General features: G+C 42.5%; 4 protein-coding genes across 4 annotated transcripts; 3 read left to right on the forward strand and 1 right to left on the reverse strand.

The window, feature by feature from the left end:
* Window positions 1-6,182: 6,182 nt before the first annotated feature.
* On the forward strand, window positions 6,183-10,858 carry n4bp2l2 (NEDD4 binding protein 2-like 2). Its single transcript, XM_030778149.1, has 6 exons — window positions 6,183-6,369; window positions 6,528-6,894; window positions 9,432-9,556; window positions 9,638-9,726; window positions 10,099-10,175; window positions 10,717-10,858. Exons 1-6 carry the CDS (start codon window positions 6,183-6,185, stop codon window positions 10,856-10,858), a joined length of 987 nt encoding a protein of 328 aa, XP_030634009.1.
* An 888-nt stretch (window positions 10,859-11,746) lies between these two features.
* Window positions 11,747-50,154, forward strand: pds5b (PDS5 cohesin associated factor B). Its single transcript, XM_030777113.1, has 34 exons — window positions 11,747-11,802; window positions 15,645-15,771; window positions 15,888-16,091; window positions 16,301-16,387; window positions 16,474-16,571; window positions 20,869-20,995; window positions 21,086-21,166; window positions 21,718-21,858; window positions 24,187-24,302; window positions 24,417-24,511; window positions 24,689-24,834; window positions 26,473-26,624; window positions 32,434-32,547; window positions 32,723-32,804; window positions 33,102-33,150; window positions 33,286-33,425; window positions 33,793-33,908; window positions 34,003-34,108; window positions 34,605-34,765; window positions 35,066-35,189; window positions 35,407-35,565; window positions 36,091-36,159; window positions 36,821-36,957; window positions 37,390-37,513; window positions 37,988-38,192; window positions 39,451-39,565; window positions 39,764-39,896; window positions 40,167-40,286; window positions 40,581-40,643; window positions 41,725-41,867; window positions 47,963-48,433; window positions 48,604-48,702; window positions 48,808-48,934; window positions 49,387-50,154. Exons 2-34 carry the CDS (start codon window positions 15,664-15,666, stop codon window positions 49,420-49,422), a joined length of 4,248 nt encoding a protein of 1,415 aa, XP_030632973.1. The 5' UTR covers window positions 11,747-11,802; window positions 15,645-15,663; the 3' UTR covers window positions 49,423-50,154.
* An 8,588-nt stretch (window positions 50,155-58,742) lies between these two features.
* Window positions 58,743-63,053, forward strand: trmt9b (tRNA methyltransferase 9B). Its single transcript, XM_030777310.1, has 3 exons — window positions 58,743-58,948; window positions 59,694-59,867; window positions 62,086-63,053. Exons 1-3 carry the CDS (start codon window positions 58,795-58,797, stop codon window positions 63,051-63,053), a joined length of 1,296 nt encoding a protein of 431 aa, XP_030633170.1. The 5' UTR covers window positions 58,743-58,794.
* Window positions 63,054-64,180: 1,127 nt separating this feature from the next.
* On the reverse strand, window positions 64,181-66,518 carry hdac12 (histone deacetylase 12). The gene is made up of 8 exons (XM_030778151.1): window positions 66,387-66,518; window positions 66,088-66,231; window positions 65,859-66,018; window positions 65,477-65,673; window positions 65,218-65,368; window positions 64,853-64,969; window positions 64,575-64,717; window positions 64,181-64,333 (listed from the first exon to the last, which is right to left on the reverse strand). The coding sequence occupies exons 1-8, from the start codon at window positions 66,516-66,518 to the stop codon at window positions 64,310-64,312; spliced, it is 1,068 nt and encodes a 355-aa protein (XP_030634011.1). The 3' UTR covers window positions 64,181-64,309.
* Window positions 66,519-70,000: the final 3,482 nt, after the last annotated feature.

Here is a 70,000-nt window from a genome sequence, read left to right on the forward strand (position 1 = left end):
ATGTACTATTCCAAATGTCGTGGAGGAGAGTTCAGTCCAGCTCAAGGATCTTTTTCATTTTCTCATAAATACCCGATAAAAGCATGAACATTGGATGTTTGGAAAGAGCTTTTGTGTTTGTGAATTTTTAAAAAAGTAAAATCTAAAACAGCTATGATATAAACAATTGTCACTGTTCCTTTTTAATCAAATACCACGACTCATATTTCTACCTACCATACATGTATACATTGAGATTTTATTTTTAATCAAATTAGCAATGAATCCGGAAACTGTTCATATCCACACAGACGATAAATGCCAAACACATTATGGTTTCATACTTCAGATTGTATGCAGAGACAATCAGTGCCATTCTGAAACTAGATTATATCCCAGCATACAGGGTAAAAGTATGACATTTGTGGAAACTTTTATTGCTGAATTCTTTTCCTTTGTTTATTAAAAGACCAAAGAGCATTGCATAGTACATCTGAGAAGAGATTATTCCAAAAGGATAAGAAGACAGCAGAGTGAAAGTGCACATTCCTTATAAATTGGCTGTCCGTAAATAGGTTTATTCAGTTATTTTGTGTACAACTTTATGTATTAATTGCAGGTGCTATTACAGAAATCTGTTCACATTCTGTACATTCTGTTTAGTAGGAACTCATTTGGGACACTATGCAGTTCCTTTGTTTTACACTGCAACTCCTTATGGTGTTGTTCTTCTTTTCCTCTGGGAGTTAAAATTGTTAGTTCAGAACACCAGTGCTCCATGTACTGAAGGCCTGAGATCACTTTTTTTTTTTTTAAGGGAAAACCGCCCACATAGATGCAGTCTAATCTAGCCCAACTGTAATAAAACATAAAACAACATAAACACCTAGAGGAACATCAACGAAGAGGCCAACCCACGCAGTTGGGCTGAGGTAGTAGACTCTTGGTTGCACTGTCTTTGGTAAATAGTCTACATGTTTGTCCCATGATAAATCACCTGAAACCTCAGCTGTGAGAAGTTTAAGGTTGCCAAGGGAGGGGGTGGATGGTGGGTGGTGGCGGGGGTTGGCCTCTTTCTATGTGTGATGGAGGGCTTGGTTTATTATGTTCCTTTCTTAGGCAGATAACCATTTCTCTGGTCTTACCAGCGGTAACAAAAAGACATGATGATAAGGCTAACCCAGGCATAGGGACTAGGGACAGTGTCTTCTGAGTCAGGTGATCTGCACTATCAACAAGCAAAACACCTCCTAGCAACCTGTCATCTAAGGTGTTAATACGGAAGGTGAAAATGAAGTCCTGCTGCAAGTACAGATTGTGAATGGTAACCACAACTCCCCAGTGTTGATGTCTGAGCTTGGTCACTGGGTGAATAACTGGGATGCCAAGGTGAATTAGACCTGACAGTAGCTAGCTGATGACACCCAGTGTATGTGAGAGGCTTATGAAAGTTGCATGGATATCTGGCACAGGGTTTTCATTAAAAACAGTCTGCCAAGGTTTGTAGTGTGAAGCAAAGAGCAGGGGAGCAGTAGTACTGATGTGGTGGTCTGTAGTTATTTGTGTGAAAGGTAGAAAAGTTTCCATGGTAACAGTAGTGGTGAGGACAGGTTTGTTGGAAGTGTTAAACTATTGTTTATTGAAAAATACTGCTCTCTTCTGCAAATGTTTAATTTTATAATCTCAATCAGGTAACCCCCTGCACATGCCTCCAGGGAATTCTTCCACATTAAGGGAATTACAGTAACTGTGTAAAAATTAGACTAACTAAATAAGATATTTGGGGAAGGTTGTGAGTGTATAAGTGTGTGGGGATGCAGGTGTAGTTTAAAGGGTAAAATGCTGTTGTGGGGACCGCAGTCAGTCAATACTATTCCTAGTTCTCTCAGCGTGACCACTTTGGTCCAGAGCTTCATCTCTGATGTTCTCTCATGTTGTTGCTAAAGATAGCTTGCATCCCCTTGCAGATGGTCTTGTTAATTTGCATCCATGGTTAATGACCTGTGTAGGTTCTGTGTCTCTTGTGCGGGGAAAAAAAAACATCAGAGAAGGGTAAAATTGTGACACAGAAAGAGTTGACTTTGTGTTGAGGACTGAGTGTCATGAAGACCTTTGAAACTTCGTTCCTTGGGGTTGGGAAGCTTAGCAGGTGATTAGTCCCTGAAATGGAGAGATGTCTGGTGGAAAACTGAGTTGTGTATTTGGGTCATGGGACAGCTGATTTCCTGAATGACTGAAAAGCAGAATATGTTCAACCCCACTGCAGAGCTTGCTGATAGTGCTGTATGGAGTATGGAATATGGTGTTCAAGGGGTTAACCCCTCCCAGTCTTCTTCATAAACTCCCCAAGGCGTCACACAGCATATGGTTACAACCCTAAATCACTTGGAAGTACTAGCTGAGTTCCAGTCTAAACAGTAGATGCAGAATCCTGGTAAGGATATATGGGAGCAGAGAAGACTTGTCTTCCAGACAAGTTTCAGTCACAGTTAATGGTTTTTGACACACATACAGATAAGTTCATCGGTATCATCTCAGTGTAAGTCAAATATACTAACTGCCGGTGTACACGCTAGATCACTCTCAGCAACAGTTCTAAAGATACTGGTCTGCACCACACTGTGATGTGAGCAGGTTAACACAGGAATGGAATGTCTTGCAGGTGGGCCAGCCAGCTACATCCTTTTGTAGACTTTAATAATCCATGCTCTCCAAGTATATCTCCATGAGTTACCCTAAGCACTTCATATTCCAGCCAAGCAAGAGCCTGCAGTGAATTCATGTGTGAATATTGTGTTTGCACTTCAAAACAACAAAAACAACAAACAAAATTAGACTAACCTATATGCTGTATTTAGAGACAAAGATGTGCACTGTTAAACTATAAGTCATTCAAAAATTTTGCAGTACATAACAAAGAGGATAATTTGCATTTCATTTGGAGTCCTAGATTCTGGGTGTTATAAAGTTTATTGCATTTCGAATAGCAGTGCACTCTGCGGTCAGCATGGGATGTGACAGATTCTGCCTTTGGGCAGGGACTGCATGAAATATTCACACCACCTGGGAACACTTCAAAGACAGCAACATATTCTTTCAGTGTAACAGGAACTTAAAATTCAGGATAATGTGAGAGTGACTGTCACTTCTTATTGTTATTGAAGAGAACAACCCCAAGGATTCTTAAAGCAACTGCTGGCATAAGGAAAATTATTCTCATTACATATGAAGCACATAACACAATAAAACATTAACACAGAATAAAGAACTTGGCTGCTCTGTTGGTCCCTCTGTCATATGCCTCATCAGCACAAGATATAAAGCATACAGTGTGTGTGTGTGTGTGTGTGTGAGTGAGAGCGAGATGTTCTAGCTCAGATCTGACCTGCCTCTACACGGGCAGATCTGAATGAATGAAAACTTTGGCTAAAATAACAGAATTGTATTTCCCGAAAAACATTGCTTTCCTGACAGTCTGTTGAGACTGAAATGTTGAGTCTGCTCATGTGTAAGTTATTGTGCTTCTTCAGAACAATTGACAGTAAACGCTCAGTATGAAAGACAGAGTAATGGGCAGGCTGTGTTCCTTTGCATTGTGTTTCAGCAGCCTACGCAATCAGTAAAGCGCCTGTACAGACAGGAGATACTGGTAAAGACAGACTGCGACACACACGCATACACACACACACATTGCTGGAAACCATTTCACTTGTAATGACAGCATTGCCACCCTCTACTCTCTACTGACACATAAATTTGTTTCAGATGAAACGAAGACTTGTTGACCCGTTAGTTAAATACGTCAACACTGTTTCCTGCTTTAACGGTCAAAAATTCTCGAAATGATCCCATAAAATAGGTTACCTGGGTTAACTAGCCAGAATGATAGCTCACTTGTCTTATATCTATCCTCTAACTTTGTAGGGCAATAACAACAACCCTCTGTCTCATCTTTCATTTTATTCATGCCAAAACTGGCCTATGTGTGGATACTTTGGGTTAGCAGTGTTTTACGGTGCCATCCTGCACCAATCTAATTAAAACTGAACAACTATCATCAAACACGTCTTTAGAGCTTTCGTGAAAATGAGCACATATCAGACGTTTAATTTAATTTGGGGGTATATGATAACTGTCGTGACTCGGAATAATCTGAAATTTCTATGTCCACCTATTGTCTTTCAAGACTGGCATTTATATCTCGGACTGCACAAAGGACATAAGAGGCACACTATATTTGTAGGCTATAGCTAGTTAAATAAAGTTACACCGTTTCCAAGTGACTAACAGTCGCTGGATCTATCACAGTAACTAACAGTGATTCTCATTCAACCAATTCAGCTGTTTAGATCTGAACGGAAAGCCCAATTGTAGTCTCACTCACAGCTGGTACTCGAAATCAAAGCAATGATCATCCACAGTAATCAAGATACAAAGACAGAATGCACGCTAACCGCAACTGCTGTCAGTAAATCAACAGTTTATCTTAGATGGTGATGACATTAAAGTTATCATTTCACCTGTAAACTGAACGCATGTGCTTTCAATTCAGATATCTAAGGCATTGTTGGGCCAATGATTTTTTCTGTTATTACTGTGACTGGCCAGACAATACAATGTAGTGCGAAAGTCCTTCGTTTGCTTATTATTTTACATTAAATGTTTCCATCACCTGTTATCTCCGTTTACACACTTTTGCATAATTGCTTAAGAACTTAAATCTAACCTATGATGAATGTAACCAAGCAACGGCTAAGCAAAGAGTGTCAATCAGTCATACACCAAATCATGTTGGCGTTTTGTCTTTAATCTAACATGCCACATTTGTGAGACAGTATCAGTGTGTGCTCCTCATATTAATTGAAAAAGCGAGAAAAAACATCAAGGGGTTCAGTTAAAGTTGTGTCCTTATTTAACCATTTCCCTAATCTGTCAGATAATCCGTATTCTTGGAGGCAATTCCTTTTCTATGCTGTTTCTTCTGCTTCATGGTGGAAGTGGTTAATAAAGGAATTAAAATGTAACGTTACAGCTCACGCGGCGATATAATAAGCCAAACACTGTACGTCTGACGTGTGTTACACGCTCCCGCTACATATTTAGCACTAGGTGGCAATAGCGGGCTCTACATTCCCCCGATTTGCCTGAAATATAAAAGAAGGGGCTGAACTTCCTGTTGAGAGCAAGTAACATTGGAGATCACCGCAGAAATGACCGGAGAACTTCTATGGAAATAGCCGATGACTATTCAGACTCCCTTTTTAAACGATAGTCTTAGGTGAGTACTGACAGTCTAAGTGTATGATCCCAGAGTTTGTAAAGTGAATGTAACAGGTGCTATTTGGAGGTAAACAAAGTCGGTTGCTCGTGCGCCGAAGACAATCATTTTATTATGAGCAAATCATACTGAGGCTATTGTATAATATAGTTAACAGTCAACTCATTCAGACATCGCTGTAAGCTGACAAGTAATGATAATTACCGAATATTTCGTCTGATGATGTAGCCCTAAATGTTTCCCGACAACCGAGACATGGCATTTTCTATACTCATGATCGAAAATCTCATCAAAAACCCTATTCATTTACATTGAATCTAACTCTAGCGCTCTTTTTAGATGCCTCATGCTAATACACTCGGATCTACCATTACACCTGTTGGTGGAAATGCAGAAGAACCCCCCATAAGACAGATGACATCAGATGTAGCTGAGGATTCCCAGAACAAAAGGTCAGATGTGGAGAACTCATCAGGTCCTGTAAACAGTGAGATCATATTAGGCGATGATGTAGAAGAGTCATACCTTTGCCCAGATGAAGGCTCTCTAAAAAGCTGTGAGGTTTCAGGTAACCTGACCGGCGATGAGAAAACCACAGGTTCTTCAGGAGAAAACGAAAGTGAAACTAACAAAGATGTAAACAAAGCTCCGGCAGATACATGCGATAAAGGGAACTCAATCCAAAAAAACAGAGAGCTTATCATTAAAGAAGTGAGTTATAGCAGCACTGCATTCATCGGTCCTGTATGTCGGCCAAATGCTAACATCGAAAATGAACTGAGCACGTTCTACCAAGAACTCGAGCAGATTGATTCTAATGACAGCCCTGATAGTCACAGTGATGGAAAGAACAATACCTCAGAAACTTCCAAACCTGTAAAAAGCCCGTCCACAAGAGAAGAGGAAAGTGGTCGTGATTCCAGCCATGGCTACAGGCCATACCATGTACCTCACTCACATGCTGGAACTCGGCGTGAGTTGTGGAACCCTAGAAAGTGGAGACCTCACTCACACCCTGGTGTGCCCTGGAATGGCTCTCACCCGTATAACCAGCAGAGCCAGTGGCAGGACCCCTCACCTTCTGGGGTTCCCCAGAACTTTCCTGACCACAGGTTTCACTTTCATGGGCTTCCAAACCACTCTAGCCCTCGCCCTCCCCCTTTCCGTCCGCTTGGACCATGCATGTATCCCCTTCCCAATAGAGCTTTACTGAACCACTATAGTAATGACACCAATTGGAGTGCATTAGGAACACCTCCATTTCCACCAGGACCTGACAGCACTGCCACTGGTGGCTACAGTGACTTTGATGGCCATCCTGGTTATCGCGTGGAGTTTCCTTCATATGACACTCCTCACTGGTCTCAGCCATACAACCAGCAGCAGAGTGACTCCCAACGGGACTCCTGGCAGCAGTACGACTCAGGACAGGACTCCTGGCAGCAGTATGACTCAGGACAGGACTCCTGGCAGCACTATGACTCAGGACAGGACTCGCGGCAGCACTATGACTCAGGACAGGACTCACGGCAGCAGTATCATGGTGAAGAAGATCAGGGTCATCATGAGAATGGCGCTTCTTTAAAGCTGATATTGATGAGGGGAGCACCTGGTTGTGGGAAATCTACTCTGGCAAAGTGAGTTGCTGAAATATTCATGACCGGCATGTTTATTAAAAACACAGGAACCTCTGCTAGAATTACAAAGCATAATGATTAATGATACCAGCAGTTATGCAGATGCACTGAATGAGGATATTTATCAGTAGGTTATTAGTCCTCATTCTTTTCTGAATACACAGTTTGATGTCTGAGTTCAGTTGATCTTTGGTCGATATCTTTTGTTTCACAATTAGTGCATTATCGTCATTCAGTTGTTCTGTCCTATCTACAGAGACTCATACTAAAATTAAAAAAAAGCTTTTTAATTTATTTTGTGAATTCCTCTCCTCAAATTAAGTGGATTTAAAGGGTCTTCTATCAGCCATAATAGACAGGATTTCATACATGCAGGTCTGATAGTCAAGTTCAAGTTCAAGTTCAAGTTTATTTAGAGCCCAATATCACTGTTTACAGTCTCAAAGGGCTTTACAGGCCACAACAGTCAAATCAAAATATGACGGCACCCCCTGACTTAATCCTCATGGCGGGCAAGAAAAAACTCCCCAAAAACCCAAGAGGGAAATGGGAAAATGGGAGAAATCTTGAGGAGGACCACAGAGAGAGGAGACCCCTCCTTGGCCAGACAGGCGTGCAATAGGTGCCGACCACGTGGGCAGTTACAATTGAAAGTAAATTGGGGCATGAACAAAGGGGATGGCGATGTAGACAGGAGGCTGACGGGGGATGGAAGATGATAACACCAGGATGGATCAGTCCACAGGGCGGGAGGAGTCAGGATCACTGGTGTCTCAGGAGTAGCATGTGTGGCTCGACAGAGAGAGAAAGAGAGAAAGAGACAGAGAGAGAGACAGAGACAGAGAGAGAGAGAGAGAGAGAGAGAGAGAGAGAGAGAGGGAGAGAGAGAGAGAGAGAGAGAGAGAGAGAGAGAGAGAGAGAGAGAGAGAGACACACATTGTCAGATGTTCATTTCCACATAATGGTAAAGGTAAATATACATCGTGTGCCGAGTGCAGGCAGGGACTCCAGCAAGACTAACTAGTACAGCATAGTTAAAAGGGAGAGCTAGAAGGTAATATGGACATGATGGCACTCTGGGACACAAGGCGGCCACCCACTCCACAGTCAACAAACCTGAGTGAACATGTTAGAGTGGGGGGGCGACAGCATCCAAACATCCCAGTTCACCAAACAATCTATGCCCGTGAACCCTCCAGGTCTGCTCCTTTGCCTAGTGAAGAGCTATTAGCAAAAGGCTTGGCTAAACAGAAAAGTTTTCAGCCTTGACTTAAACATAGAGACTGTGTCTGAGTCTCGAACATTAATTGGGAGGCTATTCCATAACTGTGGGGCTCTGTAAGAGAAGGCTCTGCCCCCTGCTGTAGCCATCATAACTCGAGGTACCAACAAATAGCCTGCACCTTTTGATCTAAGTTGGCGTGGTGGATCATAAGAGACCAGGAGTTCGCGCAGGTACTGTGGCGCAAGACCATTTAATGCTCTATATGTTAATAGTAAGATTTTATAATCAATACGAGATTTGACGGGGAGCCAGTGCAGTGTGGATAAGATGGGGTGATGTGATCATATTTTTTGGTTCTAGTAAGAACTCTGGCTGCTGCATTCTGAACTAACTGTAGCTTATTTATACATCTATTAGAACATCCAGACAGTAAGGCATTACAGTAGTCTAACCTAGAGGTAATGAAAGCATGAACCAATTTTTCAGCATCTTGAAATGACAATGCATTTCTTATCTTGTTAATATTTCTAAGATGAAAGAAGGCTATCCTGGTAATATTATCTACATGAGATTCAAATGAAAGACTGGGGTCAATAATTACACCAAGATCTTTTACTGCCGCACCTGATGAAAGAGAAAGGCCATTCAGAGTAACTATGTGATCGGAAAGCTTACTCCTAGCTGCATGTGATCCTAGTACAAGTACTTCTGTTTTTTCAGAGTTGAGTGAAAGAATGTTTGTAAGCATCCAGTGCCTAATATCCTTTAGACATTCCTCAATTTTGTTAAGTTGGTGTCTCTCGTCTGGCTTCGCTGAGACATACAGCTGTGTGTCATCAGCATAGCAGTGGAAGCTAATACCGTGTTTACGAATAACATTACCTAGAGGTAGCATATATAAAGAGAAAAGCAGTGGGCCTAAAACAGAACCTTGTGGGACTCCAAACTTTACCTCAGTATGTGCAGAGGACTCACCATTTACATCAACAAACTGATAACGATCAGTCAGGTAGGACCTAAGCCATAAGAGGGCCGTTCCCTTAACTCCAACAACATTTTCTAGTCTATCAAGGAGAATGGTATGATCAATGGTGTCAAAGGCATTTTACATGGTCATTTTACGTGGCTCCATTTGATAGGATGTGATTTATTAAACAAATAAATTGGCTATTGTTATGTGACGGTCCTGGCTTTGTGTGCATGTCAGGTTTCATTTGCCTCAGTTTGACTTGTTTAATTAAATACAACTGTTGGCCTCTGAGTTTAGTAATTAAAGAAATCACAATAATATACTTGGCTTTCATTACTACAGGGAACTTTTGTCCACTGGTCCCAATGGAATCATCTTAAGTACAGATGACTACTTCTTTCAGGACGGGGAGTACTTTTTTGATCCGACTTTGTTAGGGGAGGCCCATGGCTGGAACCAAAACAGAGGTAAAGCCATACAGCTTAGATTTTTAATGTCATGTAATTAATTCATAACATTTCATTAATTTTTATGCTGCCATTCCACAGCATGGAAAGCTATACAGGAATATCGCTCACCTGTTATCATCGATAACACAAATATTCAAGCCTGGGAAATGAAACCTTATGTTGTGATGGTGAGTTGGGGTTTTTTTGTGTTAGTGCAGATGCAGCAGTGGAACCCTACGGCACGTGCTTTGGCTTTAAGTGTCAAAAGTTTAATCATTTTCTTGTATTTTTTTTGCTAAAAATGTAACTTGATGCCTTTTAAATATGAGTGTTCAACTCTTAATGGGAAAAGCATGTGGTCTGAAAATAAGAGAGTCTAGAAAGTGTTACTTGACATGAAAATGATTAAGAACCTGGTTTGTCTTTTGATAAGCTTTATTTCTTGTTCTTATGAAGTGGTTCTTAGATATGAGGTTCTGTGCTCTGAGTGAAAGTCGGTGTGTGTGTGTGTGTGTGTGTGTGTGTGTGTGTGTGTGATTACTTGACTTCATTGTGTGTAGGCTTTGGAGAAAGGATATTGTATCACATTTCATGAGCCTGACACCAGCTGGAAATTTGATCCTTCCCAATTAGAGAGGTAAGTCAGTTTGTACTTCTGTACACACACTGTTTTTTTTTTTTATTAACCGTACACATAGTTGCAGTTTACATTTATAAAGAAAAAAAATCAATGAATTAGGGCACAGTTTTCTGCTGGCATCTCCCAAATTGTTTATATTATCAAACTCCAAAATGACCTCTACTGGACTATGCCAATGTCTAAATTACAAATAGGTCACATTACCGACAAGAAAAATCACTACTAGACTACACTATTATGTGATTATACCTAAATCAGATTGCAGACTAGATGAGAGCTACTGGACCAGTGGTTGTCTGGATTAGACAACCACTGGTCCAGTAGTCAGATTGCACGCAAATTTTGTCTAAAGGTGGACTATTGCATATAGATTTCTTGAAAATACGATGTTCTTTCTTTCTTTCTTCCTTTCTTTCTTTCTTTCCTTCTTTCTTTGGTCTTGCCCCTGTCCTCAAATATTTACTAAGTATAACCATATATTTAAGAGTGTTTTTTAAATTTATTGTATGAATTCATTCTCTTGAAATCTGCCTGACAGGAGAAACAAACATGGAGTGTCTCGGGAGAAAATCGTTAAGATCCTAGAGAGTTTTGAGAGACCTATGACAGTGAATATTGTTCTGAATTCTACTGAGCCCCCTCGTAGGAACAAACGGCATTTGTCAAAGAACTCCATATGAAGAACATTTGACATCTCTGCATTCTTAATTTTTATGTTTTACAAATGTAAATGTTGAACAATGTAAATACAGTTTAATAAATGTATGTATTTTTATTTTTGTCTGACTAAATGAATAATTTTCTTGACTGTGTTTTGTACTGATTTTTGCAGTTCAAGTTTAGAGTTTGTATGAGTAATTGTGGATAGAGTTTAATAAGTGTTTATTAAATTTTCAAATGTGTTTCTGATCATTACACAGACTGTTGGCTTTTATTGTGTACATAAGTAGTGTAAACAAATATGTCCTTTCCAACCGTGCTGGCATCCCCTGAAAGATTTGAAAAGATGGAACAGTCTTCACAAATGATAGTAAATTCCTTCACAATGAACCATGGAACAGTGTAAAGAACAGACTAATCAGTCTTTAGAAACCAGTGACAAGCCTTCAGTTTTCTTCCCTCAGATGTGGCAGATTTTCCCCCAGGATAGCAGATTTATAGTGTACAAAAACAAAACAAACAAAAACTTATGGTACAAGTCTTCAAAGAGATCAATCAACACATTATGTAAAACAACAATCGCTTCATCAGATACTACAAGTAATTATGAGAGGAAAAATAATTGCCTGCAGTATTTAATGAACCGACTCTTATTTTATACAGTGTGTTGATTTTTTGAGCACTCGTACCTCTTTTATTTATTTTTTTTTAACAACGATGGTGTGCTATTGTTCTAATGATTGGTTATTTGGGGTGGAGAGTATGACCGCATAAAAAATGTTTACCGTTAGGCGTCAGTATTACACCGCATTGGGCAGCTATCGCTGCTGGTCGCGCTATACTGAGTGAGGGCCTTTTGAACGAGGCTGGATTGGTGCAGCTAGGGACAAATTGGCGCCATTTTGAAGCCGAAAGCTGGATCACAGTGGTAGAAGAGACGACTGGATACAGTTCATTAAATAAGGTACTATTTATTTAACTTAAGCTGTGTGGATGTGCAAACGGGCATGTCATGATTTTTGCAAGACAGTGACTGTGCACATGATGAGGCCACGGTGAATGTTTGAAGTCTTTCGGAGAGAATAATTTACACTCGCAGGTTAGCGTGTTGCTACTGTAACATAAGCTAGCACTAATGTCCATTCTTCTGCTCTGGCTGCGGGTTGCTTGAATGGCATGCAAACCGAATTTACTCTTTGTTTTTTTTTGCGATTTTCAGGAAATTATGATAACCACTGTTGATTTTGCCAGTTGTGTCTCGGCTATTCTTGAGACGTTGGTTTATGCATTTTCATTCAAAGAGTCGTGCATATTTGATGCCTCGTGTGTTTGTGTTTTAGCACCAGTGGTTTAGACAGCTATGCTAACCTTCGCTAGCTAGTCAACGCAAGGTATCCTAGCTAAACGCTACCCGCTAGGATACCAACCCTTTTAAGTTAGCCAAACAACCTGGCGAATTAGCCCACCGTCTCATGGTTTTTTTTTGGCCTCACCAAATAAAAATGTGTGGGTAATAACACGATCAGTGTCCAGTAAGATATCACACTTTTATCTCTAGCTCTTAAGTTACCTACGTTCACGTGAACAGTATTGTCTTAAGTAGCATACAGATTTAAGTGGGATACATACATTATGGGTTAATGTTTTGCACTACCAACAATAATAGTCGCTGCTCACGGTATCGGTAAGCAGTCTGTTCTCGTTAATCAAATTACTTTCTTACTGAAGTATTTTAAGCCCTGAGTTAAACCAGTGTACTGTTATTTATTGCTAGCGTCAAAGGTGCTGTGTTGAATTAATGTAAATGCTGTCGTTTTCTGTAGTCTTGGAGAATAAATATTAGTGTGCGCTACCGCTGATTATGTTGAGCGCTCAGCTGTCTGTCTAAGAGTTGAGTGCAGGATACCACACAACAGTCAGACGGGGCTGGGACAAGTTTGAAGACATCGCTATACGTAGGATAAATTATAGTCACACGAGTTGGTGTTAGATTGAGGTTCCACAGAACCTTTGTCAGAGCCCTCATCTTGTGCTCTGGTTTATTGTTTTATGGTTATATGGAAATTTGCAATTTAACTTTTGAACTTGACGTTTTATATAAACAACTTATATTCTGGGTTAAACAGACGACACGTTGCAGAGGGAGATTGAATGTAGCTTCTGGTCATGAATTCTTGGTCTCACTGTGCCTGTATTACAAAAAAGGTATACTTTGGATTTTCTTCCACTGAGCTCCAGAATTAATTTCTGCACCACACATTGTTAGCTCGTGTAAAATGCTTGCCCAGTACCGCTGGCCTATTTGAATCGGTGCCCGTGTAAACTCCAGATGCGGGACAGTGACATCTGGAGCACTTTGGCATGTCGCGCTCCGCGGTAACCGCCCAACAGTTGCACTTCACTTTAGTCGCAGAATAACTAACTTTGACGAATCTGTCGATTTACTAGGATGTACGAGGGCGTGAGAATGATTTATGACTGCGTGGTCTTTCCCTGGTTAACAAACATCCGTTTCTCGATGGTGTGTGGAGCTTATTTTAGTTTATGTGCACTGTAGCGGTACATTCATTGCAACATACATGAAAGTAACGGTTTAATCCTCGCGTAATAGGGTCGTCATAAAAAGTGCTTGAGTGTCTCTTAATGTTGTTTGTGGAAGACATTGAAACGCGTACTGTAAGCGTACGTTTTCAAGATATATTTGTTATTTTATGTGGCCCTTTGTCAATTTTAGGTACATGCGTAACCACCGCTTTCAACAGACACTCAAATAAGAGCTGTGAGAAGTCAGGACAGCATGAACTGATTTCTCGCACTGTCATGTTCATTGACTCATTCTTCAGCGTATTCTTAAACAAACACTCACTGATCCTGCTCTCTTGTCTGCGTTTCATCAAAGGACCACTACAAAAAATCTCTCTGTCAGTCCCGTTGATGCTACAGCATACACAGCGCATTGAGTGTTACTGCTCCATGTGTCTTTTCTGCAGTGTGTATAGCGTTTTGGCATCCCACCGGCTCTGTCACTCTCAATGATAGTTCTGCACGCGCCTCTTTATGCCGCTGTAGGGAACGTGCGGTAAGTCCGAGCTCGGCGCAGCTGTTCGCATAAAGAAGGACTGATTAGCGTTATTGTGGCAAATATGCTTTAGATTTCTGAAGAAGTGTTTGGCTGGTGCCCCGCTTTTAATCTTCATAGATTAATCAGCGCTGTGAGGATTTGTGACGGATATAGAGAAATACAGTATAAGGAGTAATTTACAGCGGCTTGGACACAAGCTTAGCTGTCCAGTGCTGAAGGCATTGTATTGTTTGGACTAAACTACCACGTGAATACTCTGGCCTTTATGTTTATCTTTAAGGACAGGCAGATGGAGCGCTCATTTTGAAAAATATTTTTATACTCTACTTTTTTCATAAATTTAATTTTTGTTTTGTTTGCCTGGCTTTCAGTTTTTATTTAGCAGGCTTATATATAATATTCTGGCTAGCAAATGTCTGAGAGCATGTCAAATATTGTGATTGTATTTTTGACCATTTTCCCTGTCTGAAATTAGATACAACCAATGCCTAAATTGATCAGCAGCAGAAGTAAATTTGTAAGCAACAGCTGTAGAAGTAGATGTTATTACACTCCTGCTCTCTTTATTATGGACCCGTCTCATCTAAATTCCTCTTGATCCATGTGTCTGTGTTCAGGACAGCATGCCCATTGTTTAAGTAACATTTTTGATGAATCAGCTGTTGTCTTGGCAACCGTCTTGTCTTTTTTTCTCTTTTTTCTGACATTTTCTATTTGTATTCCTGTTTTTTCTGTATAAAAAAGACCTGTTCTGGTGTCTCTGTAAAATGTCATTATTATTATTATTATTATTATTATTACTCTTATTAATAAGTAGAATTCGTAACAGTGGAAAGTTCTATATTAGTGTCTTGTCTGAACAGATTGTTGTAAAGTGTTAGTCTTGTTGTGGGAAGAAATTGACACCTCCAGGCAAATGGAATAATCAGGGAATGAAAGATGAGTGATTTAAGAGCTAGGCTGATGCCAAACTCTGTTCCAGACTGACTTTTGACATGGCTCAACTTGTATGCAAAAAAAAGACGATGTAAACATACAGCAATGTAAAATCAACCAGGAAATCGAATCCCTGTTCACACCCTGAGTTGATGAGGATTTTGGCAGAGTTTGCAGAAGAGTCGATAGCAGTGTGGAGATTGTTAGGAGACCTGTCTGTATAAGGCTGATAAGATGGCGTTTTTCAGTTGACATGCACACGGTTTGGATGGCTGAGCTCTGTGGTGCAGGGCACTCACACACGATACTGGGTGACCAGTGACACACTGGGTGGATGTATCGAGGAGACTGCAGAACCAGCTCTGTTATCAGTAGATAAAAACATATTCATCCATTTTCCTTTAATGAATTTTGGCATGGTTATCGCTTCAGAAGACTCTACAATCTGAGCTAAATTGTGTGATTCAGACCATGCATTGTGTAAATCATCCTGTCCTACTCGTAGGTATAGAAAAAACAGTGTGCCCCCCCTTTTTTTTTTCTTTTTCTTTTTTTCTTTTTGTTTTGTTTTTCAACCCGAGCAGTGTGTGAAGTCCAGAGTAAATTCAGTGCATGAACAGTAATTCAAAACAAAGGTGGCAAATGTTTTATTAGTAGGTTACAGTCCCTAACAAACATTTTTGAATAGACTAGATTTTGTGTTTGCTCAGACATAACTTTCTGACATACTTTTTCTCAGTGCTAGTCTTTTGTGCATTTGCATGTTCATTCTGCGTGTGCTTTTGCAGGGAGCACTGAGTGGAGAGCATGGCTCTTTCCAAGAATCGAGCCACAGACGGCAAGATCACTTACCCCCCAGGGGTGAAGGAGATCTCCGATAAAATATCAAAGGAGGAGATGGTTCGGCGACTCAAGGTCAGTGACATTGTGTCTCTCTGTCAGACAAATTTCAGGCTAAAAAAGGGGGGAGGGGGTCAATAGGAAAGCGTGTGCTGGTTTGTGCAGGCACTGACAGGCTGTGGGTTTTGCAGATGGTGGTAAAGACCTTCATGGACATGGACCAGGACTCAGAAGAGGAGAAGGAGCTGTACCTAAATCTGGCACTTCATTTGGCCTCAGACTTCTTCCTCAAACACCCAGACAAAGACGTCAGGCTACTGGTGGCCTGTTGTCTTGCTGACATCTTCCGGATCTACGCCCCAGAGGCACCTTACACCTCCCCCGATAAACTGAAGGTAAATGACCTTCGCAGCATGACACAACCAGAGTGACACGCTTTACTCAACCAGAGCGACATACTTTACCCAACTAGAGTGACACACTTTTACCCAACCATAACCAGAGCAATTATAATTATGCGTTACACAACCAGAGAAATGCTAGTTTCAGTGAAAGGCGATCTTGTATTCGTGTAATTCACACCTCTTTTGTCTGTTCTCTGCAGGATATATTTATGTTCATAACCAGACAGCTGAAAGGCCTGGAGGACACAAAGAGTGCCCAGTTTAATCGATACTTCTACCTGTTGGAGGTACGTTATGGGAGACCTGGTTTGGACACGTGGTGTGTGTCTGTTCTGCTCTTGTCTGACGTGTGTGTTTCCTTTCGGCCATACAGAACATTGCCTGGGTCAAGTCCTACAACATCTGCTTTGAACTGGAGGACAGTAATGAGATCTTCACCCAGCTCTACAGAACTCTCTTCCAAGTCATCAAGTGAGACACCCTATCTCTTATACACATGCACTCACACTCACACACACACACATGCGCACACACTTACTGTTTCCATTCTGTGAATGGTCTCTGCTCACATTCAGTCTGTGTTTATGGTGCCAAGGCAGGCCTCATGGCATAATGGAGTTTTTTTTTTTTTCTGGAGCTGTAGATGGAAGCGATGGTTTGTTTGTCGGGACTCTGTGAGCTGTCTGTCTTTCACTGGTTGATGTGGTTTACCTGTGTTAAGTCAGATGAGGCTGATGCATGTGAGTACCAGCTGGAACGGACTCATTACACGGTGTTGTAAAGAGCTGAATCCTTGGCTGATTCTTCTCTGTGAATGTTCACCCAGCTGGAAATGCCTGTGTCCAGTAGAACTGCGCTCTCCTCTGAAGTGCCAGTGAAAACCATTCAACTCACGTCCTGTCTGAATACCAAACAGGCAAACTCCACATATAGATTTATCAGTGATCAAGGCTCCGTTGCTGGCATGAGCAGGTTTGGTGTGTAACTGTGTGTGCTGTGTTACACGCTGTAATGGAGTGCTTCTCCTGACCGTTCTCCCTCCACACCAGCATCAGGCTCAGTGGTGGAGCTTACGACTGGATGAGAACAAACGACAGGGCTCCAGAGTAAATAGCTTGAATCATAAGAGTTTATTTACACGTTGATGGAGAGTAGGACTGCTGTGGCTCTACACACTGTATTTTCTAATGTCTAGTGTAACTGACTGAATACTGACATCAGTAGTCTAGTTGCTGGCTGTGGGAGTTTGTAGGGATGGAACAGTTTTTTAACAAAACTGAAAACTCTGGTTTGATAGACCATAAATCCAACCAAGGACAATGTGTAGTGAACTGTGGATTTTTTTTTCCATCACAGGTCTTGTAAATGAAGTTTGTTTTTCTCCAACATAATGCCAACTCACAGGGAATACAGATTCTAAGTATGGGAGAAAATTCCACTGTTTGGTTTTAGATCATTCAGTATAATGTAAATCATAATTTAAAGTGGGTATGGCCTTTCTTTTTTCATTTACAGCCCTTATGTGGTGCACATATGCTGTAACAGAGCGGATGATTATAACAGCTTTAATGAATGACAACTGAGTAATCATTTTAAATAAGAACAAAACACATAGTTTCAATACTCAGACCAAAAACAATGCCAGTTATATTTGAAAATACGAATCCACAATCCAAACCAATAGAGTAGATCTAATCTCTAGGCTTCTCTAAGCAGGAGCTTGTTTTTCTCTTATTGAAGTAGCTTTCACATTGATCTGAAAAAGGGCAGAGCAGTTGTTCATCATCTTGCAGTCGTCTTGTGTTTGCAGTCGATGCTCTTAACGAAGAGATACTGATGTTTACATTTCTTATACTCGTTGTCATGGAAAAGAGCCTTAAAATAACTGTTGCTCGAGTTTAGTTTTCTTTTCACACATTTCTAAAAGGACCTTAACAAAGGTACCAAAAATTAGTTTTCTTTCATTCTCATTTTTAAAAGAGCTTCATTGCTCTTTGTATTACATTTGATTTTGTGTGTGTGTGTGCTGAACGTTTTCTGTATGTGTAGATTAAAAAGAAAGGAAAAACTTCAGTTCTTAGTTGGTGTAGTCCTCTTTCAAGCCAAACTGTGGCCAGCAAACTGATTGAGGGATAGGGTGAACTGTTATACCTGCGATACGCTCTGCAGTACAAACAGTGTGTGGGTTTATTAAATCCGAAACAGGATAAAAATCAGTCAGGTAAACAGTCAGCAGGGTAGTCGACAATAATATACCTCTACCTAATCCACCAGTGGTCAACAGGGTAGTCGACAATAATATACCTCTACCTAATACACCAGTGGTCAACAGGGTAGTCGACAATAATATAACTCTACCTAATACACCAGTGGTCAACAGGGTAGTCGACAATAATATACCTCTACCTAATCCACCAGTGGTCAACAGGGTAGTCGACAATGATATACCTCTACCTAATACACCAGTGGTCAACAGGGTAGTCGACAATAACATACCTCTACCTAATACACCAGTGGTCAACAGGGTAGTCGACAATGATATACCTCTACCTAATCCACCAGTGGTCAACAGGGTAGTCGACAATAACATACCTCTACCTAATAGACCAGTGGCCAACAGGGTAGTCGACAATAATATACCTCTACCTAATACACCAGTGGTCAACAGGGTAGTCGACAATAACATACCTCTACCTAATACACCAGTGGTCAACAGGGTAGTCGACAATAATATACCTCTACCTAATCCACCAGTGGTCAACAGGGTAGTCGACAATAATATACCTCTACCTAATCCACCAGTGGTCAACAGGGTAGTCGACAATAACATACCTCTACCTAATCCACCAGTGGCCAACAGGGTAGTCGACAATAATATACCTCTACCTAATCCACCAGTGGTCAACAGGGTAGTCGACAATGATATACCTCTACCTAATACACCAGTGGTCAACAGGGTAGTCGACAATAACATACCTCTACCTAATCCACCAGTGGTCAACAGGGTAGTCGACAATAATATACCTCTACCTAATCCACCAGTGGTCAACAGGGTAGTCAACAATAATATACCTCTACCTAATACACCAGTGGTCAACAGGGTAGTCGACAATAATATACCTCTACCTAATCCACCAGTGGTCAACAGGGTAGTCGACAATAATATACCTCTACCTAATCCACCAGTGGCCAACAGGGTAGTCGACAATAATATACCTCTACCTAATCCACCAGTGGCCAACAGGGTAGTCGACAATAATATACCTCTACCTAATCCACCAGTGGTCAACAGGGTAGTCGACAATAATATACCTCTACCTAATACACCAGTGGTCAACAGGGTAGTCGAACAATAATATACCTCTACCTAATACACCAGTGGTCAACAGGGTAGTCGACAATAATATACCTCTACTTCATATACCAGTGGTCAACAGGGTAGTCGACAATAATATACCTCTACTTCATATACCAGTGGCCAGAGAATGAAAGGAGTAGTATGTGCTGAAAATACAAAACGCCAGATCAAAGACAATGAAATGTTGAGCTGAAAACTGGAGGAGGGAATGGGCTGAGGCCACAGTGGAGGGATGTAGTGTGTCTGTGTTGCATCGAGGTCAGTTCAGGTGATTGGTCACTTGTAAGATGTATATGGTTTTCTGTAGTCTCCTCAAAAGGAAGAAAAAGCCAGGCAAACACAGAGAACTGTGTAGTCAGGTGAAAAAGAACACCTAGATATTTTTTTGTGCTGGAAGAGCACGGCCCAGTCTAGAGAGGTGGTGAGTAGAGTGCTGGTTTTTGTGTGGATTGTTACGGTTTGGCGTCTACAGGATCAATGTTTACAGAGCACGCCTGGCACCTGCTGGCAGCCTTCATAGTAACATGTCGTTTTTGTTTTTTCCCCGTTGTTTTTTTAAAAGTATCTTAACAGCTGTTGTTTTTTAGTTTTCTGCTCACCGCCGCAGAGACATCACCTCTGCTGTGAACCTGTAATTTCAAACGTGCATTACACTGAAATAAAAAATCATGACACATTCAAAGCTTTTCAGCTTTAAAAGGATTCTTTTATCTCATCGCTGCTGAACAAACAAAAAAAAATCGCCCCCCCCCCCCCCCCCAACCTTGATGTTTGCTAACCTTATTTTTCTTTATTTTTGTGTGTGTGTGTGTGTGTGTGTGTGTGTGTGTGTGAGAGAGAGAGAGAGAGAATGTCTTCTGTGAGGACTTGGCTGTTTTTGAGAGCTCCCTATCCTGAATGACTGTGAATTATGGGGTCCAAAAACAGAGAGCATGAAAAAGGCTGTCAGTGGTCAGTGTGTTTGGCATATCTCCAAACATGTGGTGCATGTCTATGGCTAAGCAGACAGACTGCAGGAAGCCCTTTCTAATGCTGATCAGAAGTCAGTCCGTTTGAACAGTTAGGGTTAACAGGAGTCTAAGCAGTGAAAACATGGAGGCCAAAACCAAAGTAAGGTTTTGGAAAGAGTATGAGAGAAATGATGTGATTGTCAGTGAAATTTTCTTCTAAATGGTATTAAAATGAATGGGTCATTGTGTTGGTGTTCTGTGCATGAATGCAGAGCACAGATGGCACAGAACTCTGATTTGATTGCATTTAAAGTTGATCTTAATATGTGAGTCAAAACCTCTGGTCTGACTGTATTATACATTTCCTCTGCTTCATTGGGTGTACCTTAGATCGTGTATTAAAATGTTTGTGATGAACATATGTGTGTGTGTGTGTGTGTGTGTATTGTGTTCCTGTCAGTAATGGACATAACCAGAAGGTGCATATGCATATGGTAGACCTGATGAGCTCTATCGTGTGTGAGGGAGACTCAGTCTCACAGGAGCTACTGGACACAGTGTTGGTCAACCTGGTCCCAGCACACAAGGTAAGACCTCTGGACCTTACTTGCCTCTGGACCAGAGAACAGACCTCACTCCTGTTTTTTATTTTATCCATACTGTGTTTGTCTGTGCAGAACCTGAATAAGCAGGCGTATGACCTGGCCAAGGCCTTACTGAAGAGAACTGCTCAGGCCATAGAGCCCTACATAACCAATGTAAGATTGACACAAAGACTCTGCTACACACACACACAAACACGGACAAGGACGCACACACAGACCGTCTCTGTTGTCCTGAGCCAAACAGTACCCCCAGCAGTCGAGTCTTATTTGTCTTCATGCTATTTTCCAGAAAAATTTCTGTCCCTGATGGTGTCTCTGATACTTTAGAAGACAGTCTTTCAGACCTAGCACTGGTAATTCTGTCTCAGGCAGTAAGCGGTAGGTTTGAGCAGTACCTCTCCGTGCTACAGTAGGTTCAGCTTCAGCTCATTCATCATGGGAGCCCGGGGGAGTCCATGCTCGTGTCTGAAAACTCTCTCCACAGACCTCATTAAAACTGCAGGAGAAGCATGTAACACTCTCCCAGATCAGAGTCAGTGTCCCAACATTAGACATTTCAGAGGAAAGGGGGAAAAAAATCCTAGCTAAGGGCTATGTTAGGGTCATTTGTAAGGATCTTTTTTTCTCTTTTTAGTTGGAGAGACTCACACAAGGCACTGCTCATTTAAAATGTATAATGAGAACTGTATGTGTGCGTGTGTCAGTTTTTTAACCAGGTGTTGATGCTGGGGAAGACATCGGTAAGTGACCTCTCGGAGCACGTCTTTGACCTCATCCTGGAACTTTACAACATCGACAGTCACCTCCTGCTGTCCGTACTGCCCCAGCTGGAGTTCAAACTCAAGGTACACTACTGCAGTGTCTCTTTCAGGCAGCTCAAATGCCCTCACTACAGTGGAGCTGATAAGGTGATTGAGAAAGGCAGATAAGAGATGACTAAAGACCAGTCCAAATGTGGCAGGGCAGTCTGTGGACGACAGTGGGTCCACTGTTAGCATCTGCTCCTAAACGATACACTCTCACTTTCTCTCCTCCCTCCTTCTTTCCCCACCTCTCTCTCTCTTTCTTGTGCACCTCTCTCTCTCTTTCTTGTGCACTTGGACATGTTTATTGTGTTGGTTGGTAGTCAGTCATAGTGTTGACTGCATTTCCAGCTCTGACAGCGCCACTGGAAATAGGGGATTTTTAAATAAGTAAAAAAATGAGCTAAAAAAACCTTTGATGTGATTTGAAGGGCCACATGAGAGTCTGAGCCTGTGTGCTGCTCTTCAGAACCCTCCTGGGAAACACTGAATTGTGAGTGGAAGTCAGTGAGTAAACTGAAAACTGGCCACAACCTCATTCTGGGACACCTGTCGAGTGCAGTGAAACTTTGATGTGAGCAGTTAGTGGGCAGTTTGATGTCTGCTTTTGGACGTCAGCAGTTGTGTCTGCATGCTGTAATGGTGTGGTGGATTAAGATCTTTGGAGTTTTAATTTACCTCTCACAAATACAGTATATGCTCAGAGAGAGAGAGAGTGAGTCAAGGGGTTGAGTGATTAATTATTCTTGTTAATTGTGTTTTGTTTATATCCATGTAGGTTACAGGTCACACCAGTGTTTTTTTCCTCCATAATTCAGTTATTTCCAGTTTACCTCTCACCTCTTACCTCTTACCTCTCTTCTCTTTCCTCTTACCTCTCACCTCTTACCTCTCTCCTCTCTCCTCTTACCTCTCACCTCTTACCTCTCTCCTCTTACCTCTCTTCTCTTTCCTCTTACCTCTCACCTCTTACCTCTCTCCCCTTAGCTCTCTCCTCTTACCTCTTTCCTCTTACCTCTCTCCTCTCTCCTCTTTCCTCTTACCTCTCTTCTCTTTCCTCTTACCTCTCTCCTCTTACCTCTCTCCTCTCTCCTCTTACCTCTCTCCTCTTGCCTCTTTCCTCTTACCTCTCTCCTCTCTCCTCTTACCTCTCTCCTCTTACCTCTTTCTTCTCACCTCTTACCTCTCTCCCCTTACCTCTCTCCTCTCTCCTCTTACCTCTTTCCTCTTACCTCTCTCCCCTTACCTCTCTCCCCTTACCTCTCTCCCCTTACCTCTCTCCTCTTACCTCTTTCCTCTTACCTCTCTCCTCTCTCCTCTTACCTCTCTCCTCTTACCTCTTTCTTCTCACCTCTTACCTCTCTCCCCTTAGCTCTCTGCCCTTACCTCTCTCCCCTTACCTCTCTCCTCTTACCTCTCTGCTCTTACCTCTCTCCTCTTACCTCTTTCCTCTTACCTCTCTCCTCTCTCCTCTTACCTCTCTCCTCTTACCTCTTCTCACCTCTTACCTCTCTCCCCTTACCTCTCTCCTCTCTCCTCTTACCTCTCTCCTCTTACCTCTTCTCACCTCTTACCTCTCTCCCCTTACCTCTCTCCTCTCTCCTCTTACCTCTCTCCCCTTACCTCTCTCCCCTTACCTCTCTGCCCTTACCTCTCTCCCCTTACCTCTCTCCTCTTACCTCTTTGCTCTTACCTCTCTCCTCTTACCTCTCTCCTTTTACCTCTCTCCCCTTACCTCTCTCCCCTTACCTCTCTCCCCTTACCTCTCTCCCCTTACCTCTCTCCTCTTACCTCTCTCCTCTCTCCTCTTACCTCTCTCCTCTTACCTCTCTCCTCTCTCCTCTTACCTCTCTCCTCTTACCTCTCTCCTCTTACCTCTTTCTTCTCACCTCTTACCTCTCTCCCCTTAGCTCTCTGCCCTTAGCTCTCTCCTCTTACCTCTCTGCTCTTACCTCTCTGCTCTTACCTCTCTGCTCTTACCTCTCTCCTCTTACCTCTCTCCTCTTACCTCTCTCCTCTCTCCTCTTGCCTCTCTCCTCTTTCCTCTTACCTCTCTCCTCTTACCTCTTACCTCTCTCCTCTTACCTCTCCCCTCTCCCATCTCTCCTCTTACCTCTCTCCTCTTACCTCTCTCCTCTCTCCTCTTACCTCTCTCCTCTTACCTCTCTCCTCTTACCTCTTACCTCTCTTCTCTTACCTCTTTCCTCTCTCCTCTTTCCTCTTACCTCTTTCCTCTTACCTCTCTCCTCTCTCCTCTTACCTCTTACCAATCAGATACTGTTGCACTGTGACTTGTTTTGACGTTTGTAGTTGTTGCTGTAAGCAGTTATAAACGAATGTGTGCTCTCTCTCTCTCTCTCTGGTCCTCAGAGTAACGACAATGACGAGCGCTTGCAGGTGGTGAAACTCTTGGCCAAGATGTTTGGAGCGAAGGATTCAGAGCTGGCTTCTCAGAATAAGCCACTGTGGCAGTGTTTCCTCGGCAGGTGGGGCCCTCTCACTGTTCAACCACACACTTAACGGCTTCGCCATGTTACATTCTCCTCTGAAACACCTCCAAATGTTCAAATGTTTTTTTTTTTTTTTTCCACGCTCTCCAGGTTCAATGACATTCATGTACCCATTCGACTGGAGTGTGTGAAGTTTGCTAGCCACTGTCTGATGAACCATCCTGATCTAGCGAAAGACCTGACAGGTATGAGTCTCCGTCCAGACAGGCCCCGCCCCTCTGAGCTTCTCCATCGCTCCACATGCATTTTCTCCACCCCAGGAGGCCTCCCATGAATATGTTCTTAATGCTTTTTCTGCTCTGGTGTGTGTGTGTTGGATGCTGTTTGCTTTATTGGTTTTGTGTGTGTGTGTGGTCTTGTAGAGTATCTGAAGGTGAGGTCACATGACCCTGAGGAGGCCATCCGACACGACGTGATCGTGTCCATCGTGACCGCCTCCAAAAAGGACCTGTCTCTGGTCAATGACCACCTGCTCAACTTTGTCAGGGAGAGGACACTGGACAAACGGGTATGTGTGAACCAGTCTGCCTTCAACAGTCCTCAGCTGAAAAATTGGACTGCTCTACGTTGGGCTCTTAAAGTGTGGAGAAAAGGCTTTTTTCCCTGTAGAACTGCAAAACAGTATTGCTATATTTGAACCTATAAAAACAAAGTTATTTCAAAATTTTATGTTGTACCACATTTTTAATTGTATTTTAGTGGTTCCCAGTCCACAGTAACCTTCTCAAGCTATGTCTCATAAAGTATTCACTATCACAGCGTTGGTTGCCATGGTGATTGCTAACCCTGCTGTGATTGGGCTCATTGGAGTGGGGTCATTCTGTGCTAAGACACTGTATTGGTCTTAGGAAAAGGGAAATCACCATATTCATGTGGTGTCCCTGTGAAAGAGCACAAGATTCATCAAACAAATTGTCTTTTGTCTTGTGCTTCTTTATGATACAGCGTGGTGCGGTCACTCATCTCGAAAATGAAATTTTTTTTTGTTCAGTTCGGCTCTATTCGAGGTGTAGTTTTTAACCCTGTAACTTTACTGCTATAGACTTGTTTTGTTATTGAACATATTATTCTAGCATAAGTTCCTCTCTAAAAACACTCCATTTCTTCCTCTAGTCTGTAGGCTTTTTAATCCAGCAGTGTTTGGAGGACAAAGAGGAAATAAATTGAAGTGTAACTCATAGATAACTGTTCCAAGGCCTTTGCAGGGAGAGCTTTCTGTGATGAGCTGAACTGAACCTAAAAGACGTGCATGAATGACACAGCTGTACACACACTGCGTACCCCCACACTCACATTTCTTACACACTTTGATATCATTTTCATAGATGTATCCTCATTTGACTGTGCTGTATTCAGTGGAGCTGAAAGAATATGTGAAAGACTAAGGCCAAAGCTCTCTGAGGCAAATGGGGCTCTGAGTGACAGTCAGCCCAGTGTGAGGGGATGCAAGGCCATTCAGACAACGCTGTGTGTGTGTGTGTGTGTATTGAGTGATTTAAATGAAATTATTAGTCTTCAGACCTGTTCTTCAAAACTGATTGAGAGCACATTCATTGTTCTTTCTATCTCATACCACAGCCATGTTTTTTGAGACTGCAGTCAGAGCTGCACAGGGCCTGTTGCATTCCCCTCTGTAAGCACTGCCAAAACTTTCCTACAGACCTGTGCATAAATGACACTGGCCTAGCACTGCCAAAACTTTCCTACAGACCTGTGCATAAATGACACTGGCCTAGAACTGCCAAAACTTTCCTACAGTCCTGTGCATAAATGACACTGGCCTAGCACTGCCAAAACTTTCCTACAGACCTGTGCATAAATGACATTGGCCTAGCACTGCCAAAACTTTCCTACAGTCCTGTGCATAAATGACACTGGCCTAGCACTGCCAAAACTTTCCTACAGACCTGTGCATAAATGACACTGGCCTAGAACTGCCAAAACTTTCCCACAGACCTGTGCATAAATGACACTGGCCTAGCACTGCCAAAACTTTCCTACAGTCCTGTGCATACATGACACTGGCCTAGCACTGCAGACATTATAGCCTGGTGTTGGTCTGCCAGCACAGCCTGTCTTCCGAGTCTCTACATCTAACCCTAGTGTGTGTCCAGTGCTGACTGATGTGCTGTGTGTTGTCTTTCAGTGGAGGGTGCGCAAGGAAGCCATGATGGGCCTGGCTCAGATCTATAAGAAATACTCTCTGCAAGCAGAAGCCGGGAAGGAAGCTGCCAAGCAGATCTCCTGGATTAAAGACAAACTCCTACACATTTACTATCAGAACAGCATAGATGACAGGTGACTACCTCACTACCACAACACATGCTCGCACACACACGCTCGTGTTCGCACCCACACATGCTCACACACACACACACACAATCACACATGCTCACACACAATCACACATGCTCACACAAACACTCACAGACACAAGAGGACACTCTGCATTTGGTCCCGTCTCATAGGACCAAGGGCCCGGATTTGTTCACTGTTGACTTGTCTTTATGTAAGAAGCACAGTAAGCTGGGCCTGATGCATACATTCACTTTTGGATTTGGTTAACTTGGGACAAAACAGTGACCAGAAAGTTTGAGCTGAACTTTGGAGCAGCAGAGCTTGTGAGTATATGAGTCATTTTAGAAAGTTTTCCACTGGCTGTGTTTCATATTTAGCCTGATTGCAAAGAAGGCGCTGGTTTATATCTTAAGTAATGTTTCTAAAGCACCTTTTTCCTTTTTCCTCTGTAGAGGTTTGAGTACCATTGCCATAACACAGATCTCCTCACCACAGTAGAGGTCAGCTAGTGTTCTTGACTCAGATGCTTTGTTTGGCTGTATACGTGAACATCATGTAACCAACTGACATGAGTTGGGTCAAGGTGATGGAGTCACAGACCCTACTTGTAATAGGGTACCAAACGAGAGTGTGTCCATGTGGCTTCTGGAACAATTTCTTACCAAAGTCTTGGCTTTCCTGGCTTAAACCGTTGTTATATGTTGTTGTGTTGGCTGGTGTAACTGTTATGTGTAGTTCTGTTGGCTGGTGTAACTGTTATGTGTAGTTCTGTTGGCTGGTGTAACTGTTATGTGTAGTTCTGTTGGCTGGTGTAACTGTTATGTGTAGTTCTGTTGGCTGGTGTAACTGTTATGTGTAGTTCTGTTGGCCGGTGTAACTGTTATGTGTAGTTGTGTTGGTTGATGTAGTTGTTATGTGTAATTCTGTTGGTTGGTGTAGTTCTGTTGGTTGGTGTAACTGTTGTTATGTGTAATTCTGTTGGTTGGTGTAACTGTTGTTATGTGTAATTCTGTTGGTTGGTGTAACTGTTGTTATGTGTAATTCTGTTATGTGTAGTTCTGTTGGTTGGTGTAACTGTTGTTATGTGTAGTTCTGTTGGTTGGTGTAACTGTTGTTATGTGTAATTCTGTTGGTCAGTGGAACTGTTATTATGTGTAGTTCTGTTGGTCAGTGGAACTGTTGTTTTATGTAGTTGTTCCTGGTCTGTGTAACATAACATAATTATTGTTTGTCTGGTTTGGGACCTGCTCATAGGGTTGGCTGTACCAGTCTGGTCCCAGTGCTGCATAGTCTTTCCATTAATAATGGTGAAGCTGTGTTAGTGTGAGAGACGACAGCAGGACGCAGAGGGCTGGCTGTGGGGGCAGAGGGCTGGGAAAATAATCTCTCTCCAGGCAAAGCATGCCAGTACAGTGCAGGATGACATCATTGCCAGGCCAAATTCAGGATCACACAAAGAGTTTGGCAGGAGAGGGATGTTTTTATGGAAAGTGAAAGATCTTGAATTTATTTTAATGTGGCATTTTATTTGGCCAACGTTAAGGCTAGACTGGTTTTAGATTAAATGCACAGGATTTTTGAGGTCAGAGTTGTGTGTTTTTTGAGTTGTGAGTACTTCAGTAGGGCATGTAATCTGAGATTAAGACAGAATGCGGAGTGGAACCACCTGTCTCGCTGTTACCTTAAAGGAGAGCATGACCCAAAACAGATGAAATCTTCATTAAATTCACTGTAAGAACAGCCTGTGTGCGGACAGCAGTGTGCACTCGGCAAATTCAGCAGAGTACAGCTGCTCTGCAACCCAAGAGCGGCTCCCTCTGAAGGCAGACCAAAGGAAAAAACCCATTCGATGGTGACGAACAGATGGTGGACAGTAGGTCCCGAAATCCTCTGGTATTTGTCTGACCACAGTGTCGGTTCCCTTGTTCCATATATATATTTTTTACATGTGCTGTCAAAGCTAGTGCTATAGCAGCAAAAGTCAGGATACACTTCTGTGTGGAGGATTATGGGTAATCATACATAGACAGCCTTTGTATTTAAATCTGCACTGACAGAGTGTTGGAACTTGTTAACGGCATGCTCTAAGTGTGTCAGATTTATTAAGCCTGCACTCTTATAAAATCATGTTTATTTCAGTTTTGTGTTTGTGCAGTCTTCATCTAATTAGCAATGTTAGCTGCAGTGCAGTGCAGGGGAGGAAGTCCAGCTGTCCTCTGGATTTTATGAATGCAGAAACATAACACATTTCAGTAGATGAATCAGACTGCTGAGATTCTCTAAAGACCAGAACCAAGCTGGTACTGACTCTTTAACAATGCACTACAAGGACACATTTCACAAATATTCAGATGACTTAACCCAGGTCTGTGTCTGAGGTATCAGAGTGTAGAGTTAGGCTGTAAGTTAGGCTCAGTAAGAGTGTGAAGTGAGGCTCTGAGTGTAGAGGTAGGCTCTCTCTGTAAGAGTGTAGAGGTAGTTTCTCTCTCTGTAAGAGTGTAGAGGTAGGCTCTCTCTCTGTAAGAGTGTAGAGGTAGTTTCTCTCTCTGTAAGAGTGTAGAGGTAGGCTCTCTCTGTAAGAGTGTAGAGGTAAGCTCTCTCTCTGTAAGAGTGTAGAGGTAAGCTCTCTCTCTGTAAGAGTGTAGAGGTAGTTTCTCTCTGTAAGAGTGTAGAGGTAGGCTCTCTCTCTGTAAGAGTGTAGAGGTAGTTTCTCTCTGTAAGAGTGTAGAGGTAGGCTCTCTCTCTGTAAGAGTGTAGAGGTAGGCTCTCTCTCTGTAAGAGTGTAGAGGTAGGCTCTCTCTCTGTAAGAGTGTAGAGGTAGGCTCTCTCTCTGTAAGAGTGTAGAGGTAGGCTCTCTCTCTGTAAGAGTGTAGAGGTAGGCTCTCTCTCTGTAAGAGTGTAGAGGTAGGCTCTCTCTCTGTAAGAGTGTAGAGGTAGTTTCTCTCTCTGTAAGAGTGTAGAGGTAGGCTCTCTCTGTAAGAGTGTAGAGGTAGGCTCTCTCTCTGTAAGAGTGTAGAGGTAGGCGTTCTCTCTGTAAGAGTGTAGAGATAGTTTCTCTCTGTAAGAGTGTAGAGGTAGTTTCTCTCTGTAAGAGTGTAGAGGTAGTTTCTCTCTGTAAGAGTGTAGAGGTAGTTTCTCTCTGTAAGAGTGTAGAGGTAGTTTCTCTCTGTAAGAGTGTAGAGGTAGTTTCTCTCTGTAAGAGTGTAGAGGTAGGCTCTCTCTGTAAGAGTGTAGAGGTAGGCTCTCTCTGTAAGAGTGTAGAGGTAGGCTCTCTCTCTGTAAGAGTGTAGAGGTAGGCTCTCTCTCTGTAAGAGTGTAGAGGTAGAGGCTCTCTCTCTGTAAGAGTGTAGAGGTAGTTGCTCTCTCTGTAAGAGTGTAGAGGTAGTTGCTCTCTCTGTAAGAGTGTAGAGGTAGTTGCTCTCTCTGTAAGAGTGTAGAGGTAGTTGCTCTCTCTGTAAGAGTGTAGAGGTAGGCTCTCTCTCTGTAAGAGTGTAGAGGTAGTTGCTCTCTCTCTGTAAGAGTGTAGAGGTAGTTGCTCTCTCTCTGTAAGAGTGTAGAGGTAGTTGCTCTCTCTCTGTAAGAGTGTAGAGGTAGTTGCTCTCTCTCTGTAAGAGTGTAGAGGTAGTTGCTCTCTCTCTGTAAGAGTGTAGAGGTAGTTGCTCTCTCTCTGTAAGAGTGTAGAGGTAGTTGCTCTCTCTCTGTAAGAGTGTAGAGGTAGGCTCTCTCTCTGTAAGAGTGTAGAGGTAGGCGCTCTCTCTGTAAGAGTGTAGAGGTAGGCGCTCTCTCTGTAAGAGTGTAGAGGTAGGCGCTCTCTCTGTAAGAGTGTAGAGGTAGGCGCTCTCTCTGTAAGAGTGTAGAGGTAGGCGCTCTCTCTGTAAGAGTGTAGAGGTAGGCGCTCTCTCTGTAAGAGTGTAGAGGTAGGCGCTCTCTCTGTAAGAGTGTAGAGGTAGTTTCTCTCTGTAAGAGTGTAGAGGTAGTTTCTCTCTCTGTAAGAGTGTAGAGGTAGGCTCTCTCTGTAAGAGTGTAGAGGTAGGCTCTCTCTGTAAGAGTGTAGAGGTAGGCTCTCTCTGTAAGAGTGTAGAGGTAGGCTCTCTCTCTGTAAGAGTGTAGAGGTAGTTGCTCTCTCTCTGTAAGAGTGTAGAGGTAGTTGCTCTCTCTCTGTAAGAGTGTAGAGGTAGGCTCTCTCTCTGTAAGAGTGTAGAGGTAGGCTCTCTCTCTGTAAGAGTGTAGAGGTAGGCTCTCTCTCTGTAAGAGTGTAGAGGTAGGCTCTCTCTCTGTAAGAGTGTAGAGGTAGGCTCTCTCTGTAAGAGTGTAGAGGTAGGCTCTCTCTGTAAGAGTGTAGAGGTAGGCTCTCTCTCTGTAAGAGTGTAGAGGTAGGCTCTCTCTCTGTAAGAGTGTAGAGGTAGGCTCTCTCTGTAAGAGTGTAGAGGTAGGCTCTCTCTGTAAGAGTGTAGAGGTAGGCTCTCTCTGTAAGAGTGTAGAGGTAGGCTCTCTCTGTAAGAGTGTAGAGGTAGGCTCTCTCTCTGTAAGAGTGTAGAGGTAGTTTCTCTCTCTGTAAGAGTGTAGAGGTAGGCTCTCTCTGTAAGTGTGTAGAGGTAGGCTCTCTCTCTGTAAGAGTGTAGAGGTAGGCTCTCTCTCTGTAAGAGTGTAGAGGTAGGCTCTCTCTCTGTAAGAGTGTAGAGGTAGGCTCTCTCTCTGTAAGAGTGTAGAGGTAGGCTCTCTCTGTAAGAGTGTAGAGGTAGGCTCTCGCGCTCTCTCTGTAAGAGTGTAGAGGTAGGCTCTCTCTGTAAGAGTGTAGAGGTAGTTTCTCTCTGTAAGAGTGTAGAGGTAGTTTCTCTCTGTAAGAGTGTAGAGGTAGTTTCTCTCTGTAAGAGTGTAGAGGTAGTTTCTCTCTGTAAGAGTGTAGAGGTAGTTTCTCTCTGTAAGAGTGTAGAGGTAATTTCTCTCTGTAAGAGTGTAGAGGTAGGCTCTCTCTGTAAGAGTGTAGAGGTAGGCTCTCTCTGTAAGAGTGTAGAGGTAGGCTCTCTCTCTGTAAGAGTGTAGAGGTAGGCTCTCTCTGTAAGAGTGTAGAGGTAGTTTCTCTCTCTGTAAGAGTGTAGAGGTAGTTTCTCTCTCTGTAAGAGTGTAGAGGTAGGCTCTCTCTCTGTAAGAGTGTAGAGGTAGGCTCTCTCTGTAAGAGTGTAGAGGTAGGCTCTCTCTGTAAGAGTGTAGAGGTAGTTTCTCTCTCTGTAAGAGTGTAGAGGTAGTTTCTCTCTGTAAGAGTGTAGAGCTAGTTTCTCTCTCTGTAAGAGTGTAGAGGTAGTTTCTCTCTCTGTAAGAGTGTAGAGGTAGTTTCTCTCTCTGTAAGAGTGTAGAGGTAGTTTCTCTCTCTGTAAGAGTGTAGAGGTAGGTTCTCTCTGTAAGAGTGTAGAGGTAGGTTCTCTCTGTAAGAGTGTAGAGGTAGGCTCTCTCTCTGTAAGAGTGTAGAGGTAGGCTCTCTCTCTGTAAGAGTGTAGAGGTAGGCTCTCTCTCTGTAAGAGTGTAGAGGTAGGCTCTCTCTCTGTAAGAGTGTAGAGGTAGGCTCTCTCTCTGTAAGAGTGTAGAGGTAGGCTCTGTAAGTCCAGTCTTATAGATTGTCTGAGTGGCACACACCCTTCTTTTCCAGGAGAGAATCTGTCCAAATGAAAAAATATCTATTAAAATCCTTTCATGTTGGAAGACCGACACTGGCCTTCAGATTTTGACATTTTTGGATGCCTTTGAAAAACAACATTTCAGAGATGAGCAGATTTATGAGTCATAGCGTTAAACTGGATCTTCATGTCCTCAGGCTGCTGGTGGAGCGGATCTTCGCCCAGTACATGGTTCCTCACAACCTGGAGACCACTGAGAGAATGAAATGTCTCTACTACCTGTACGCCACACTGGACCTCAACGCAGTGAAGTAAGGCGGCACTAATTGCCCTGATTAATCTCAGTACAGTCAGTGTGTGACTGAGGGAGCCGTGTGTAACCGTGTGCTGCTGGGTGTGTGGCGTCGCTGTGGAGTGTGTGGCACTGTTAAGGTGTGTGTGGCATTGCTGTGTTTAGAGCTGAGTGAATCCTGTCTCTGTCCTCAGAGCCCTGAATGAAATGTGGAAATGCCAGAACATGCTCAGACATCATGTTAAAGATCTCCTGGACCTTGTCAGACAGCCAAAAGTGAGTCTCCAACGTGTTTACTCACAGCCACACTGCCTCTTTTGCTCACTCATATGTAAACTCCAGTGCATTCTCACTGCTGTCTGAATAAGTGAGTATTTGGAGTTCTGGGGTTAGATTTGAGTGTGGGTTGTAAGGCTAATGGTGTTGGTAGAGTTAAGTTTTAGTTCAGCATTGCACTTACCTTACTTTTCAAACCAGTTTTGATATCACTAAATGGCCAGAGGTATTAGGAAGTGGAAAAAAAATGTATATTTGTGATTTTTTTCTCTCTCTCTCTCTTTTTTTCCCTTTCAGTCTGAATCATACAACAAGGCAGTGTTCTCAAAGGTCATGGTTATTACACGTGAGTCCACTTGTTCAGTGCTGCCGATCTAATCTCTAAGTGAATTAAAGCTCTTTTACAAGCGAAAGCTGGAGTTAGAGACACCAGGGATTTGGGCCAGAGAGGGGGGTTCAGGCTGTGTCTGCTTTTCCTCAGGAAACCTCCCTGATCCTGGCAAAGCCCAGGACTTTGTGAAGAAACTGGCGCAGGTCCTGGAGGAGGACGAGAAGATCCGTAAGCAGCTGGAGACCCTAGTCAGCCCCAGCTGCTCCTGTAAACAGGCTGAGAGCTGCGTGGTAAGAGCATGTCTTTGGCCGTCCCTCCAATCGCCTCCCAATCCAACCACATTCAACTTAATCCATTTACACCCTGCAGCCCTGCCAAAGGCCAAACGTTCATGTTCACTTAATACTGGAATAGAATGGGATGTATGCATAATTGAAAACAATGGGAATGCAACTCAATGTTTTGAAGTTTTCTAACAGTGTCCAAGGAAGAACATTACGTTTTTAGTGGCCATTATGCATGATGCACTGATGCCATTGTGCAGGTTGATACTTGCCACTGCTATGTAAAAATGAAATGATTTGTATTTTGTATGTGTTTATGTTCAGACTGAAGCACTGATCTTCAGTTCTAATTGCGTGTACTGTTTTTCCACAGAGAGACATCACAAAAAAGCTGAGTAGCCCCAAACAGCCAAGTAACCCCTTTCTGGAAATGGTGAAGTTCCTGCTGGAGCGGATTGCCCCCGTTCACATCGACACAGAATCCATCAGGTACGATTTTAACTGGGCCTTTCTTCCGTCAGTACCACAGACTTCCCCCTGTGGACATCTGTACTCAGACGCTTTGTTCCTGTCCCCCCGCCAGTGCCCTGATCAAACAGGTCAACAAGTCCATAGAAGGCACGGCTGATGATGAGGATGAAGGTGTGCCAACAGAGCAGGCTATCAGAGCCGGCCTGGAACTGCTCAAGGCAAGTACCCACTTTCTGCATGTGGAACCATCTACTCAGTACCTTCTCTCTCTGCGTGTGGAACCATCTACCCAGTACCTTCTCTCTCTCTGCGTGTGGAACCATCTACCCAGTACCTTCTCTCTCTGCATGTGGAACCATGTGCCCAGTACCTTCTCTCTCTGCATGTGGAACCATGTACCCAGTCCCTTCTTTTTCTGCATGTAGAATCAAGAACCTTTGTTTCTGAATGAACATAATGTAGAAAGAGCTTGTTTCATCATTGTACAAAAAAAATGCACCAAACCCAAAACAATTCAGTCACTGTCTTAGGTGCCTAAACAGACAGAAACCAGTTGAGGCAACAGTTTTTGTCCCACCTAGTTTTCTGCTCTGAATGCTAAAATAATCACAAAGTATATGTACTGAGATATATATATATATATATGCATATGCAGTGTATACTGTATATATCCATATCACACACACACATATATATGGACTGCTACCCCAACAGGTTCTGTCGTTCACTCACCCCGTGTCCTTCCACTCGGCCGAGACCTTTGAGTCTCTTTTGGGCTGTCTGAAGATGGATGACGAGAAGGTGGCAGAAGCTGCTCTGCAGATTTTCAAAAACACTGGTGGAAAACTGGAGGAGAGTTTCCCACACATCAAATCGTGAGTTTCCCGCTGCACTTTTTTCTTTGCTCTTTTAAGAATGTGTTTGAAACAAACACTTTCGTTCGACCTAGATCCTCTGTATTTCCTGTAGTGCAGTGCACACCTTGGTACCTACAGCACTTCTAATCATGACTTTAATGTACATTTGTGTGAGAGTAATCATGACTTTAATGTACATTTGTGTGAGTTTTTTTGTTTGTTTTTTTTTTGTGTTTGTTTTACCTTGCAGAGTTTTTGTGTTTTATTTCTGTTTTTAATAATGCGGTTTTACCTTCCCTGCTTACCTCTGCCCCCTAGAGTTCTGTTGCCAGTACTGCAGCACAAGGCAAAGAAGGGTCCTCCTCGCCAGGCCAAGTATGCCATCCACTGCATCCATGCCATGTTCTCCAACAGAGACACGCACTTTGCCCAGATCTTTGAGGTGAGCCCTCAGGGTGACTGCTTTTGCTTTCTTTTCCTCCTGTAAAGTTAAGCATTGATGAATAATTAACCCAGGCAGTGTGGTTCTGTGTAAGGGAGGCCAAAGACTTTTTTAGCTGACTGCTCACTGGCAGATCCAGCAGTTTTAGCTTTGGCAGAGCTGAGCTTGGTGATGGGGCACTGACAGGGTTTTTTTTTTTTGGCCTGTCCTATTCCAGCCCCTGCATAAGAGCCTGGACACAGAAAACCTGGATCAGCTCATCACTCCCCTCACTACCATCGGTCATCTGGCCATGCTGGCCCCAGATCAGTTCGCTGGGCCACTGAAGTCACTGGTGGCCAACTTCATCGTCAAGGACTTGATCATGAATGACAGGGTGAGTGAGCTGGAGTTTGAGTGCTTGCTTGATTGATTGACTGATATTTGATTGGTCAGTTGGCTGTACTTGTAAGAGTTGAAGCACGGGAACTCCTCCCCCCTCCACCCAGAAGAGTTCAGTCTAGGGCATATTTTTCTCCTTGAGAGAGCTGGAGTTAGGAGTCTTTTTGCTCCCTTGTAAGAGTTAAAACTTATAAAAAATGTTCTTCCTTATAAAGAAACTTATGTGTTTCAGGTGTGCCAGTTTATGAGAGAACAGGCTAGGCAGTTAGTCAGTTTTTAAAGTGTGGATGGAGACTTGCACATTCAAACACCAGTTTAAAATTACTTAAGTAAAGTACATGGTATTTTATGTAGAGGTTGAATGTGTGTTGTTGGATTTGTTGGTTGGCCTGTGACTACAGAGAGACTGGTGTGGTGATAGGGTGTAAGACTTTTGAATACTCTCTAAATCAGCACACACACCTGGTCCTCTCCTGCTTAGCATCTGATTCTCATACCACTTTTTCATCTTTTACCAAAGATTCCTGGCAAGAAAACCACCAAGCTATGGGTTCCAGATGACGAAGTTTCTCCAGAAACGCTGGCTAAGGTGAGAAAACACCCCAAAATCTCTCCCACATCTTCACCTGGAATACTAAGGCGCCCACGTGTGCTGTGGTTATCCAAACAACATGCACTAAGAGTCCTAGAGAAAACGCAAACACAACTTTAGCAAGCAGGCAAATTTACTCTGAGAACAGATCGTCATTCGTCACTGCCTGTGTGAAAGGTTAATTTTAGGTTTCTAGACTTTGAAGTGACAGACAACACATTCTCCGGGTGTTTGATCTTTTCTTTTTTTTTTTTTCTTTTTTTTTGCTGAATTGAGTAGGACGTATGCAGAGATATGATTTAGCGGAGATGTGTTGTTTTGTTAAGATGTGATTTAGCAGGCGCGCGTGGGGTTGTTAAGAGTCTGAGCTGTATTTAGCGCTGTGTCAGGGTGTGTGTTCTGTGTGTTACCAGTTATGCTTATGTCATTTTAATGTGTATCTAAATGGGTTTAGTGAGTATGGAAAGGTGAGGGCAGCAGGATGTTTGACTTGCTGTTCCAGTTGCCAGTTAAGGTTTTTAGAATTCAAAATGAGCATAATTAAAAGAAATGCTGTAAATGATGTTATTGGCATAGAACAGCCACACGTGAATGGAGTTCCAGCCATGCCTTTTACTGACTGGTCTATGTTGAGTGCTCTGTACTCTTCCCTGTTCAGATCCAAAGCATTAAGCTGATGGTGAGATGGCTGCTGGGAGTGAAGAATAACCAGAGTAAATCAGGCACCTCCACGCTGAAAATGCTCACTGCCATCCTCAACAGTGACGGAGACCTGACGGAGCAGGGCAAGATGGGGTGAGTGACTGACATGCCTTGACCTGAGTGACTTTTCACCCCGGCAGAGGGAACAGTTACACACATTCCTAACAGGCCATGCGTGAACCCCGCTCTCTTTGGATTGATCTTTGAAAATCTTGCTACAAGTTAATACAGGTTGGCTTGAGATGGTTGGGAAAGCTGAAGGTGTGGTTTTTTAAGGGTATCTCCTCACCCTCATGCCCTGGACTCCTCTGGCATGTCAGAGAGCGAGGTCAGTGATATGACCTATCTGGCAACATTACCAACCTGCTGTGTCCACCGTATCACCGTAGCTCTCCTGGTGGGACACTTCGGGGGAGGGGTGCAGACAGGATTTATGGGGAGGGACCCAGGAGATAAACACACCCCTCTGCATGACTGTCTCAGATAGTTTTCTCTTAATAATCAGACTGTGTGTGTGTGTGTCAGGAAACCGGACATGTCTCGGCTGCGTCTAGCGGCAGGATGTGCCATTCTGAGGTTGGCACAGGAGCCTTGTTACCATGAGATCATTACACTGGAGCAGTACCAGCTCTGTGCCCTCGTCATAAACGTAAGACTGCTCTCTCACACACACGCATACACACTCTGCCTTATGCTGTTCTTTATGGAAACACACACTGCTATTAACACCGGCTCCACTGAGTCGTCTACCAGTTGCAAGGCCACTGTGTGTCTTTGTTCTCTGTCTTTTACTGAATTATTTTTCATAAAAATGAAATATCACAGAGCCAAGATTGCTGCAAGCCATTTTTCTTCGTGAGGGAATTTTACCATTTAGTTTGCTATTAAAACATTTCAACTAAACAGATCTTACAGCAGTCACACCCATGAAGGCATCAGCTGCGTTAGCACTGTAGGTGTTTGCGTCTAATGTTTTGGGTGTTTTTTTGTTTTTTTTAATAAATTCCTGCTAAGACTAAGGACTTAAAGGGAACATTCTAGTGACTCTTTTTGTTAGTAATGTTCTCTGTTGTCTCCCTGTCAGGAGGAGTGTTAATGTTCTCCTCTGTTGTCTCCCTGTCAGGATGAGTGTTACCAGGTGCGGCAGGCCTTTGCTCAGAAGCTGCATAAGGGGCTTTGTCGTTTGCGGCTGCCACTGGAGTACCTGGCCATCTTCGCCCTATGCGCCAAAGACCCGGTCAAAGAGCGCCGTGCACACGCCCGTCAGTGCCTGGTCAAAAACATCAACCTGCGCAGGGAGTACCTGAAACAGCATGCCGCTGTCAGTGGTGAGGAAGCACGCCCATGTCTCCTGTACCGTAGTCTTCATCGGTCTGAGCATTGTGGATGGGACCCAAGAGTTCAGAGGGAGTTAGATTTTATTTAGATGAGGAAGATGTGTTGGGGTAGCACTGCCCAGGGTTCGCACAAGGTTCTTAAAGGACTTGAATTTAGCTTTTTGCAATTTCAGTACCGGATTTCTTGGAAAATCCTTTTCTTTGGTTGGAAAATGCTTAAGACCTTAAAATGAAGAGTCATTGTGTGTACTCTCTGAGCATTCCCAGAGCACAGTGCTCTGAATTTTCAACAGTCTTTGGTACAGTCTGCAATCTTTGGTACAGTCTGTAGTCTTTGGTACAGTCTACCGTCTTTGGTCAGTTGTGTGTGCATGTTTGGATATTAGTCCAACCTGCCCTGTTTTGCTCTTCAATCAGTGTCTCGATTTGACTTTGCCAGTCGGAGGTAAATCTCAGCCTATCTAGCATAGTTACGCCATTTGTCGCCAGCTGTCGATAGTTGGTAACCAGACAACGTTAGACTTTAATTCTAACTCCTTAGTGTATTTCCGTGACAGAGCATGAAGGAGTAGTTTGTCTTATGCTGTTAGAAAACAGCGTTTTGTTAAAGAGAACTAAACAAAACACACAAAAAACAGCAGCATAATGTATGTTATGTGTCATACTCTATTCATTCAGTATGTAAATGTGACCCCAGAATTTGCATTTTTGATACTGCTATATAAAGAGTCACTCAGGTGAAACACTGGTGTTGTGTGGAGTCCTTTTGAAATGGAAAGCTGGTGCTAGAAAAAGGCTTTGAAATTTGCCTGTTTTCATTCAGTGAAATTTCTGCATGGGTATTGATTGCAGTCAAAGCCTGTGTGTCACTGTAGCTCTTTGACAAGCAGAAAGGTTTAAAACTTTATGAGTAAAGAAGTTGCGGTGCTCATTCCAGGATGACTGCCTTTAATGCATTTAATGAAGATGGGCAGTGTCACTTTGCTTCTTCAAACATGCGGTTGGAAGTCTGTGCTGAAGCAGTGTGCAGGGCAGCTGTTCAGTCATTTGAGTTGTTCTGTTTTGGCACTGTCAGAATAGGCTTTCCATAAACTCCCTTATCTCTGCTCCATTCATCACTGTTTACATTAACCTTCCTGTTTTTACACCACGTACATCCAGCCGCATTGTTTCTGCTTTCCGCGTGTCTTACTGCTGTGTTTTGACAATGATGGATACGTAACGCTTTCTCGTAATGGTTTTATTTCAGAAAAACTGATCTCTCTCCTGCCGGAGTATGTGGTTCCGTACACGATCCACCTGTTGGCCCACGATCCCGACTACGTCAAAGTCCAGGACATAGAACAGCTCAAAGACATCAAAGAGTGAGTCACACATGTGTCTTTCATCTTCTCCACAGTATGAAAAAGGTGGCAAACGAAAAGCATGATTGACTTACATATACAGATTTATATGGGGAGCTGGGGCAGTCTGAGAGTTAGAATGTGCTTGGCTTAGACACACACACTGTGTGAAGATGTGTGTGTGTTGACTCTCACAGAATTTTGTGTTTGTACCTGTAGAGCACTATGGTTCATTCTGGAAATCCTCATGGCAAAAAATGAGAACAACAGTCATGCGTTCATCAGGAAAATGGTGGAGAACATTAAACAGACTAAAGATAACCAGTGTCCGGATGATCCCAAGATGAACGAGGTCAGTACTCTGACCACCATACTTGCTTGGTTTTAGTGGTCTGTCTGTCTTCTCGCTCTGTCTCTCTCTCTCATTTCCTAGAGTCATTCCTTAAATCATTTGTCATTATTAGTCGTACGTCGTAAGTAAAAAAAAAAATCAAGTAAAAAAATCAAGTTTTTATTGCTTTCCCATTGTGTGCTGTATGTAAAATCTTTATTAATATACAGCAAAGTGCCAGTTCCAGTGTTTCAAACGTGCAGTTTTTGAGCTGAGATTTTTTCTTCTTAGAAACTGTACACTGTGTGTGATGTGGCTATGAACATCATCATCTCCAAGAGCACCACGTACAGCCTGGAGTCGCCAAAAGACCCCGTTCTACCTTCACGCTTTTTCACCAGTCCTGACAAGGTAAGAGCCCAGCATTCCCCATCCACTGGCCAAATACCCAGATTCTCCAATCAGCTTCATTCTGCTCAGCTCCTGTGTAAACTGTATAAGAAAAGAGATGTAAACATGGCTATAGTAAAGCAATTTCTGTTAGTGCTGAAACAGTTGTAATGGATTATCCCTGGTTAAAGGTATATGGTGACCTCTGTGGAAACAGCCACGGTGGAGTGTTTCTCTCGTCATCTGTGTAAATTAGCATGGCCTTAGTCACGTGTCTTTTAACTCGATAAATCTCATTCTCTGCTTATCCTACAGAATTTCAGTAACACAAAGAATTATCTCCCGCCTGAGATGAAGTCATTCTTTACCCCAGGAAAGGTAGGTGTGCCATTCTTTTTATAGCCATGGCCATTTTTAAAGACTGGTTTGAAACCAGAGCCCGACAGATAAATCGGTGTGCCAGTATCGGCTGATATAAGCTAATTGCAGATAAATCAGTATTGGCGTTTATAATGGCTGACAGCATTCGTGTAAACCATGTGTGGTTTTGCTGCAGTAACGTCAAAGCCGGTACAATCAGTCAAACATCAAAATTACCTTTAATCTTACAGTAGTTGAGTGGTGTAGGCTAAGTTGTTGACAAACTTGATTGTAGGTTTATTTGTGAAACAGTGTGGAAGTTGTAGCAAGCAAACAAACAATGCCCCTATCATTTCTCCCTCGTCACTTCTAAAAATTCTCTGGCAACATTGCTTACAGCAGCTAACGCTGTCTATTGCTAAATTAGGTTACCCACAAAGTTAGCTAATGCCATGTTTATCAGGGGAAGACGGCTAATGTTACGGAGCAGTTAAACTGTAGCGTTTAATTTATTCTGCCTAAATGAAACAATGGTAAATATATCTGCGACTGGCATGTCTGTAGTTACAGTTGCTGCATTGGAAATTATTAAACCAGAGGGGACACGAGAACAAACGTGAGCTGAACAAGCATCTTACATGGCTTGGTAGCCGAACAAAGTTATCTAGCTTCTCTTTCAAACGTGTAGTGTGAAATCCCGAAGTCCTCGTTGCAGACAGTCATGTAGTATTAGAGGCATTCAACAGCGGCGTTTACTCTAGGTCGCTGTATCAGTTCACTGCATTATTTATCAAAACTTTAATATATTTTGTTGCACTTCTGTTTAAAGTACTATTTACAACAATAAAACAAAGTTTATTTTTAAACTGCATTATGTCATGTTATCTTGGTAAGGACTCTACATAACAAATGTTTGGGAAAATCTTTGTTGGAAAAAAAAAAAGAAGAAGAATATTGGCCGCTATATCATTATCAGATTTTTAAATCCTCAAATATTGAAATCGGTATCGATCTGAAAAATCCTGTATCGGTCGGGCTTTATTTGAAAACCTCCACCCCCCCCTCTTGACTGGAGCTGATGTTGTGTTATGTCATGCAGCCGAGAGCAGCCAACGTGCTGGGTGCGGTGAATAAGCCCTTGTCGGCCACGGGGAAACTGCAGACCAAACTCTCCCGCATGGAGACCCTAAGCAACGCCAGCAGCAACTCCAACCCCAGCTCCCCTGGCCGCAGCAAAACCAGGTCAGTGACTCCCACACACAGCAACTCCTCAAACTTTCACATTTTCTGTAAACACTAAGGAAAGATCTGAATCTACAATACTATCCCTTTGCTTTGCGATCCGATTGTGTCATAGGAATGATAAAAGGGCAAGCTGCGTGTGTGAGTATGTCAGACAGACCTGATGTGTGTGGGACTGCCCACCACATGTATCAGATAATGCCCGTGAAGAAACAGAGGAATCAGTTTGTCAGAGTTGAAACAGATTTTGGAGACTGACGTTTTTGCCATGACCGACGGTTGTGATGGTGCCAGTGACAGGACCACGCACTGATAAACAGATGGAATAATGTAGGGTTGGGTGTTACCGAGTGAATGGAGGAAAAGAAGGACGAGATGCTTTAAAGAGAAACTAAAAATATTTTGTATGTCAATCAGGGCTGTTGAGTTGGTACACAAAACCTTTGACTCCGACTCCTCAATTTATGGTACCACCAACTCCGACTCCTCTGTTTGTAATTAGAGTAATTATATTTCCTATATTGACTGAAAGCATACAAGGCATTTCATCACTGCCAGCATGAATCATCATGCTACTCTTTAGCACCCTAACCTGTTAAAGTTTGGGTTTAAAATGACAGCTATGCCGTTGTGGCTTTTTTATATAATTTCTTAGAAGTAACAAACATTGAGTAATATTAGACATAAAACTTGCAAAATTAAAGAGGCTTTTTTTTAGCGAAGGGTTATAAAGTAAAAGGATATTAAAGAAATAAACTGTAAAAATACTATAAAATCTGGAAAAAGTCAGGAACGTCTTTCTTTACCAGTTCAAAATCTGAAGTACATCCTGCTACAAAGATTTCAAAGTTAAAACTAAAATAACTTGAGCACTTAAAGTAACTTAACAAATGACCATTTTAAAAGAAATAAACTCAGGTAAATAACCCTTCCTTCTCCAGATTAAAGCATTGTTTGAATGTAAAACTTAAGTGAATGGAGCATGAAAGATTACATTAAATGAAATCAAAATTATATTGTAAAAGACTGAAACGTTTATCCCTACAAAATGTTTAAAGAAATATAGTATCTATAAAATAGTTAAATCAAAATCCAAATCCAACATGTACTAACAACATTTATCATTTTATATGAAATGGGACTATTTGTTGACTTCTGCTGCCCAGTTTAGGCCCTAATCGTAAGCGTACGAGTTCGCAGGCCTAGCCTAGGCCCAACAGTTGAACATTATTTTGGGGTCGACTTATCCGGTGAATAAAGGCCTAAACCTATATTACACCTCTAATTTTTGGGGATCGACTTGTACGCCGGATCGACTTCTACGGCGGCATGTAGGGTACATTTAGGTGGAGTCAGAGTCACAGTGCATTTTACCAACTCCGACTCCAGTAACCCAATAATTGCTTTCGACTCCACGTCTCTGACTCCAACTCCACAGCACTGCTGTTAATCGATAGACATTAGTTTTGCATGGTTAAATCTGTATTAAATAGGCGATTCCAGCGTTATGGATGTGACATTTGCAGTGAAAATGTAAACTGTAATGTCTCTGAAAAAGTGCAAGTTCACAGTGTATTTAACCATTTATGTATATTTCCCTAAGCCCCTTCGCAGGTACAGTCCAGACATCAAGAGAAGTTCAGTTTAGATTAATTTCTCTAACAGAGATATGGGAAATTTGCTTGAGTTATGGATGTGACAGAAATGGACGCTCCTTTTAAGGAGACAACACACCTTTTAGAAACTCTCTGAATTTAAATGTCAAATTCAGTAAACAGTATATGCATATAATGCCGAAGGCTTGGCTGTACAAAACACATAATATTAAAAATATTTTCATTTATGGTTTATCACTAGTGAGGAAAAACTATGGATGTGACATCTTTCCGTTATGGATGTGTCCAGTCTGAAGGGGGCAATTAGAAAATGTGACAAATCTTTGTAAAAACAATTAGGACAAATGGTCATAAAATAAAATGCTTTGAAAACCTCAATAGGGAACTCCAGGAGGTTCAGCAACCCAGAGGCTTTATCCTTGGAGTTATTGGTATTATACCCATAATGCTTTGGTTGCTGGCACAGCACTCTGGTAACATGGTATGATGTACTTCATGTGTGAGATGGTGATTAGAGTAAGCATTGTAAGTGATCTAATGTCGTCCAACAATGCAAACCTTTGTGTCTAACCTTGCACTTCAGATAAAAGGGAAAACAATACATTTTATTGTGGTGTCAAAAATGGTTATTATGACAGACAGCTAGGACTGAGTCAGGAGGAAATTATTTAATTTAATATTAAAAAATAACATGTTATTGTTTGTTGAACCGGTAAATAATATAACTAAAATATCATCACAAATGCTCCCAAAATAAAGAAAATGCATCTAATTTTTTATTTGTGTAATGCTTGATGGGTTTGACTGACGTCTGTATTAGCCAATTAACAAGTTCGGTTTTGACTTTATCGTTCCAGCGATGTAAACCTTCAACAGGGGATATGATCTGATTTTCCACCCAACACATTCTCACATTTAAGCGCACTCATGAAAATTCAGCTAAGGAAATGTCGGCGCGTGTTTCCATCAGCTGTTTTATTATGCGAATTAAAAATGTACAAAAATATCTCCATCATGGGAGGAGTTGTGAGCAGCTGTGGGTTTAAAACTTGTCTAGGACACCTTTAACAGAAATACATGATTAAAATTGCAACAAACCCCTTGTTGATGCGACTACACCTGTTTCCATCAACCAGTCCCATTTTACCCCACGCTGGTCACCTCTTTCCAGCAAATAAATTTCTTATGCAACTTAAAAGATTTTATGCGAAGTTTAAGTGTTAATTTGCATTAAATAGTTGGATGGAAACCCAACCAGTGTTGTGACGGCATTATATTGGGCGTGTTTTGTGACAGGGCATGTGTTTTACGCTACTTCTGGTTAAACTGTACTTGGTAAATAAAAATGCGGCAGTATTTTGTGGTTTACTACATAGTCCGTTTCAATGCAAACAAAGAAGGGACGATTGGACCGGCATGGTTATTGAGTACTCTGCAGTTGTGATACGGGGTGTCTGACCTGTCATTCAGTTTAGCAGTAGGTTACAAAGAATGTGTAGGCTGTTCACAAATGTTTACGCATTCGAATTAAAGAACATGTTCAAACAGGACAAGCGCAATTCGTCTCATTTTAATACAGATTAAAGTTGTTAGCCAGCAAGTATGTTGTGATGGCAAGGTGAACAGAAAAGACCCAGGGGTTGTGATTCTCATATGGTCTGGGCTATGATCTTTGTGGTGGTGATGTTAATTGCCTGTAACAGTCACGTCCATAACGGTAAAATCAAAATGAAAAGAACGGAGGAAAATGACAAGGTGTAGATAGTATTTAACCTTGAGGAAAGTTAGTTTTGCATATAAAATTTAACTAGCATACATCACACTATCAAGATGTTACAAGAACTTTTGTCTTAAAATGTAATGGACGTGACAGAGGCTTGTCTGAAAAGTGCCACAATTATAAATAGCCTGAGACTTCTAGCAAAAACAATGAGGACACTTCAACTCTCCATATATGGCTTCTACACTCTTCTTACTTAGTAAAACATGATGAGGAGCAGTCCTGTAATGAAAACAGTAAGCTTTGCAAGACATTACAAGAGTAATCAGAATCACATTCCTGAAAACGCCTAATTAAAGAGCGTCGTATCCTACATTGTCAAAATGAGCAGTTGTGAATGGTAGAGATGTTGCTGTAAGTTTGGGCGTTAGTGAATGGTAGAGATGTTGAGTTTGCTGTGGTTTTGAGTGTTAGTGAACGGTAGAGATGTTGAGTTTGCTGTGGGTTTGAGTGTTAGTGAACGGTAGAGATGTTGAGTTTGCTGTGGGTTTGAGTGTTAGTGAATGGCAGAGATGTTGAGTTTGCTGTGGGTTTGAGTGTCAGTGAATGGCAGAGATGTTGAGTTTGCTGTGGGTTTGAGTGTTAGTGAATGGTAGAGATGTTGAGTTTGCTGTGGTTTTGAGTGTTAGTGAACGGTAGAGATGTTGAGTTCGCTGTGGGTTTGAGTGCTGGTGAACAGTAGAGATGTTGAGTTTGAGTGTGAGTGAATAGTAGAGATGTTGAGTTTGCTGTGGGTTTGAGTGTTAGTGAATGGTAGAGATGTTGAGTTTGTTGTGGGCTTGAGTGTTAGTGAACAGTAGAGATTTTGAGTTTGCTGTGGGTTTGAGTGTTAGTGAACCGTAGAGATGTTGAGTTTGCTGTGGGTTTGAGTGTCAGTGAATGGCAGAGATGTTGAGTTTGCTGTGGGTTTGAGTGTCAGTGAATGGCAGAGATGTTGAGTTTGCTGTGGGTTTGAGTGTTAGTGAATGGTAGAGATGTTGAGTTTGCTGTGGGCTTGAGTGTTAGTGAACAGTAGAGATGTTGAGTTTGCTGTGGGCTTGAGTGTTAGTGAACAGTAGAGATGTTGAGTTTGAGTGTTAGTGAATGGTAGAGATGTTGAGTTTGCTGTGGGTTCAAGTGTTAGTGAACGGCAGAGATGTTGAGTTTGCTGTGTTTGAGTGCTGGTGAACAGTAGAGATGTTGAGTTTGAGTGTGAGTGAATAGTAGAGATGTTGAGTTTGCTGTGGGTTTGAGTGTCAGTGAATGGTAGAGATGTTGAGTTTGCTGTGGGTTTGAGTGTTAGTGAATGGCAGAGATGTTGAGTTTGCTGTGGGTTTGAGTGCTGTGAACAGTAGAGATGTTGAGTTTGAGTGTTAGTGAATGGTAGAGATGTTGAGTTTGCAGTGAGTTTGAGTGTTAGTGAACGGCAGAGATGTTGAGTTTGCTGTGGGTTTGAGTGCTTGTGAACAGTAGAGATGTTGAGTTTGCTGTGGGTTTGAGTGTTAGTGAACGGCAGAGATGTTGAGTTTGTTGTGGGTTTGAGTACTCTCTAACCAGGCTGATAAATAACTGGAGTGTACCTGGTGCAGGCTCATTTTCAGGAGAATCAAGTAGCATCTCTCAAAAATGAGTTTGTGGCTGTGTGCTGTTATTGCTCCAACTACATTAGCTGAAAAGTAAAAACTGAAACTGAGAGTTTACCGAGATATGATGTTGACTCCTAAAGAGGGCAACTGAACAGTCTGGAAATGCTTTTGATTTCAAAAGAGTTAATGTTGATGGACTGTCAAAGGAATGTATGAATATATGTTTGTGTGTATTTATTGGTGGTTAATAGTGCAGTAAAGCCAAATAAGTTTTAACAGTCACAGCTTGCCCAATAAGTAGTACGTCTACTCTAATGCTATACACTATATGTATATGACAACAACAGTGTCAGTCAAAGTAACCAAAACCAAAAAGAAAACAAAGTCGTCATTATCGAGCAAGCCTTACTGATATGGTATGAAAAATTGAGGACAGATGGCTGGACGGATGAATGGGTGGATGCATTGTTGACTTGATTTACAGATCCTTCCATAAAGTGGCCCATACCTGACTAGATAATAACACAGCAGTTTAACCCAAACAGAAAAACTGGATCCAGAGAGAAAAGCAGTAAATGTGTCAGTTACTGGCCAAAACTCAAACCCAAACACTGACGCTTGACGACGCCTCGCTCTGAAATGCACTGCACTGGCCCTCAGAGTGCGGAGAGTAAAGAGAACATAGTGCTTTTTTTATGCCTCCATTTTCCACTCACCATATTGATTCTGGCAGTATCATCAAAGAGACAATTCAGGTTTTCATTGTGCCTCAGATGTGTGTGTTTTTGTTTTGTTTTTTTTTGTTTGTTTTTTGTTTGTTTTTTAAATCATTGCTAACTCTTATTCTTCATCAAATTCACTCATTTTCTGAAATGATGTAAAGTGTAATGAACACCACAGAGACATGCATCAGTGGTTCATGTCACAGATACATGTTTATTAAAAAAAGACCTAACCATGGCTAGCGCGCCCACTTCTCTTAACCAATTCAGTGTCTTTTACTTCGGAAACAATTCAGTGATGTATTTTTCATGGGCAAGAACATAATGAACTAACAGACCTGTCAGTCAATGAAAAAAAAAATAAATAAATAAAAATCCAGTACCCAAGCCAGCTTGTCATGTTTTTAAACAGGCTAGACTCAGCTGAGGTGGACCACAGGGAAAATGAAGACATCTCCATGAAAAGCTCGTCAGATGGAGACAAACCAGGCAGGGGGCGCAAGCGAGCAGCAGCCTCCAGCCAGGATGACAAAGCCCAAGAGTCCAAGCCCAAACGGGGGCGCAAGAAAGCAGCCAACAGCAGCGTGGAGGAGTCAGAGGAGACGTGGGCTGAGGACAGCAGCCAGGCCGAGACCACCATGGAGACGGAGGACGAACAGAACAGCCCTCCCAAGAAGGGACGTCGAGGACGCCCCCCCAAATCGGCCGCGGCCAAAGAGGAGACCCCCAGCAAAGGCCGACGGGGTCGCAGGAAGGCAGCGCCTGCCCCTGAAGAGGACGCAGAGGAAGAGCAGGAGGAAGAGGAGGAGGAGGATGATGGAGGAAGCGAGAACATGGAAGTGAAGGCCAAAGCTGGTAGGCCAGGCAGAGGCCGTAAGCCAAGGTTAGTTGTTCAGCTGTTCACCTTTTCGCTCTCAGCAATCCAGTACACTCTGTCCCGGCCCGATTCACTCCCCTCTTACATTACTAATGTATTCCTTTGCTCCCATTTCATCCAGATCTCCAGTTTCTGATTATAGTCTGGTAACACTCGAGTCTGTGATTTGTTTACAGAGCAGAAGCATCGGAGACCAACGATGAGTCGGCTGAGTCCACCCCACAGAAGAGAAGAGGACGGCCGCCAAAGGCACAGCAGCAGGCAAAGAAGACTGGGTAATGCACCACGTGCCTGTCTGTCTTACACTGGGTTCTCAAGCGCTCTACTGGGCACATGAAAGAGTTGGTTTTCTGACCTGTGTATCACTCTCTGTGTATCAGAGCGGGACGACCCAGAGTGGCAGCCCCCCAAGAGGAGGAGTCTGAGGACGAGATGGAAACGTCCCAGGCAGATGAAGATGAGGAGGGAGAGGAAGAGCAGGAAGAGAGCCAGCAGAGTTCACCCAAAGTAAGACCCACTGAAACCTTGAGTTAGGAAGTAAAGAAAAAAGACCCACTGATACCTAACGCTGTAAAGTAAAGAAAAAAGACTCACTGAAACTTAGAGGTATAAAGTAAAAAGTAAAGTATGACCCACTGAAAGCTGGAGCTCTAAAGCTTGTCTTTCTGCCTTGTCACTCCCCTAACACATTTGGTGTTGTTAGTTAGTCCCACAAGTCTGTCAGAAGTCATTTGGAAGTGTCTGATTCAATTAACTAATGAACAGCCCTCATCAGAGGACTCTGAATATTCATTCCACAGTGCAGTGTCTAATTTAAATGTGTGTTTGCGTCATCCCAGTGGATAAAACCAGGATTACGTGTGTGAAAATCACCTCCCGTATCGCAGGATAAATTTACTGGATGATTAAGCCTGTTGTCAAAGTTCACTCTCCTGATTGGCTCCCTGTGTGATTGACAGGCCCGACGGAAGTCCGGCCGGAGAGAGAGAAGATGAGTGGGGTGCGAGGCCCGACAGCGGAAGAGATTGAAGCCAGTCCTCAGAGAAACTTTTGCAGAGCTGAGAGGAAAGAGTTGGAGGAGTCCGGACTTTTTTTTTCTGGAGCCATTGCATCCGCTTCAGCTGTATTTTGCCGTCATTTCTGTCGTACGCTTCTGCTACACCATCCACCATGAACGTGTGGTTTGTTTCACATTGTTATGTACGCTGACCATGTGGAAGATAGTAACCCATGAAAAAGTAATGTAAATAGACTTTTTTCAGTTTTGTTTTGTTTTTGTTTTTTTGTCATCCCCCCCCCCCCAAAAAAAGGTTAGGGAGGCAAACTGTATAGCTTTTATCTTCCAGCTTTAAGATATTGCACCAGCTAATCTGTCCAAGTTTAAAAAAAAAAACCCTCTTAAGACAACTTTTAGCAGTACTGTTTCTGTCCAGTGTTTTTCCTGTATCATTCAGTAATGTGCAACATGAAAAAAGAATAACTGTTTTTGTAGTTCTTCTTTTTTTTTTATTTGTTTGTCTTTTTATCCTTTCCTTTTTAACCCTCTCATATGTGTCATTCTTGTGTGCATATTATCGTGCATGTGCAGATGTGCCTCTGTCAGAGAAAAGGAAACAAACACTGGTCTGAGGAGAAAAAAATCACCTATTTGTTACACTTTACAGTTCAGTGTTGATTTTATCAGTGTTTGGAAAGGAGAGAGAGTATGGTACATGGAAAAAGCATTTGTTTTAATATTGGCTGTGTTGGAAAAAAATTCGCTGATTTTTTTCAGTCTGCTGAACCAATAAAATATTCTATATAAATAATTTGCCTGTGTTTTTTCCAGCCTGTTTGATATAGAGAAGCTATTACCATTTGAATACTGGTGCGGGAGTGGATGTGTTTCACTTCATTCACACACCAGAACATACCATTCCATCACAGCAAACATCAACCTGTGTCTCTTCCATGTCCATCCAGTAGTTTATTACTTTTGTTATTTTTGTAGCGGCCTCACTCATGCACAAGTCTTAATGTAACAGATATTCTTTCCTAGACAGAGCTAGTAAAACAGCTTCAGAGTACAGAAAAAAGGAGTTGAAAAGCTACCCAGGTGTGGAGAAGAATAGCAGTGAACTGAGCTTGCTCACTGGTGGAGAGAAGTGAGTGTTATAAATGTCTTGTGATTGGCATTAGGGCTTGTCTGAAATGCCAGCGAATGCAGAGATGTTAAAGCGGCTTTTTCTAGGTTTCAGAGAACGACTAATTTGTGTTTGGGCAACCACAGGCAGAGAATGTGCATAACCTACTGTATGATCAAGTACAGAATGCTTACCTCCTTGGAATTATTGCTCCTTTATATCCATCCCGCTGTTCAAAACAACTGCATGATGTTGTGTCAAACTGTTCATTAAAAATAAAGTGTTGTAAAAGGCTTTTGAATACGAAGTGACAGTAGACCACCCACACGTATTTTTTTAGAAGCTCATTCAAGGCATATTAAATATGACAAACACCTCTGTGTAAACATTGTCTCATGGGGTGTATATTTCCTTGAGATGTAATCTACCCATAAATTAATCTAGCAAAACAATCTTTACGTTTAATTCTTTTAACCTAGACAGGTCTACACCAGGTTTGCGGTAGTTTAATGACTTCTCCATATTGTTTAAACCGCAGCTTCCCTAAATTATGAGGGGGGGGGGGGGGGGGGGGTGCTGGAGCCTATCCCAGCGTTCATTTGGAGACAGTCGGGGAAACACCCCGGACAGGTCGCCAGTCCATCGCAGAACCATTCGATTAATAACTATTAATCTATATTAAGGCATGTAGCCTAATAATTCAGAAATAAAATGAATTAACAATGTTTTCTTTTTACCTGAAACTCCATAGGGAAGGATCTACGGTTTCTTTTAAACTGATGCCGTGTAGGTTTAACCACTTGTAAGTCGCTTTGGATAGAAGTGTCATATAAATAAATGAAATGTGTTTGAAACTGGTTCGGTAATTTTCCTGAGTAATGCGGTGATTGGCTGCTGTGTTATTAAAAGACATTAAATGAAATCATGTAGAACCAGACAACTGGTTCGCAGCTACGCAACTGAGGACATATATGGACTCAAGCAACATTGTGTGATTTCTCAAATCGGGTAAGATCCAAGGAAGAGTAAACTACGCGTGAAGAGTTACATATGACGAAGTGTCATGTAAGAGCCCCCTGTCATGTGGATGTAACCTACTGTTACTGGGTTGTAGGCAATCCGATTATAAAACTGGTAACATCCTGAACACATGCATAGCTCCCATTCGGATGGATGGCTAATATACTCTAAAATCTGTGACAAAAATGGCCTTGGCGTCAGTAACTCTCAGTAAATTTCCAGCACAGATTTGTGCCCAGCGAAGACTGTAAATTCACATGTGTGTTGTTCAGAGTGTTTGTTGTGTGTGGCGGTCATGTGAGAAAACTAACCAATGACAGTTGCGGAAATTACGCCGACAACAGGCTGATAGCCTGTGATAGCCGTGATATGCCAATCGTCTCTGACTATGAGTTTATTAACGTGTTCCACGGGTCAACCGAGCGTTTGGTGACATACAGTCTGCATATTAAGGTATCTATGCTCATCATTAATTGGCACGGGAGCCAAGCAAACGAGACCACAAATACAGCAAAAAAATTAGCTCATGACGGAGACGAGGTCTGGGTTTTCATGGTGTATAGCATCAAGGAACATGCATCCTGGATGTAATCATGTGAAGAGGAAACTTTCCACCCACCACCGGTCTGAAAATGATCAGACTCCCCCCCAGGTAAGCTCATGACGCTTATCTCTGGCGTACACCATACACACTGATTCTTTTGTTATAATATTTGAGGAGACAGAAACGTGCCTGTGTTCTCGCACCTCGATGGCATTTTTTTCCATAGCTGTATTTTGATAGCATTAATAATGTTTTCTGACAATAACACTGAGTTACAAAGTTAACAAAACCGTGTGACTAATAAACTTGAAGGAAATAAGTCTACATGCATCCCAAGTTTTCTCAAGGAAGACCTCGTCAAGGAGACTCAGTCGCGAGAGCTGATAGAAATCCCGTTGTGAAGAAAGGTTACGCTGTTAACGCCTCGGGGAAGTACCCTTGTTGGTTTAGATGAATGACTCACCATAACCAAGCTCTTTTATGAACCAGTCCTTCCAGACTGTGAAGGATCTTTCTGAACACTGGTTACACAGCCCACTTTCTCTGTAAACTCATCATTCAGCTCAAAATAGTATATCAGTGCAGGACATTTTTCAAACATGTACAGATTTACATTTGAGCAGACACCTTGATATTATTATATTACAAACTACTGTAATACAAAACACACACACACACACACACATATTTGTATGTGTATAGCCTATATATAATATATATATATATAATATATAAATGTGCTCAATGGACCACAAACGTCCCGAATTGGTTGTCGCTGTAAATACACTCTTATTTGTTCAGACAAAATTAGGCTGAATAAAACAAAACCTACAATAGGCTACTATCACATACCGCACCATTATGTAGTAATCAAAAGGTTATGTAGCTGAGAGGAGTGCGGGGACATTCTGAATGTATTAGCTGTATGTATGTTATCATGTTATGTTCTCAACATTGTGGCAGGTTGAACCTATTACATTACTGTCGCGTTACATTCATAACTGCCTTCATTGCGTGGCTATGGAATACAAAACCGTATGTAAATCTTCCTTGCAGTCTGTAAAGTCCTACTGGCAAACTGAAAAGAATTTGATCCTTGATCAAGTATGATTTACACTTGCTCCATGTATTTGTGACTACACTGTTGAAAATTCAGTTTTGTTTATCACACTATTTTACATGTTTGTCCATTAATTATATGATGACGAATACGTATGTAACAGCCAACCGCTCCGTTTAATAAGGGTATAAGAAAAGCTCGAGATATCATCTCGAGAGCCACTTGCGCATCCATTATTTTTAGAACAGACACATCTGTGAGAGTCGTTGTCTGGGAGCCGCGTTGCGGTCTAAATTTAGTCTGTGTTGTCACTTAGTATGCTACAAGCATTGTGCTTGCAGCTTGTTACATAATGTTTGTGGTCCTTAGCAGTTTAACGGATGGGGGCGAGGTCCAGTTGTTGCGGAACCCGGGTAAACTGTTATATAAATGTCCTGTATCCCCTTTTTGCACAGGAAGTGTTTTCAAAATAGAGTGAGGATGAGCTGTCTGAGTTGTCAACATTTTTAAACAACGTGAAATCCAATCCATTCATAAAGGGAAAAACCTGATAGAATGACAGTGTGTCGTTGTTGTGAAGCCACGCTTCTGATTCCATTAAAAGCTGTTTGCGTGTGTAAGGACAGGTTTAAAATACTTATGCGGAAAAGCAGACGATACACTGTAACCACGCACAGGTGTGAATTTATCTCCACACTTCTTTTGTAAGCACCAGAGAAGCAGAGGTGGCGTTAAGAGGTTCAAACCAGAAATCTGTGGTAAACAGCGAAAACACAAATAAGCGATATCCCATGGATGGAGACATAGGCCTATGTCTTGGGGTACTGAACATTTGAACAAAAAGTCAAGCTATGTTAAGAGAAGTTAATATTTTGACGAGTTAATCTTTTGATTATTGACCCTCTGTCTCAAATCTGTGGAGAGCCGATATTCATTCATTCATTCATTCATTGTTCCAAGCCGCTTATCCTAACTAGGGTCGCGGGGTGCTGGAGCCTATCCCAGCGCTCATTGGGCGAAAGGCGGGGAAACACCCTGGACAGGTCGCAGTCCATCGCTTGAGCGGATATTAAAATTAACGTAATTGAAACTTCATGGGAATTGCGAGCTTTACCTCTGTATGTACTGTTTCAAAATAACTCATTAACCCTATTAGTAGCTAGGACCACGTTAGGCCGCTGCGGGGCATTCATTTCTTACTTAAGCTAGTAACTCATCGCACGCCGCGGGAAGGTAAGGCCGGACAAGTTAGCAAACTAACAAGACCGGCAAAACGTACAGGCCTACGTTTCCTTGTTTGCTTCAGTATTTGCACTGCGAGCGAAACACCTTGAAAATTTCATCGGCTAATGGGTGAACTGGTCGCAATGCAGAAGAGAAAACAGGCGGACCTCCAGAGTATTTTTATGCCCCCCTCGCCTGCGTGAAATGCCACGTGCCAAATAAGATTCCCGTATGCGTTAAAAAGCAGTTTCTTCCTAACTGATCAGAATCTTGCAAGGTTGTATTTGGAAGAAGTTGAAGAAGAGTTTTAATTTCTAATTTAAAGCAATTTCTGCTAAGGTACAGCAGACAACTCAAGTGTGCTCTTAATTTTATCTTCTTAATCTGTATTCTTATAAAGATTTTGTTTGAAATGTCTATGGACATTAACATTTTAAAATTAACAGGTATTCAAGGGTGTGCAGCAACTATGCCCAAAGCCTGTATTACCATATAATAGGTCTACTCTTAAAGAAAAATTACCCATCTCTTCTAATAGGCTCTCTACAGGTCTGCAGGGTGATGTTATCTCACACTTGGTTCTATAACAACACTCCCTTTCCGACTCCCTCTGAAACAGTACTCTAAGCTTTCAGGGACAGCAGCCAAATGTTTTGAATGTGTATTGACATTCAAAGACGTTTATTCTTTCTCTGCTTTTGATGTGGCTCTGCCCTGGCGGTCTATGCCGTTTCATGTGGTTCACCATGTTTGACAAGACCCACAGTCCTCAGGGCCATCTCGTACCCTACCCTGTTTCCCACTGCTTCTGTCACTCTCTCGTCTCCAATAAGACAAGAAGACAGGAGTCATACTGACTTATGACACGGAGGCCTCCATGGTCTTCTTTTCCTGCTTCCTTTTTTTCTTTCTTTCTTTTTCTCGTGTATATATAGTCATGTGGGTTGTTGCCATGACTTGCTCGCTTTGTCAAGCACATTTGACCACACAATGCTAAATTAGAAAAAATTAAGCCTAAAATCCGACTTTTTGGCTTCATAATTATTGATTAGACAGTGGCCAGCTTTTGGGTAGACCCACAGAATACCAGGTCAGACCCTGTCTGCTTTTGGTAGACCCATAGAATACCAGGTTAGACCCTGTCTGGGCTACAGAGCAGTCTTAATTGTCTGGGCCAGGGATTCTGGAAGGAGTCAGAAATATACAGCAGAACCACTGGTGTGTACCAACATGTGGACTGGGTTTCAGTCCATTCTTGCTGTGAACGACAGCCTGTTCCACCTTAGCCCAGACATGCTCTGATAGGCTGGGGTCTTGGGTCTGGGGTCTGGAGGACTGCCCAGGCTTGTCAGGTAGAGTGAACTTCCTGTCTTGTTCCCGGTATGTTGTCCAGCTGGAATTATCTGTGTGATGAAGAGTAAAGGATGTATTTGTTCAGCTACAATGTTCAGATATACCATGATATTCAAACTTTTCTCAGTTGCTATTTAAGAGACATGAGCTGTGCCAGTAACATTCCCCAAACCATAACAGCAGTTTTACCAACTTGCTCCATTCAAACCAGACAGGATTCCATATTCCTGCAATGTTAGGAGACTGGTATTCACCTTCATACAGCTGTACTATCCACCGATACCTATGATGCTGTGTATAGCGAGCCACAGATATATGAGTCGTTGTTTGTGGAACTGATCCATTTTCATGAAAGAGGGGGGTCTCTGTACTGAATTGAACTGATTAACTGTGTATTTGGAGGCACATGATGTGCAAGAGCCCAGAGATGGACAGAGTCCAGGCTGTGGTGTCTCTACCATGGATTCCATAGTTGTGTAATGAAGCAGAAGGCTGTGTCCTGATTCAGAACTAGTCAGCACTGGGCAACATAAAACAATTGCTCACTGGTGTTGTTCTTACAGTCTTGTCTGATCTTTTGTATCCATGACATAAATCTTCCTCTGAGAAAAAACATGGAAAATGTCAGGCGCGTCTGTTTGTTCTGTCTTCATTCTTTATTATCTGAATTACACGGTTACATAAAATACTTGTTCTTCTGCAGGGAGAAGGGTTTGGAATAAATTAGAGGGCCTCAGACATGTCAGTTTGGTTTCCTAAGCATTATGGATGAAGGCTATATTGATTTGTTATTAAATCAGTGGTGGTGTTGGCTGAACGGTGACTCCAGGCAGACTTGGAACTAAATCAGCACTGAAAACGAAGGCATTCACTTTGAAATGTGCGTTTATTGATTACCACTTCAAATGCCCCCCACCCACCGCCCCAGTCTACCAACAGGCTTATGATGTAGGGCCTGGCAGCTGAATATGGTGTCAACAACAGTTAAACCAATTAAAACTAGACGGTTCCTTGGTCCATTCTTACTGATCTCTATACTTTCAGTGTCTTTTTATCTTAGCTCAGTACAAGTGGAGCTGACTCAAGTCCATCAGCTGAATATGAATGTTGGATAAACGGAGTGTTGTATGCAGGGCTGGATTAGTACACACATGCTGTGGATGGGGCTTGTAAATGGATTAGAAAATACTTAATACAGTCAGCTTTGCAGTAAAAAGAAATACCCATACCAAATTTAAACAAACCTCCTAGATTTTATTCCAGCCTGAATCCAACTCCTCAGTTTCTCTCTGCAGCTTCTATCAATTTACGCATTGATTTATCACTCCAACGCAAATGCAGCCAATGTGTTTCCTCAGGATAGTTCAGAAAATCGTATACACTGATCCAAAAGCTTAATTATGCGACCAAAGGATTTTATTTGGGGTTTTTTTTGTGTGTGTTTTTTTCAACACTGTGTCCCACATTCTTTAAAAACCTCCCTCAGAGAGCCAGCTCAGTGGGGAGTGTGGCTTTAAACATGGCACCCTCCCTGCATTTCATTAAACCAAAGGCTCTGCTTTGCACAGTGACACAGAGTCAAGGGCTGTCGCTCCAAACCTCACAGAATGTCGGCTTTGCCGGTTCATTTGAGGCACGGCGGAGGAGGCTGCTCTGAAGAGGCGGGAGACGGGTATTCATTAGAGCGCGCATGCCGCGCCCCCTTTGAAGCACGACTTCGCTCCGCTGGCCACCAGGGTAATTTCTGTCTGTAGTGAGATGATGGTGTGTGGCTGTGAATGTGCGATTCATCTACCATAGGAGTCACGCTTCAAGCAAGGCAGATGGGCGAAGGGGGTCCCACATAGGTATCCAGCTGCGGCGCAAACCAGCTGCCAATCTTCATCTGGACTGGTGTTGCACCCCGCCTCCTCGTCCCAATCGACAAACCAGGGACGGAGTGCCCCTTTCGCCTCTGCCAACCGGAGACGGGGCGCCTAAATTTAAAGTAGCTGGATCTCGTTTGACTGTGCTTTCGTGTTTTTGCTATTCAACAAACTTGCCGTTCTGTGTTTGACTTTGTATTTATCGTTTACTTGCTTCGTTTTGGATTGTGTCTCGGCTCTGGTGTTTTGGTTATGGTGGGAGGAGGATAGGTAAGGTGGGGGATCCCCATGCTAGCGTTGCACTGTGTATTAGGGATAGGTTAGAGGGGGTGCCACTTGTGTATGTTTTGTTATTAGATAGTGAGTGTAGTTAGGTTTCCTTTGGCTCTGCCACCTTTTTGTTTTGTAGTCAGTGTGTTTTTCATGTAGGTATTTTAGGGTGGTTTTTGTTTTGTTTCGTTCATCCCTTTGGCACCATCTGTTGTCCTCTCCCCATTCCTATGTACATTTGTTATTGTAAATATTCTTGCATATATTTGTAAATATTAGTGTTTTTGTAAATACCATTAATATACTTCACTCTCCTTGTACATTGCTCCCATGTCCGTGTCTTTTCACCATCGCACTGTCCCAAAACCAGCACTGATGGTGGGTTACCTTTATGCTACATCACTTACCATTTTCACATCTGGGACGTAACTAAAGCATTACATCATGTTGTCATTTTTTATGCTGACAATGTAAGACTTGGCCTCTTTACGACTAGAGGAGACAAGCTGTGATGTCTTGCTGTTGGACTGGTCACTCCTGAAAGTCAGGGTGAATGATTTGTGTGTGTGCCTCAGGTTGTGAAGGGAGGACAGAGGTGCGTCGTTCCTGACTGTTAGAACTAGAACTGTACATTGAGCATTCATCACTGCCTGCACTTGGGCATCACTGACAGTGCTTCCACTGAGGAAGTTATGAGATGTATCATAGAAGCATATTGATCTTAGGTCATTTAGGGCTGCTGGCTGTCTCTCTGCCCCCCCCCCCCCCCCCCCCCCTCTCTCTCTCACTCGGTGTGTGTTTGTCTCTCTGTCTCACAAGCACTCACTGGTGTGCTCTCTCTCCATTCTTGCAGTGAAGGTACTATGTGGGGTTAATCAGTGAGGGGGGAGGCTGGAGAAAGCAGCGTCATGGAGGAAGCTGCTAGCCAGTTGGAGAGAGAACACGTACACAGCGTGTATGAGAAGATTGCGCCTTTCTTCAACGACACCCGCTACAAGGCCTGGCCGAAGGTGAGACAGTTCCTGCTGGACCAGGAGCCAGGCAGCATTGTGGCTGATGTAGGTGAGTGACTGCAGTTTGTCAGTGTGGCTGATGTAGGTGAGTGACTGCAGTTTGTCATTGTGGCTGATGTAGGTGAGTGACTGCAGTCTGTCAGTGTGGCTGATGTAGGTGAGTGACTGCAGTCTGTCAGTGTGGCTGATGTAGGTGAGTGAGTGCAGTCTGTCAGTGTGGCTGATGTAGGTGAGTGAGTGCAATCTGTCAGTGTGGCTGATGTAGGTGAGTGAGTGCAGTCTGTCAGTGTGGCTGATGTAGGTGAGTGACTGCAGTCTGTCAGTGTGGCTGATGTAGGTGAGTGAGTGCAGTCTGTCAGTGTGGCTGATGTAGGTGAGTGATTATGTGTTCTATAGCATGTCAGTCGCACAACTGCATCAACCTCAGGTCATTTTTTTCTCACAGCCAACAGAGTTTTCCTCCCATTCTCATCTACACCTTGCCTTTCTCTACACAGAAACGCACAGCACTAACTGGTTCATTTTTCCAATGTGCACATTTACAGTAGACCAGTGCAAACCAGTATTGAAATTGGTTGTTTGTGCTTCACCTCTTAATATATTGGAGAAGTTGTTGATCTAAAGAGAATATAAAAAAAAACATTCTGTCACATTCTCTTGTGAATCATTGTAAAAATATTATGCTGTTGTTAATGTGCTGTCTGCTGTATCTGGCTATGATGCCATCTCTCACTGACACGATTAAACGGATCCTAGCTATGATTGAAAACTTTGTCCCCCCCCCCACGCCGAAGGCTGCGGGAATGGCAAATACCTTCACATCAATGAGAACATCTTCAAACTTGGCTGCGATGTTTGCCGTCCACTGGTGGACTCTGCCTGGAGCCAAGGCCATGAGGTCCAGCTCTGTGACGGCCTGAGGTTACCTTACAGAGACGGATGCTTTGACGCCGTGCTCTCCATCGCAGGTACTTCCACCCCTCTTTTCGTTTTCACTGCATCAAGTCGACATTCTGGGAGGACTTGAAGTAGAGAAGAGTGGAGGATCAGAGCAGGACTAGCCGTTAGTGTAAAGGTGTAGGCAGTCGTATAATGAATGTGATCCACATGTGCAAAGAAATCAATATTTTTTAGTGCTAGTGGGTTTATGTTCTGTCACCAAAACTGGATGTATGGTTTGGTTCTGTGAGAAAAAAAGAAAGAAAGAACCCAAAAGAGGTGATTTTTATTTTTTATTCTTGTTCTTCTTGGTTTCCTCACTGTTGCAGCATGTGAATTACCATCTGGAAAAAACAGAAAGATGGCTAAGAGGAAAAGCAGATCAAGAGTGAAAAGGGCAGTAATGTTGAAGGGAGTTGCTTTTGTTACATAACAGTGAGGATGCTGCCTCGTTAGCTCTGTTTGTGTCCACTGAAATAAAACAATTGTCTCGCGGGTCCGCTCTGATTTGACATGATGAGATTAAAGTTCATCTGATAGGCCTGTATTAGCTTTACTTCTTCTTTTTGCCATAAAGCTATTTGATACCAATCTGCTCATTAACTTGAAATAGAGCAGGTCATATTGCTTTATTAAAGAGTGAATTTGTATGAGGAAAACAGGGAGCGTTACCCGGTTACAGAGATTAGTGATTCTTGGAAAGGACATGATAGTACCTGTTGCCAGGCTGTATGGGTAAGTCACTTGGCAACCCAAGGTAAATCCTGAGAGAAATGATTTGTGTGCTTGTTAAGAGAGTAGGGCAGACTGTAATTATTTAAAGGATAATTAAGGAAAAATGAGAAGTATGTTTGTGGTGCGTTAAAGCTTTTCCTTTTTTCCTTGCAAGGCCAGAGTAGAAGAGGTACTTTGTGAGCCCAGGGAAGTTGTCAGGCTTTCAGAAATTATCAGAGCCTAACCTATACAAGAATATGATGATAGCAAAGTACCAGAGCCTAACCTGTACATGAATATGACGATATCAGTTCTCTCTGTAAGTGGAGGAAGCAAAACGTGAGGGTGCAGTACTCAGCCCAGTTAGAATACTGTCAGCTAAAAGCAAGAAAGTATGTTTCAGCAAGAACAGCATTACCAACACTGGACAAAGTAAGCGGTGGGAAAATATGTCCTTATCTACAGACATTGTTAGCAGTGTCATTCAGAACTAATTGTATATGTCGCGGTGCTGTGTCGTTTTCCTGGAGAGCGGGGGAAATATTGACATGAATATAAAGCCACATTGTCCACCCTGCTATAGAGGGATGTTGTTAGTTTTGGAGTGAATGTTAAAAAGGGACAAAAACGAGTGACTTAAGTGACTCTGAGCCGGCCTGTAATCATCAGCGCCAAGCACACTCATCCTGTTATCTGAGAAACAGCCATCCTGCTGGCCTTTTCATACAACACAATGTGTAGGGTTTACAGAGAATGGTCTGAAAAATAAAAGACCAGCAGATTCATTCACCAGCAGTTCTGTGAGCTGAAGCAGGTCAGTGATAAGAGATGCTGAAGAAGACTGCTGAGAATCGCACAAGCTCACAGGCAGGCGCGAACGAACGGGCAAAGAACAATGTAATAAAACAGCGATACATGGACTAGAATCTCAGGACACACAGCCAGTCAGTCCTCGTCATGAGCCTGGCTGTAAAAATATACATATGATCAAACAGCCACTGACACTGGACAGCTGGGGAGAGGAAAACAATGCCTGGATCCTGGATCCTGGTATTTTTCCACTGCTCAGTTCTGGTAATTGTGTACCTGATGAATGCTATGAATGGCAAGTTCAGTTAACCTTAGTGGCCTGTGCAGTTCCCAGACCTCTGGCCAATAGCACATCTTTAGGATGACATGGAACAGGCTGTTCTCAGCTTGAATCTGCTGTCATCCAATCTGTAGCAACTGTGTGTGATCCTGCTGCATCAGCACTGACAAACATCTCAGTTGAACAGTTCAAACACTTTGTGGATTCCATGCCAAGAAGAATTCAGGCAAAACTGGGGGCAAAGGTAAAATGGGTGTCCAAACTGTTACAAAACAAACTGTTTTATAATCAAAACCATCTTTCTAGTTGAAAGGAAATCAGCTACACGAAATCTTCTACGACCGATCACATTTGAGATAAACATTATTTAGTTGTCTCATCAGCCATCTGTCTTTGCGAACATTTTGATCACTAATTCCTATAAAACTACTTTTCTTTTTTAGTCATCCATCACATGTCCACCAAAGAGCGTCGTATCAGAGCAATAAAAGAAATGACACGCACATTACGAGTGGGGGGCCGTATCATGATTTACGTTTGGGCCATGGAGCAGAAGAGGCGCAAGTTTGAGAAGCAGGACATCTTCGTCCCCTGGAACCCCAATCCTCCGTCATCACTGGCTCTCCACGGTCCTGCCCGTGGACCGCAGAGAGGTGGTAGGTCACAGAACGAGGGTGAGGCGGCAGACTCCAGTGACAAGCATAGGAAGGTGAGAAGCACATCCTCTATGGTGGATGATGGAGACTTGGCCACCAGTCAGCAGAAGAGCCAGAGACTGTGGTTCTTCTCCCGGTCCCTGGACTCTGTTTTGGACTTTGGGAGTCTGTCTGTGTCCCGGTCGTCCTCCCGAGAGATCAGCACTTTATGTACACCCAGCGATGAGACGAACGGGCCCAAGGTAGGTTGGCGCTGTCCCAGGGGCAAAGGTCTTATTAGGCAAATGTCTAGCCTGTTCTCCTCCTCAAGAACCAGCATGGAGGAGGACGTTTTTGAGACTGATTTGCAGGAGCAGGTTAAGAATGAGGAGATCATCAATTCCACTGAGGGAAATGAGGCGGTCTCTGTCGGTCTTCTTCAGGACTGTACGTCCGTGCCCTTGCCTGATTTGGTCTCTTATGAAATGGAGCAGTCAAATGAGATGAGACAAAAGGAGAACAATGGCGAAAAACAAGAAGATGACACGCCAAAGCAACAGGAAAGCACAGCGTCCCTACAAGGATGTGAAGGAGAAAACGAGTGGAGCAGAGAGAAGCTGAAAGACTCTTGCATGCGATACTACCATGTCTTCAGGGAAGGAGAACTGACACAGTTAATTGAGAATCATGTGGAGGAACTCCATGTTCTGCACACCTGCTTAGATCACGCCAACTGGTGCGTGATAGCAGAGAAGGTCCAAGTCTGGAGGATTTGAACCTATTTCTGACAAGCATGGTTTTATGAACATTTCGTTCTTTTATTTTGTAAAGGACTTTTAAAACCTTGTTTTACGGAACATACCTTTTTAAATCTTTTTTTCTAGACAGCTAGTGATGCTTTGTTCAGAACCTAGGCTAGACTTGACTTGTTATGGGTACTCATTTGTTCAGAATCCTCAGAGTTTGCTGCTATTCAAGGGAATGAAAACAAACAAATAAGATTCACATTGTCAAGACAGAAACTTGCTTGAGTGTCTTGTATGAGAAAACTGATCTGAAGTCTGACCTGAAATCATGTTTCTGTGTTTCCTTGTGTTTCAATTCCAAATTTCAATCAAAGAGAATTGTTTGCAGACAGTGTATTTGCCCATAGATAGCCTCTGCACTGATTTTTTTTTTTAATATACATGTATCATTGTTCTGTGTGTTAAAATAATGTCTGCCTGAAACAGAGAAAACATAGCACATAAACACTTGGCACTGAATCATGGGAGCACATCACTGACATTTTAATAGTGAATGCATTCTCCTCAGGTGCTGTGTGTGGAAGCATGTGGTGTTGTGGTGTCTTAGTGTTTTACTATTTAGCTTTGACTATTATAGCCTCATTCATTGATCATAGAAGCATTCACACTGAGTGAGGAGTCAAACCAGTGGTTGTATTGACGCTTGTTGGATCTCACTAGTTTGCACACGATTTCCTGTCATGAAAACTTGAACTATTTATGAACTGTTTGTCTTTACATTCACTGCCAGTGTTGAAAGTTTACACATTTGCATTGGTTGGAACTTGACGGTTCAAATTTATTTTCATACATTCAGTTTTTACTTTTCTGTTAGGAGTCTTTTATTGTAGTTGACTACATTTCTTTATTTTATATCAATTTGTATGTCCTGAGTGTGTGTTTAGTCTGAAATAAATATATTTTGTTTTTAACGTCTTTTTGGAATGTCATTTTTTATTACAGCAAACAGATGGAGTAGTGTCTGGACAATATTTTTAGTATGCCACTTAAAGAGTAAAGATAAAGAGTGTGTGACACGTTCAAAAACTTAAAATTACCAGTGCTTTCAAGCCTCTCATAAAACAACATGCAAATTTGACATATTAAGAAGTTGAGACATCTGTTTTAATGATTGAGAATCATTTTTACAGTCAGTATTACACCTCATAAAACGATGGTCTCTGACTTCATAAGGTGATTTACTCCCAAACGAGAAGGCCGTCATCAGTCCGCAGTGGTTTCTTTTGTCACATACGTTTTTCCTTCCAAACCTGGGAAAAAAGAGCCACAGAATACTCCTGAATACATAACCTAATATAGCCCTTTTTTTATGTTACTGTTACCATCAGTATAAGGTTTGTTACAGAGTATAGCATTAGAGAATACAATATAACTGAAGGTTTTACTACACTTCCCCTAGCACCTGTACTGATGCAGAAGGTAACAAACTGAACAACTGAGTTCCCACTGATGTGTGTGAACAGGGTGTATTGTCTACCATAGTTGCCTTACCTTAGTGGCTGCTCTGTGGACTATGGAGTGTCTGAGAGCCAATTTGTCTATGTCTCTGGAATATCCTCCACCAATCACAGTGGCTATGGGTATGCCTTTTCCCACCATGGTGTTAAGTACATACAGATCTCTCTGATAGAGGCCTGTGCAAGCAAAGATAAGCAAGAGTTTGTTAATTAAAAAAAAAAAAAAAAACCCTCACCGCAAAAATACATTTAACAGTGAATTGTTTAAAAGGACTAGTGATTGTGCTCAAGAGCCAGTGCAGTGGTATTCACCCTGGTCTGTAAGGCGAAGTCTCCCCAGCTCATCTTCCCAGTGAGGGTCAACACCAGCATCATAGAGGACCAGGTCTGGCCGAAAAGTCTCCAGCAGCCAGGGCAGGTGAGCCTCCACTGAAACAGAGAGACGTTCTCAGCGACTCTGATGAGCTCAGACACTTTAACCAATCAACCAAAGGACAAAGGCTTTTAAAACTATAAAAACAGATTCCAACAGAACTTTGTCAAGTCACATTCAATTTCACTGAAACCAAATTTGGGAATAGATTCTACATCATTAGTCACATTTAAATGGTTTGTTTATCACTAGAACGTCTCTGTTGGGACACCGTGAAAATGTGTAAGACCGTGACATCACTCACCTGTAGCCAGGTATTCCTTATCCTCCATGTGTTCCTCTACACTAATGTCAAGATCACTTTGCTGTTTCCGTAAGGGGAAGTTTTTCCCACAATGCACTGAGAATGTGAAGACGTCTGGATCGTCTCTGAAGATGTACGCCGTGCCATCACCCTGAAGGACAGGGAGAAACTATGTTTTTTACAGAGTCACAGTTATAACACAAACAACAACAACTAACAACAACAAACACAGAGAGGGAATTACAAAAACAATATGTACCTGATGCACATCTAGATCCACGATGAGAATCTTCCTTCTGGATGCGGACTCGCTCACTAAATGTTTGGCTGTGACTGCCAGGTCATTGAGCAGACAGAAACCTGAGCCGTAGTCTGGAAAAGCGTGATGTGTACCGCCAGCTGTGCTGCAAGCCAAGCCTCTCTGCAAGGCAATCTCTGCTGCTAGCACTGTGCCACCTGTGTTACCATATCGATGACGACATAATCTGTGTTTTAATTAGTCATACGTTATATCAGAAAACCTTTCTCTCATCATATCTATGTGCAAAACCAAACTGCAATAAAATTGTCATTACAATGAGTTGCAAAGCAATTACTTTTAGTTTTAAGCACACGCTGGGTATCTGTGTGTTTACTGATACCTGTTTCATATCTGCACCGCTGTACTATTCCCTCACTCCAACGGAAACCCGTCCGCCTCTGTTCGTCATCAGTCGTTTTCCCACCAATGAATCGTTTCAAATAGTCTTCTGTATGGACGCCTGCCAGCAGCTGCTCTGACGCCAGTTTGGGAGCCCAAACCTAAAACAGAATACACTGAAAATAGCAAAACAACCAAAAAGTCAGCATCGATGACACCGAGTTACTCACCTGTTTGTTTCTTATTACTTGGTCATCGAGCAAACACTTGAGAACTTTGGGAAATTTTCCCATAGGGAATCTGTGGTTCGCTGGAAGGTCACACACATACTTGCTGTGGTGGACAACTGGTAGGGCATTTGACTCATGGCATGTCTGCAAAAGGATGAAGCAAAATCGTCGTCTCCATTATTTACGTCAGAAAAAATCATGTCGCACCCCCGCCATCCACCGCAGCGACCGGAGGATGAAAAAGGTTACGAGAGCGTGAAACGTACGGTTTTGTAACATTTGCACGTCTAGTGTCTTACGTGCTCAGCGTGAAAAAACTTCTTCCCAACAGCTTGTGGCAAGTTTCTTCTCAGAAACGTTCCCTCTTGCATAAAAAATGCATACCAGGGGACGGCTCGTCGTGTTATGTTTTGATTCGGCAAGAGTGCCATTGTTCTGTATGGCTAGTAGGCAGGGAGTACATAATCTGCAATCGTTATGAAACTGTCACAGTTACACTGTACCTGAGGAGAGTCCGGAAACAACAAAGTAAAAATGGCACCAGCAGTGCCTCTGACTTCCTCTCAGTATGTACACACATCCCTCAACAGTCTTACTGAATGAACATTAAATAACGTCTACACACATTTTAAGAGGTCGGCCGGTCAATGGAGCGCTGGAATACATGTTTTCTCACTGGATATATGCTCCTCTGTGTAGTGTTCTAGTGCCCCCATCTGTCAGGGAGTAAGAACAATCGAAACACACAGCCAACTCGTTCGGACAAGCTTTACTCGCGCTAGTCCAAAGGCCATGTGACCATTCGACGACCCGCAATATTCTCAGCGTTACGTCTGTGTATCACCTGGAGACACATTTTACGATTCTTCCAAGTCTTTGTAAAAACTCTACACAGCATAATTCAGCTGTGTTTGAAAACAAGTAAATTTAAGAAGCTGTAGTTTGGGTGTATGCTACTCATAACTATTTAATATTAATAACGTAACTAAAATAATACTAAAAAAATGAGGCTACATAGGACATAGCTTTATGCTTTTCTCAGTTTGTTTGTGTGGGCTATTTCTCTGCATAGCCTTTGTATTAATGCAGACTTTGCCAGTGGGGTCTGCCATGTCCAATCAGCTGTCAGGGCTGGGTACAGTGCCCAACAAATCTGTCTGAGTAAGTCCACAGAGGCTCGTAAATGTCTCACGTAGCCCATGGGCCTACAACAACACTGCAGCTCACCGCAGCACACTCACAGCATGGGCCTCTCCAGTTTCATATCCAGCCATGGTAACGGCTGTCATCCGTGGGGTTTTTTTTGTTTTTGTTTTTTTTTGAATGATTGGAATGACAATGATTCCTCTCCTTACACAAGGGACCAGTGTCTGTGGCTACATGACTAATGCCCAGAAATGGCATTTCTAGTTGAACTAGCCAATTTCTCCAAAAGGTCATGCAGTAAACAAATTCCACGCCTTGGCTTGCATACTTCCACGTCTCACGTTTTCAGGCTTTAGCTCAAGCTGCACACTTCCCATTCTTTGTTTCCTGCCTTATCTCCTTTTCCCCCTGGAGTGGGGCCGTTTGTTTACGGAGGAGGCTTAGATGTTCCCATGCTTTGCCCAAGGCTGTTGGTTTAGATCCATGTACCATTCTTGGGATACTTCTGGCATTAAATCATCCAGCCAGCCCGCACTCTGCATCTGTTTGAGCAGGCTGGTAGGATTCCATAGCCAATGCCAAACCTTACATAAAAGCTCTCTTACACAGAGGCTCTTTTCCAATATTGGGACACAGCTGTGACTGAAGAAGACATGTTCTGTTAAAGAATGTGAAACCGCTGCACATCGTCCGTTTGTCAGTTCTGAAATTGGGTTTATGCTGTGTTTGTATAAGCCAGGTCCTGAGGGGGACATGCTTAAGAGCACATAGTGAATGTTAAACAGCAGGTGAAAATGTGAGCGTGACATTCTGTGTGAGGTAACAGGGCAGACAAAGGACAGTCTCCCTTGTGGCACACTTATGACGTGCTGTTGATTACATGCCCTGACAAACTCGGTCTGCTCTGAGTACAAAAGAAAGACTGTTGTTAGGTAGGCATACCTGATAAAGTGGCTGCTTGCTTGTTTGTTTGTCAGCACATATCATCTACATGGTAGAATAATTCCTTATTTACCAGTGATTTCATTTGTATGGAATGAGGATGCATAGTTTGTTATTGAAGTTTGATAGTTTGCATATTAAAGATTCAGTTTGGTTATAATTTAGGTTGCTGTTTTAACACCATTTTAAAGTAGTTTAATATTTATATTTTTACATTTTACCTTAATGTTACATTTTTTCTCCATACACATGAACATGTTTACAAAGCCACAGTTTACAAATGGAAAAAAGGGAATGATTACTACAACCTGTGTTGACAGATTATCTTTACACTTGTTGTAGGTTTGTATACATGGCTGTTATTCAGGGCTATCTCTGGTGTCTGCAGTTAATGATTAGTGAAAGTGAGAATGGAATGCACCTGGTACAGTGAAATGCACCGTACTGCAATAGAAGTTTATATATTACATTTTGGTAAGTCTTGCTCGTGTCAATAGACTATTTTTGTCATTACACATAATTCTGACTGTATGTTATTTTGCCAAGATTTTAGCATCATTTGAATGGGACTTTGCCAGTGGCAGTTAAAGGAAACATGTGGAGTCATGTATCTGATGTCTGACAAGGCAAGAGCCATAGTGAAATGCAGCTGGTGAAACTTTGATCTGATCTCATTTTGAGTTTGGGGTTCAGCCTGAGTCTACCTACTGTCCTCACAGGCGCTGCTATTCCATCATGGGTGGGTTCAGACAAATAAGGAATCGGAATTCCCCAGATACAGATAAAAAGAAAAAAAGAAAACATACACAGAACCTTTTTTTTATCACATTCATTATGATGAGTGAGTTCTTGCTGTCAGTGACATCTGGTTATTGTCATCTCATCGTTATCTCTCTATAAACAGTGCATTATGTAACCCAGCACGACTCTGAAATGTCTTTTGCGGTTTATTGCCATCACATGGTTTTCTTTTTATCTGATATTTCACTCTACAAAATAATTAATCAAATGCTGCATAGTTTGTTTTACAGTATCATGCATATGTTTGAATGTCCACAGACCTGTGACTGTGTCAGTCAGTTTCACTCGGAAACATGTTGGCCTTTTGCTGAGGACACTTAGACAGTGAGATAAACCACTCCCCAATGCATTTCAAACAGATACGGTCAGTCACTATCATTGTTCTCTCTGTCTTTTGTTCATACCGTCTCCTTTGTTCTAGAAAAACCCACCAATCATCAGTAAACCCACCAATCATCAGTAAGGGTGCTTGTTTGAAATGCTTTTGTCAGTAAACATTTAGTACGGCTTAGCTTTGTGACAACTGTTCTTAAGCTTACATTCAATAAACGTACCTCTCTCAATTGTTGTCTCTCTCTTTGACTGTGTGATATTGCTCCCCAGTGTGTTCACTGCCCAGCTCCTCCATCAGTCATCCACCCCTCCTCACCTCCCCCTGTCACACCCCTCCTCTCTCTCTCACACACATAGACACGTGTGTGCGCGTGCAGACACACAAACACTCTGCTCACACTCACAGACCACTGAGTGCTTTTGCTGACTGACAGGGACAGAATCATGATTCCTCATGTGAGAAAGTGTGTGTGACCACAGATAAGAGTGACTGCCTCCCTGTATATCACCACCTCAAACAGAGGAAGGTAGGTAAGCATCATTAACTCTGAATAACGTTTCATCTCTCCTGTTTTTTTGTTTTTTTTTTTTCAATTGTCCAGTGTGTTACTAACTCTTTGATGTGTGAGGTGACGTTCTAAAAGTGTTGATATGCTATTTTCTTTGTGAGATCTGGTTTTAACTGTGACCG

The sequence above is a fragment of the Chanos chanos genome, chromosome 6 (assembly GCF_902362185.1).
Source record: "Chanos chanos chromosome 6, fChaCha1.1, whole genome shotgun sequence".
Taxonomy (NCBI): domain Eukaryota; kingdom Metazoa; phylum Chordata; class Actinopteri; order Gonorynchiformes; family Chanidae; genus Chanos; species Chanos chanos.

What these genes read in the sequence shown, in the direction of transcription:
- pds5b (XM_030777113.1), top strand. Translation starts at nt 15,664, where the DNA reads ATGGCTCTTTCCAAGAATCGAGCCACAGACGGCAAGATCACTTACCCC. An exon ending in ACCTTGTCAGACAGCCAAAA is followed by an intron (nt 32,805 to 33,101) that starts GTGAGTCTCCAA and finishes TTTCCCTTTCAG; the next exon opens with TCTGAATCATACAACAAGGC. An exon ending in ATCGACACAGAATCCATCAG is followed by an intron (nt 33,909 to 34,002) that starts GTACGATTTTAA and finishes TCCCCCCGCCAG; the next exon opens with TGCCCTGATCAAACAGGTCA.
- trmt9b (XM_030777310.1), top strand. Translation starts at nt 58,795, where the DNA reads ATGGAGGAAGCTGCTAGCCAGTTGGAGAGAGAACACGTACACAGCGTG. An exon ending in CAGCATTGTGGCTGATGTAG is followed by an intron (nt 58,949 to 59,693) that starts GTGAGTGACTGC and finishes CCCACGCCGAAG; the next exon opens with GCTGCGGGAATGGCAAATAC. An exon ending in CGCCGTGCTCTCCATCGCAG is followed by an intron (nt 59,868 to 62,085) that starts GTACTTCCACCC and finishes TTTCTTTTTTAG; the next exon opens with TCATCCATCACATGTCCACC.
- n4bp2l2 (XM_030778149.1), top strand. Translation starts at nt 6,183, where the DNA reads ATGGCTACAGGCCATACCATGTACCTCACTCACATGCTGGAACTCGGC. An exon ending in GGGAAATCTACTCTGGCAAA is followed by an intron (nt 6,895 to 9,431) that starts GTGAGTTGCTGA and finishes TCATTACTACAG; the next exon opens with GGAACTTTTGTCCACTGGTC. An exon ending in TGAAACCTTATGTTGTGATG is followed by an intron (nt 9,727 to 10,098) that starts GTGAGTTGGGGT and finishes CATTGTGTGTAG; the next exon opens with GCTTTGGAGAAAGGATATTG.
- hdac12 (XM_030778151.1), bottom strand. Translation starts at nt 66,518, where the DNA reads ATGGCACTCTTGCCGAATCAAAACATAACACGACGAGCCGTCCCCTGG. An exon ending in AAGTAATAAGAAACAAACAG is followed by an intron (nt 66,019 to 66,087) that starts GTGAGTAACTCG and finishes ATTCTGTTTTAG; the next exon opens with GTTTGGGCTCCCAAACTGGC. An exon ending in GCGGTGCAGATATGAAACAG is followed by an intron (nt 65,674 to 65,858) that starts GTATCAGTAAAC and finishes ATGGTAACACAG; the next exon opens with GTGGCACAGTGCTAGCAGCA.